The 72,089-nt window shown below is 40.8% G+C and overlaps 4 protein-coding genes across 6 annotated transcripts in view; 2 read left to right on the forward strand and 2 right to left on the reverse strand.

The window, feature by feature from the left end:
* The first annotated feature begins 2,965 nt into the window (after positions 1–2,965).
* dnd1 (DND microRNA-mediated repression inhibitor 1) lies at positions 2,966–21,622 on the forward strand. The gene is made up of 5 exons (XM_049585647.1): positions 2,966–3,891; positions 6,297–6,402; positions 11,148–11,473; positions 12,075–12,207; positions 20,874–21,622. The coding sequence occupies exons 1-5, from the start codon at positions 3,871–3,873 to the stop codon at positions 21,449–21,451; spliced, it is 1,164 nt and encodes a 387-aa protein (XP_049441604.1). The 5' UTR covers positions 2,966–3,870; the 3' UTR covers positions 21,452–21,622.
* A 1,643-nt stretch (positions 21,623–23,265) lies between these two features.
* On the reverse strand, positions 23,266–37,092 carry hars (histidyl-tRNA synthetase). Of its 2 annotated transcripts, XM_049585642.1 has the most exons (14): positions 36,909–37,050; positions 33,203–33,591; positions 32,930–33,019; positions 32,321–32,440; positions 32,118–32,213; positions 30,717–30,842; positions 30,456–30,563; positions 30,266–30,364; positions 29,904–29,997; positions 27,503–27,630; positions 27,065–27,337; positions 26,759–26,875; positions 25,913–26,059; positions 23,266–24,416 (listed from the first exon to the last, which is right to left on the reverse strand). In XM_049585642.1, the coding sequence occupies exons 2-14, from the start codon at positions 33,311–33,313 to the stop codon at positions 24,357–24,359; spliced, it is 1,569 nt and encodes a 522-aa protein (XP_049441599.1). In that variant the 5' UTR covers positions 33,314–33,591; positions 36,909–37,050; the 3' UTR covers positions 23,266–24,356. The 2 variants fall into 2 exon arrangements, with proteins under 2 accessions (XP_049441599.1, XP_049441600.1); XM_049585643.1 differs by lacking the exon at positions 33,203–33,591 and having other exon boundaries at positions 36,909–37,092.
* Positions 37,093–38,474: 1,382 nt separating this feature from the next.
* mlsl (malate synthase-like) lies at positions 38,475–55,591 on the forward strand. Of its 2 annotated transcripts, none has more exons than XM_049585640.1 (15): positions 38,475–38,559; positions 39,046–39,174; positions 39,259–39,477; positions 41,963–42,053; positions 42,329–42,405; positions 43,365–43,475; positions 43,585–43,644; positions 48,492–48,648; positions 48,897–49,095; positions 51,419–51,497; positions 51,598–51,690; positions 52,466–52,538; positions 52,638–52,705; positions 53,710–53,834; positions 54,692–55,591. In XM_049585640.1, exons 1-15 carry the CDS (start codon positions 38,554–38,556, stop codon positions 54,861–54,863), a joined length of 1,659 nt encoding a protein of 552 aa, XP_049441597.1. In that variant the 5' UTR covers positions 38,475–38,553; the 3' UTR covers positions 54,864–55,591. The 2 variants fall into 2 exon arrangements, with proteins under 2 accessions (XP_049441597.1, XP_049441598.1); XM_049585641.1 differs by lacking the exon at positions 38,475–38,559 and adding an exon at positions 38,879–38,885.
* A 15,813-nt stretch (positions 55,592–71,404) lies between these two features.
* Positions 71,405–72,089, reverse strand: part of LOC125895051 (fibroblast growth factor 4-like) — a 10,128-nt gene continuing 9,443 nt past the window's right edge. Inside the window, exon 3 of the mRNA XM_049586820.1 lies at positions 71,405–71,581. Within this exon, the coding sequence (XP_049442777.1) occupies positions 71,405–71,581 (177 nt within the window). The remainder of the gene's footprint in view (positions 71,582–72,089) is intronic.

Here is a 72,089-nt window from a genome sequence, read left to right on the forward strand (position 1 = left end):
TTTGTACATCCCAATCAACGTGGAATTGAGCGCACATGTTGAGTACCCAACCCCTCCCTGTCCACGCCCCTATTCAAATATGCAAATCATATTTAAATGAACCCTGCACCTGAGATTCCCCTCTCTGCACGATCAGAAAATTAAAAAATAATGAATAAGACGGGAAAAAAAGAAAATCTTCACAGAATGCGAATTGGAAACGCTACTCACTTAAGTGGAGGCGTGCAAAGATGTACTTTTTGGCACACTGTCCTCCGGCATCAATACAAAACGCAAGAGGAGTGAGTGGGAGAGTGTGTGAGGCTGTCAATGCAGTGGGGTCAGAAAAGCATACACACGCAGAATTAAAAAAGAAGTGGTCCGACATTAAGGTGGACGTGAAGCGGAGGACGACTGCCCACCGCCAAAGTGTGGCCAAAACAGGCAGGGGGACAGGAGAGGAGGAGCTCACCCCGTTTGAACAGAGAGTCGCCTGGGGTCAATTGAAAGCAGACAAAGAATTATGTGAACTGGATTTACAGTTTCCATTTGTTAATTTTATACACCACTTACAGGGATCACACACTATTGTTGTAAATGAATGCAGAAGTGCGCCGGGGAAAAGGTGAGGCTGATTAAGAAATGTCACACTTTATGCACGGGTTTATTGACATGAGTACTTTACACACAGAGACAGTCAGGGGCTTGTTAGAAAGCTCTGAAGCTGTAGTTTAACCAGCAAAAACCAGCAAATCACTAACTTTAACCACTGACTAGTACTGATGCTGTGAAGGCAGGATAATATTTGGGGGCGCACATGTTCAGTGCGCATCAGGGGGATTAATATTAGGACAACTAAATGAATAAATTATTTACTCACCAAGAAGCCACCCATCACGCACAGCGCCAGTTACTCTGTTCCCAACCATGCTGTTACTCAGAATGTATGAATCGTGCGTTGAACCAGGACACCTCGCCACAATGTTGGTTAATTGCATTTGCGCATCACATATGATCTGTACATTGATCGAAACAAAAACAAATTCATCCTGCGATGGCGCTTTTATAATGTGTAGGAAAACCGGCTCTCGCTGCAAATTGCGCTTTAATGCTGGCCTGTTCAGCTGCATATGGGAATTTGATATACCTGGCTGACATGCGGATAATTCCGTCCCACACAGCTGGCATGACTCGGCTCAGGGTCGACTGGCACAGTCCCGATCGGTCGGCCAGCTCCCTCTGGAATGCCCGTGTTGCTAGGAGTCCCGGTGTGGTCAACACCTGTATGGATACAGGTAGCGCATGGCTCCTCGCCGTGTCGCGCTCCAAGGTCGGCCGCAACTCTGCGCACAGTTCCAGGAGGATTGCCCTCGGGAACCAATGCGGCAAATACTGCTAAAACAGCCGTTGTTGTTAACGGTATTTTTGTCACCACTTTGAGGACTAATTGTTTTCACATTTATTTATGGACCTTTTTCACGGCAGACGTTTTGGCACGTCAGAGTAGGAGCAACACAGGTGTGTTCAATGACACTAATGACAGCTGCGTTCCACTTAGGGGAGACCCTGGTATTGTCCACGTTGGCTAAATGTTACTAGCTTACTGGGACACTGAATGGAACCCAGTCATCCTTAATGTTATCAGTTTCACCTGTGCTTTTTCTACTGACACAAGTCAAGATGTCTGCTGTGAAAAAGGTCCATTATAACAGTTTCCCAGCATCACCTCTAAGTGTCGCCAAAGGATCAACAGCTGTAGAAACGTGCGTACGCCAGCCATGAAGTTGGCGTGAGGCACCGCACATTTCCACGATCATTTCACTCTTGATACATCTGAACTTTACCATGGAAAAGGATGTATGCCACGTTTTTGTGCGTATGCACCCTTTGTACATGAGGCCCCTGGTCTGTTTGTTCTGGAGAAGAAATTACCTCTATAGATAATTTGGCACCTAGTACAAACCTCCCGAACAATGAACACTGAGGGAATTCTAGCTGGGAGAAGTTTCAGCTGTTTGCAATTTGCAGTCCTCACCGCTAGACGCCACTAAAACCCCCTAAAGCGTACACACTGAACCTTCCCAGTTACTATTCAAAATGTTGGTGATGACAAAAAATGTTAAATCCAAATATATTTTTTGGTAAACAAGTTTATATGTAGAGCATGAGTCTTCAACAGGGTGTCCATAACCCCCAGGGGGCCCTCAGAGTTACAGCAGGAGGGGCACCAAATTGTTGTTTGATAATTTTTTGAATTTTAATTTTATATTAAAAAAAAAAAATACACATGAACATTAATCCAACAAAGCAAATATACACTGGCTTATTGGTAAAATAAATAAATAAATAATTTACAGTCACAGTGTTAATAATAGGCAGGGTGTTACCCAGAAATCCATGTCAAATGAATTCATAATTTATAAATTTAGGCTACAAATCTGTTGATAACATTATTTTAATAGCTTAGTACCATATGCACCATATAAAAGTGTCTTTATTCATGGCCCTTCAGGCCGCTCTACACGTTAAAGTAGGCACAGTTTAATATGCCAACATATTCTCTCTCAGACCTCATCACATATTGATGTTTGGTCATGGACTTTCCATGTCCACGAAGTGCAAGGCACCCTGGGTGTGTTGATTGTTGACATTCTGGGACACCGTGTCAAGGTCAACCTGTTACATGCATTGTCTTTATCCAAAATACACTTCTGTTTTCACAGGAAATGTAACATTTACATACAGTCTCTTTCAAAATAAACACATTGTCACTACAATACTGCAAATTGATGTTTTTTTTTCCTTAAACAACAAAAACACATGGTTGGGTATAGGAAAAAAAGAACAGGGTTTAGCTTTAGAATCTCATGGGACGTGAATACTGCTCACTTGGGTGAACGTTGGTGTTTGTTGGACCCATCCACCACCCCTCCCACCAACCCCAGTCAGATTTTGCTGCCTTAACTTTTGTCCTTGTCCTGCCATATTTCCCCGACGCTGCCAGTCGCCATTAAACTATAATGGCAACTGGTCGTGTATGATGCCGACATTAAAGGACACTTTTTTTTCGTTGGTTCATGATGCTGCAAGTCACTGCCCAAGTGCTGGATCAGGGTGAGACTGGGCTCAAAATGGAACACAGCTACCCAGCTGGCACACGACTGACCTTCAGTGTTGAAATGTGGTTGAAATTATGTCAGTTGTTGTTTCAGCATTAAAAACAACATTGAAACAACATTCAATTCTGATGGTTGTAAAAAGTTTAACAAAACTCTCATTAATCAACACTATACTTTTCTGATCTGTTTCAATGTTTAAACAATTGTAAATTCATGTTTAAAGTGCAAGAATGCCTTCTTGTGGCATATATCTGGCAACACAGGTCAGCAAAACCATTGGGCCTTACGTTTTCAGGACCTTTCAGCTTTTTTGCCCATTTTAAAACATTTGTTAGAAAAGTAATCAAATCTAACATCACTGTGACTAAGACAATGAAACAGTTACATTAGGATACACGTTGCATTTTAAATAGGATAATTAGAAATCTGTAACCTATTACATATCAAAAGTAACTTTTCCAGCACTGAAGCCTACATGGAACACAGTGTACTGATTTTTAACTAACCCTCCACACATTCTCCAAGGCCCACTAATGGGTCCCCACAAGGCTGCTTCATTAGGCCTACAGACTCAATCCTTGTGAGTTTATCTTTCCTCGAATTTGACCTGCATTCGCTACAAACCATAATCCCCCAAGTCCCGGCGCTTGACAGTGAAGGCAGCGCCAGCGTGGCGTCGGCTCTAATTTACTGGCCAATAGCGGCCTCCAGGTGCGGCCACGGGCGACAGAGAGGCGACACTGCCCGCGCGAGCACAGCAACGGAGGAGACGATGGAAGACAAGCAGAGCCAGGTAAGTTCCTCACTTTACTTTGTTTGTTTTAAAAATGTGGTTGTTATGAGGTAAACGGACATCAACCATTGAAAAAAACATTAAAACAGGACAAGCAATTTAAACGGCAGCTGCAGTGACAGCGCGAGGCAGCTTTGATCTGACCGGTTGGTTATGTAAGACTTAGGCTAATGGGTGTTGGCTACATTGTTCAAAGTGCTTGCGCGGGCCCCGTGCTGCACAAGGTTACTTTGTTTGTCATGTTTACTTGTTTTAAAGGCGCTGTATGTAAGAATGTGGCCACGCTGGAGACTGATTTGTTTGCCCACGGGCGGCTGCCGTGGCAGGGCCGCGTCGCCGCGTCCTTGATCTTCGGTTTTCCAGCGGCCCGTTCGAGCAAGTCCGGCTTCTCTGCTGCTAACGCTGCTGCCGGGATACAGCTGAGGAGGAGCCGGCTGCTAATGCTGTGTACCGGGACACTGCTAATGCTGCTTGCCGTGCTGCTGTAGCTCAGTCATAACTGTAACTGATGCTGAGACTCTACTGACTGTGTGACCAGTAGACGGCGGTGGGTGGCGCAACAGGCCAAAACACAAATTCAAAACATAAACATGACTTGCGGACTGTAAAAATGTTTTTAAATGCAAATATTCTGGCTGTACTATTGTTGTTGGTGAGATCAGTATGTTATATTAGCATTATTCCTTAGTCTTAGTGACATATTAGGAGGATTTTACGACTATTTGCTTTAGATTTCTTACATATAGCTCCTTTAAAGAATGATTTCCTGTTGTTTTTTCTCCTTTCTTTTTTGGTGCTGTCCAGCCTCTTGGTTGAGCCCCACCTGCCGCTCATTAGGCTGCATGTTTGTTTGGGATTGTTGATGTTTGTCCAGTGTTTTTGGAAACACAAAGGATATGTTTGGATGTTACTCCTGACAATTTTTAAAGTAAATCATAGTGTCTTAGAAATTTACAATATTTTCTAACTTCGAAGAAGCTATGTTTCCCATCCATTCTGGTGCTGTGTGGCTATTTGTTAAAACTTCTTTTTTTCTTTGTCTCTCAGAAAAATGACTTTATCTGTGCTCAATTGCTGAAGAACATTGAAGTCATTTGAGGAGATTTTTTTGTTCTGAGAAATTAATAAATAAATAAATAGACACCACTGGAAATACCATTCACAAACTTGAACACCACAGGCCTGTCCTGCTTTGTAAAAAGGATCAGTACTAGAGTGATTTTGAAAAATTGAATGTGAGAACCTTTGATCATGTAAAAGCTAATATACAACACCAATTTAAAAAAAAAAAAACCAAAAAAAGGAGACGTGTAAAACTTAAAGAATAGCAGAATGCAATGATTTGCAAATCCTTTTTGATCTATATTTAATAAAGGTCAAAGACAAGTTAGCCTATTTAATGTATGAACTAATTAGCTATGTTGTTTTTTGTTGCTTTGTTTTTTGTTTTTTTTTAATATACACTCATTCTGAACTTGATGCCTGCAAAAAAGAAGCAGGCATGTTAACCACTGTGTTACATCACCTTTTATTTCACTCATAACACTCAGTAAGTGTTTGGGAAGTAAGGACACTAATTGTTTAAGTTTTGAAAGTGAAATCACGTTGTTACTTGATATACAACTTCACCTGTATTTTGCGCTTCATAATGTACCACACATTTCCAGTGGGAGTCAGGTCTGGACTGCCGGCAGGTCAGTCTAGTACCTGCACTCTTTTACTTCTGAGGGGTTAGTGGAAAAAGGTTAGACAAGATTCCTGCATCTACTTTTCTGTCACAACAGAAACTATCGTGCCCTAATTTAATGCTGCCATCAGTCTGTGGCTGGCGCCAGTTGGACCTCTGTCAAAAAATACACTTAGCCGGAGTAAAAGACACTTTTCTGGGGTAGACTTTTACAAGAGTGCTCCTTAAATATTCAGGTATTTTGACAGACTTTAGTTTCACTGTGGAGGTCTGTGATTGATGTTATCAACACTGTTACAGTTCAGATAATGAACAGCAACAGTTGGGTCTTGTCCGTATCATTTGTAGTGATGTCTGCCTGCTGTAGTCACCTAATGTTCCCCTGAAAATGATGCAAAACAATAATCTGCACAATATAAAGGGGTTTCTTTGTGGTCACCAGATTTTTAATGGCATCAATTGCTCAGTTCACTCAATGAGAACAGTGTAATGAGTGTGGAAAATGAAATTACTTTGCTGCCCTGAAGACCTCGAAAAGGCCACATTTAAGATCTATTACAATATAATGACCAAAAACTAGTGCAATGCCTAGTTATATATATATATATATATATATATATATATATATTCCTGTACTGATATTATATATGAGCAGACTGTTAGCTATACCTGAAGTATACTTGATTGGTTGATTGGTATACTTTGTTTTCCCCCTTAGGTGCTGAACATTGAGCGGGTGAAGGCTCTGGAAGCCTGGCTGAAAGCGACAAATATAAAGCTGACACAAGTCAATGGCCAGAGGAAGTATGGAGGACCACCTGAGGGTGAGAAAGGCTGCTCAGTTCAAACACACAGCACTTATACAAGACTACAATAAAACTAGCTCCTCGGAGAAACTCAAAGATACATACATGTGGGACTAAGTCAGTCGTGTTATTTTCTATCTAGGATTACTTATTTTATTCAAGCAACAGTACAGACACACCGTGCATTAACACATGAATGTGTGTGTAAACTTATGTGGTCACAGCTATGGAGAATCCATATGTTTTCCCTTTGTTTTTTTAATACTATGTATCACAGTTTATATATAACCTGTACACATGTTGGTGGTGCAGTGGGTATTCGAGTGAAAATCTTGTGTTATGATGACAATAAGGCAAAAAAAAAAAAAGGATGCATAAACACTTACCCAGTCGATAGGACACTGTGCAGTGAGTCATTTGAAGTGATGTACAGTTGTGTTACGACATTGCTTGTGTTTAAGCCATGCAAGACTAAGTAGCCTGCAACCTAAAATAATCCTACTTATAGTTGCTGCAGTTAAAATGTATTGTCAGAAATGCTTACGTCTCCATGATTGGGGCTGTTGCATTCACTTGTTGCCTTCTCCCCCTAAAATTCTGAAATTCTGCCTGGTTCTGTGCACTAGTTCAGTCCGTCTACTTCCTGTCTTGAAGAAGGAATTCGTAGCAGATTGAATATGGCACATGGCCATAGTGAGAACACAAGTTGGAAACCGCAGGATTGCTGGTTGGAATCCTGACTTGGGAAAGCCAGTCTTGTGTTCGACAGAAAATCGTCAGTTTGGCAGCTCGTTTAAGCCCAGTTGGGCTAAAAGAGATCCTAATAAAAACTCATGTCAGAAGAAACCTCAGTGTGGGAAAATTCATGATGGGTGATATTGTATCTTGACAATTGTACTTTAGCATAGCTATACTGGTTTTAAGCAAGCAGCAACATCCAGGGCTGAAAAGTAAGGCCAACACAAAGTGCCCAAGGCTGCAGTTCCTCTAACGGCCACTTGATGCTGGCTCCAAAAGTGAGTCAGTCCCCATCATAGACTGTATAACAATATGGACGTAGTCACCGTGACGTCACCCATTGGTTTCTGAGGAGCCGGTTTGAAGCTTAAAGTAGGCGGCTCTGGCTGTCGCCATCTTGGCAGTGCCTGACTCCGCCAACTCCCGGCCAATCAAAAATGGGCAAGGAGGCGGGCCAAATGAAGCCTGGTTGCTTAAACACGCCCACCTCGCTCGAAGCTGCTAAGTTTGCTAAGGCTAACAAGCTAGGCTACTTTGGCTAGCCCTGTGGTGTTGGCTGCTCCTGCTCGTGCTCCCGCTTGGTGCCAGCTCCCTCACCAAACAAAATATCCAAAAGGCACAAACACGGCTGAGAGGTCAGGTTCAGTGACTTGCAAATTAGCTGAGATGACGCCTAGCAGACAGCCAGCAGCTAGTTAGCCACCCATAATGGCGCGACCTGTTATTCAAAGTGACCACGCCCTTAATTAAGCGTAACTTTATGCCTTAATAAATTTAAACGGATGAGTTATAAAAAAAATTCACCCCCCATACAGTTGTCATGACAGGCTGTAAACATGTTTATTTCTGTTGTAAAATTGAGCAGTTTAACATGTGGGTCTATGGGGATTGACTCGCTTCTGGAGCCTGCCTCAAGTGGCCATTCAACCAACTGCAGTTTTTGGCACTTTGGCATTAGCTTCACTCATCATCACTGGGGGTTGCCCCCATAGACCCCAATGTTAAAATGTCTCACTTTACAACAGAAATGAACATGTTTACAGCCTAGTCCAATAGGGAAAAAAAATAAACGGTTTTGGTCTCTATAGCTAACTCACCAATTTAAATGTTATCAAGGCATTGTCTTAAGGTGGACTGTTAAGGCAGACAAGCTTTTCTCATTGTGGTGACAATCTCAGCCACTCATAAACAGATCATGGAGATATGTCTGACTAGTGAGTCTCTTATTAAGTGTTGACATTTATTGTAGTTGGGTTAGGATTTATTATGATGTGAATTTCTTAATACTGTTTTGTATTTCATATTTCTATATTTAAGTACACTCCCTGCCTTCACAGAACACAAATTTATGCTTTTTTTTTTTTTTTTTTTTTTTTTTAAGTATCATCTTCTCCTGGTTGTTTACAAAGCCCTTAATGGTCTGGCCCCATCCTACATCACAGACCTCCTAACCCCTTGTTCTACTCCCAGGTCCATCAGGTCAGCTGACCAGGGGCTCCTGGCTCAGGGGTTCAAGGGATTCAAGCTCAGGGGTGATCGTGCCATTTGCTATGTCTGCCCCCAAACTGTAGAACAGCATCCCCCTCCCAATCAGCTCCGCCCCCACTCCTCGTTTAAGTCCAGGCTCAAAACCTGCTTTTATTTATCAGTGTTTGAGTCTTTTCCTGACATGTGCCTGTACATGTTATGTCTCTGAATGTTTGAGTTGTGTACCTGACAGTTATGTTGCCTCTCGTTTTTAGTGACTTCCTTTTGTACAGCCCTTTGGTCAGTGTGAGTTTTTTTCAAATCATCTTTATAAATAAATTTGAGTTGAGAATTTTAGCATCAGTGTCAGAAAAAAACCCAAATGATACTCAACTTGTCCTGTAGATCAGTAAAATAATGCAAAAGCATTGGCAGGAATGTGTATCATGTCACCTGTGTGCATATACACTGTGTGTCCTCGAGCCTGAACACGAGACAAACAAAACAGGGATCCACTCCTAAAAAAAAAAAACAACTGCTCTACAGAGGACCCTGCCAGAGATCAAACACTTGACAGGGTACATTTTGGCTTTTCCCTACACTTCTCACAGTGTCCCAGCAGGACAAACCCAGCTGCCTCCAACAGCACTGATGAGGAGCTCTGATTAAGGTGTGGCAGGTAGCGAGGCCTTTTTCTCAGCAGACACGCAGACTTGTCATGGTAGGAAACGCACAGGTGTTACTAATGACATTATCACTGAATCTCTTCCATTCAAGTATCCCAGTAAGCCACCACAGTGTGACACTGAGCCAGCATGAAAAATACCAGCATCCTGAAACTGAAGCGGCTAAATGGAATTCAGCCATCATTCCTTGCCATTATTTACACCTGTGCTTCTCTTACTGTGACACATCACTGATTACTCAATTGAATTATCTGTAGCTAATTAAGTGATTTATCTAATTGACTGCAGCTGTGTGAACAGCAAACTGCAAATCTCTAAAAATGCTGGAGTTGTTTTAAATTAAATTACACTGGCTGTGTTTGTAAACACAGCAAATGGACTCACTAAATTCTTATATGACAAAGTGCTGTCATCAGAATAAAAGCGTCTCATTTTAACACGTGTTAACGTAAGGTTTCATGTCTTGAGAAAAACAAACTAGTTGAAACAGTGAACTGATGGAGCAAAGTCACAGATTTACTATGAACTCAGACTCTAGACTTATTTAAAGCATATTGAAAATATAAAATGGAAGGTTTTTTACTCCATAATTTCAAATCTTTTACTCAATAGTATTTATGTGATCTTGAGGAAATTATCACTGCATACTTGGATGCTTGGAATTGGTTGCTGTTTGATGAAGAACATTTCATCATAAAATGCAACAATGATTTATATTCAGGGATGATCAGACACAATGTTCTGATGCTCTGATAAAAACTTGATATGGGTGTTTTCATTATTTCATCATAAATTTAAAATCAGGAGTTTAATGAGAATTGGGCCAAAGCAGCTTAATCAAACACATTATTTTTACTACTGGAAGGCTGAGGCATGTAGGCCGAAGCTATACCAGGCTGTGGTTGCACAGACTGTACCCGTTAGTAAGATTGGTTAATTGTTTTTTGTCTCTTCGGGGAGATTGTTGACGAGAATAAAAAGACCAGACAACTCAAGCCTTATTCTTTAAAGCTGGGGTTGGCAGCTTTTTTTCCGCATCAGTGGGCAAAACTCCCATAACAGCCTTTGAGCATATTGTCATTCAAGTAATCTGAAAGAAAACTAAACTCCCGCACCTCCTCCTGGTGTTGTTTTTCAGGCTTTGGAAAATCTAGCCTGTGACAGGAGACTTTGGGCAATCACAGTTCATTTCAGAGAAAGGGCATTCCTTTTGGCTCATCCACAAATGCCGATGTGCGTGCACATCCCTTCAGTGAAAGCCTGATTCAATGCAATCCTGCAGAGAAAGATGCTATTCCAGCACTGTCAACGTTGCAAAGCAACCCAAGACAAAGCCGCTGGCCACCAACCTGTAAGCTGCTGTCTGAAGCTCCATCTCCCAAACTGCTGCTTGCTTTTCCCCGATGAAGTAGTCCACAGCAGCAGGAGGCAAGGCGGAGGGACCGCGGAGTGACTGGCTAGCTAGTTATTGTCTCACTTGTGGTCTGATAAACACAGAGAGAGAGAGAGAGAGAGAGAGAGAGAGAGCAGGAAATGGAGGGACTCAGCAAATGAGCCATGTGCAACTTAGAGTGAAATAAATGAAACACTTGTTTACTATATGAAGCACATGCATATATGCCCATGGTCATCCATTGGGAGGGGCATAGGGAGCTGAGATCTGCAGTCGGAGGATATACTTTCAATTTCTGAAGGGGATTTTTTGCCTTTGCAGATTTCTGCCTGCCCCAGCTTTAATGGAGATCTTAGCCGACAGAGTAGCAAGTAATTGTGAATTGGTAGATTTTTCATTTGACCTGATGTGAAGTGATAAATACAGCAAATAATCAGGCAGCATCATCATCTCCCATCTCCTCTCCATTCTGCTGTCAGTGTGGGACGGGCCCACCCCAGGGGCCCGCTGTGAGGTCTTCATCAGCCAGATCCCACGGGACACATACGAGGATCAGTTGATCCCCCTCTTCAGCTCTGTGGGGCCCCTCTGGGAGTTTCGACTGATGATGAACTTCAGCGGCCAGAACCGCGGCTTCGCCTATGGGAAATACGGCTCTCCAGCTGTAGCCACCGAAGCCATCCGTGTGCTGCATGGTCACGTGCTGGAGCCAGGCTTGAGCCTCAGCGTCCGCCGCAGTACAGAGAAGAGACACCTCTGTATCGGAGACCTGCCAGCCTCTACCAGGCAAGAGGATCTACTGCAGGTACAACAGCTCACAGAAACATTATGTATTTATTTATACAATAATTTATTTAAAATTTTATATCACTTAATTATCACAATATTTTCTGCATCTTTCTGCGGTCTTGCGTCCCAGGAAATTGTCTATCTTTGCAGCCACTGTACTGCAAACTTTGAAGGCCTAGTGACAGTCATTACATGATGTGACGTGTTTTGGCTAATAGTTGCTGAACTAAAACAACACTGATATCATTAGAAAGCTAAGAATCTCCTCTTTCTAAAAGTCTCTGATGGAGAGGGATAGCAGGTTAGCAAGGGGTAAGCATTGTGCTCATTTTGCTAACAAAGAGGATGGTGTCCCCGCCCCCCTTCGGATTACTTATTGGGAATCAAACAATTTTGAGGACTATTGCTTATGTTAGCTTACCTCATTGCCATAGAAAGCTGTCCTGACACCACCTCCAGGCTAGCCGTTTTACTAACTCGTAGGTGTGACTGTTGCATTTAACCCACAAGGAACGAAAGCTTATGGGAAGTAATGGAATATTAAACATTTTAGAGTACTGTTACTGCTATGTGAACGAATATTGATTACTGTCTCTGTGACAAATGTTTTCTCCCAGGCTCTGCGAGCGCTGACAGAGGGGGTGGAGAGAGTGTCTCTGAAGGCCGGGCCTGGTATACAGGGGGTGTCTGCCATAATCGCCTTCTCATCCCACTATGCTGCTTCAATGGCAAAGAAGATGCTGGTGGAAGGTAGGTGAGCTCCTGTTGATGGAGATGGACTGATACATGGGATCAGTGTATTGCTGCAACTGTGGTCCCATTTATGTTGTCAGCCTTTCGTATAATGCAGAATTTTTATGCCTCTGAGCCAGCGATAGTCATGGCTGGAGGCAGTATGTTGTCAGGTTGTAAGTCTCATTCTTGTGAAGGCAATATCTCAAGAACACCTTGAGAACATGTCTTCAAATTTGGCACAAATGCACGCAAAGCTCTGCATTTATCTCATGAGCGGAGGCTACAGTCAAATCTAATGTCAGGTCTCAGCTTGTGAGCGCAAGTTTGAATCGGAATGACCTGCAGTGCAGCAGAGTAAATCTGGCTGAGGTGGAGAATTGTCATTAAATGGCACTCAGGACTATTTGAAGCCACATATTGATCACTTAAAATATAATCTTTTATCATAAACCATAGCCTATGAGAAAAGATTATATTTTGCAAAGGCCTATATCATGCGCGCTCTATCACAGCTGGAAGTTGGCTGGCTCCAAACTGACCAAAGGCTGAACACCAGTGTTGTCTGGCTCTAATTATCTGGATTCTATTTTATTTTTTTTACATCCTAGTGGTCTAAGTGATTACATTTTTACTGGTGTCTGTCTTGGACACAGGTGGTGCATCTGTGTTTCCTCTGCCACCTGTTCTCTTGTTTGTAATTAACACATCACCTCCTGGGAGCCTCCCTGCAGGTTTGAGACGCAAACGGTAACTCATGCCAACCTCAGCTCTACTGACATCTGTAAGCTTGATGAACCTCTGGAGTTTTTTGTTTATCGTCACGTCAGTGGGAATTATGTGTTTTCGGCTGTTTGAAAATGTGAGCTGCAGGCAAAGTTGATGTGTAAAGTAATGTCACAGGCATCATTGCCAGATAATTTCCTAAATTAGCTAAACGCTAACACCAGCATGCTAACAAATTGATGTTTAGCAGGTATAGCTAATGTGTATGTGTGCACAAAATTTCATGGCATCCAATCCAAATAGTTTGCGTGATATTTCAGTCTGGATCAAAGTGGTGAAGTGATAGACTGACATCCCTGGAGCCACAACCAAACCATGTTGTACCCATTACAAAGCTCAATGATCATGTGATATGTCATCTTTAATGGTACCCCCATCACAATACTCCATATAGTGTTTGCTAAATTGCACATTAGGCAGCAGATATGTGACCAAAGTCATTCACCCGTAGAGGTATTTTTTACTAGATGACACTACAATGCTTTCTCAGTCGTGTCTGCTAAACATCGTTGTCAGTATTGCATTGTATTGGGATATTGCCTGTGTATTGTCCAGTGTTTGCGTACCATAATATTTTGCTGGAAATATTATGCAATGTTGGTTTCATACTAAAAAAAATCTCACATACTGTTTTAGCATACTAAATGTCAGTATGGAATTTCAGAGGCAGCCAATGATAAAAGACATATGTCAAAAAGTGAATTTGTGACAACCACTACAGCTCCTCCATTCGAATCCACGCTTTCCAGTTTTTCTAAGTTTTTGTGTTACTGTTTTTTTGTGAATAGATCTGTATGGCTCTGGCACAGAAAGAACAAACTGCCTTTTTTAGTCCAGCCCTCAAACGTCTGATTGGTCAGTTGTTTGCAGCCAGGGAAACCTCAATAGGCACTCACACCAGAAGTTTAGAATCAGGCATGTAGGCAGCAATTCAGTGAGACTGGAACCAAGCTGAAGTACTGCAAACTAGCACTGTCACTTTATCAAAAACAAATAAGAACAAACATAATGCATTCAAATGAATTTGAATATCAAACTTAACTTGAGACTTGATGGCAGAAAGAAGATTGTACTGGATGACCCAGAAATATTGAAAACTGAGTAAGAAATGTTATTTCCTGCTGGTTATCAAGAGAAGATCCTTTTTATTTTTGTTAAATATTTCATGTGATCTACCAGCTGACTCCCTTACATCAATCAGCTGATCCATCAGTTGATTGGGCTGCTTGAGATCAGTTGAGGTAGCTGGTATGTGAGCTGAGCTTTACATCGTGTCCTGCCTGAACTAATGCTACGCTCAGTGTCAGTCAATGACTGTTGACTTATATACAAGAGTTAAGCTTGACTTCCAGTAATGCAATTTTTTCTTTCTTAGCAGTAAAGCAGTTACGAGTCAGATCTCTCATGCACTATGCTGTCTAGTTATTGTAGCTTTAGCTCAACTGTTGGTGGTCAGGTCTGATAGGTTTTATGTGTCAAAAATGTAGGCTTACATGAATTTTGAAATATCTTAGTATTTGGTTTGTCCCTCTTTTCCTTTAATGACAGCATACACTTGAGCTGGCACCGACAAGTTTGTGCAAAACTTGATGACCCAGATTATCCCAGCATGATTTGACAATGTTCCATCAAGCTTCTTGTAATGTCACAGAATGTTGGGCTTTCTCGGTCTTCAGTTGCCCACATAAATGTCAATGGGTTTGAAGTCAGGTGACTGTTCTTCATTTTCTTCATGGTAAATGGAATAGATTTCTAGTCTTCAGAACGCTCAAAGTGTTTTAACACTACATACCACATAATCCCATCCACACACATGTGCATACACTGGTGCCCAGTAGGGTTGGGCCAGTGTAAACATTTTTAAACTGGTTTGATATAGGGGTGTAATGATACATTGATCCACATCGATTCATTGATTAACGATGTGATTATATCGATGCAAAATGAAAACATCGATCCATATCGTCATCTTAAAGATACACTTTTATTTTGAAATTCACATAGCATGTCTGTGTCACCATTTCTGGGCAAGCGCGCCTCCTCTCAAACAATAACCAGAGCTCAGAAATAAAATGGTCAAATCATATTCTAGTTGTTTTTGTGAGTTGATGTAAATGATTGTGTTAGATGGTGTTAGATGATATCGCGTCATATCGATCGGAGGCTCCTGAATCGAATTGAATCAAAATCATATCGTGACAGACTTTGTGATATCGGCAAAAATCGTATCGTCATCCAAACAAATCGATATAATATCGTATTGTAATGAAGCTGGTGATTTACACCCCTAGTTTGATATTACTAAAGGTAAACTATATTTTACCAATGTTACAATTGACTCAGCAGCCACTCCTGAGTGGAACATAATGACACTGTTTCCGAACAGAAACGAGTGTCCAACTATAACGTCACATTGTGAAACAACCATTTAAAAACATATGTTAATCACTTCATCATATCGCTTATTACTAATGCAATATAAGTTAGATTTAGCACCGATGATGCCATGGCCACAGGTTGCTGGTGTAAGATATTTTTTAATTTGAAACTTTTGCATATGTCACATAGGGATGTGACAGTAGAACTGAAGAAGCTTCTTAGATGAGAGGCGAAGAAATGCAAGCAAGTCCAGTTTCCTACGATATAGCTCTTAGGATTACCATGACCTGGATGACTGAGAATCTTCACCGACAAGATGTCCGATACCAAAAATTCAGTAGTCGGTGCCAATACCAGTAAAATTACACGATTCCCATGTACTTAAACAAGAAATACTTTATTAAAATATTTGCATATAAAATAACATTTCTATCAACAGATTGATATTACTTAAATAACAGAACACAGTGCAGTCATTGTTTGTTTGGAAGTGCAGGTAATGAATTTGTAAACATCAACATAAGAGACATGAAAACATGGACAGAACTAAAACAGTAGGCCTAAATGCAGTCAGTCATGAAGGAGGCACTGGGAGGTAGTTGCTTTTGAAACATGAACAGATTGTGCAAAGTCTGCAAACAGTGCAGTACAAATGAGGAAAAAGTGGACCATAGAATAACATCTACTAGTGCTACTTTTGCAAATACAAGAGCGCAAATCCGATAGTAGGGTAGCCATTCAGCTTACATGATGCAAATGGCATTGGCAAAATGATACAATTCACAGCGTTTTGCCCAGTTCAAGGTTTTTGTAGAGGAAAACTAACATGTCAACAAGGTCTGTGGCAAGTCTGGCATGTCGTGGACTGACAATGATTCCCGCGGCACTGAAGACTCTTTCAGAAGCACAGCGTGAAGCTGCAATGCAGAGATACTTTCTGGCAAATTCTGCGAGTTTAGGTATTGTGCCTCCATTCATTTTCCACCAGATGAGGGGATCTTCATCTGCACTCAGTTCCGGCATTTTGCTATATACCAGGAACTCATCACGTAACTTCTCTTGTGTGGAGAGCCTTGAGGTGGTGCGCCAGCGCTGCACTTCTTTTCTCCTTGAATGGTTGAAAGCAGATGCTTCAAATCAGCCTTTGGCTTTTTTGATGGCCTGCTTTGGCTTGAGGCCTTTGCTACTTCTTCTGTCGCAATAGGGGTTTCAGATGTGCTAGGCTGAGCATCATCATTTGCATCCCTCACTAGCTCCAGGAGGCTTTCCTTCACATCATTCTCCAGAGCAACAAAACCGTCCTTAAATCTGGGATCTAGGTAGGTGGCAGTGTTTAACAGGAGCTGCAAGTCCTCACTGGTATAGCGTGTGCTAAAGTCCTCTCTTACTGCTCCCTTCATCTCTTTAGCTAGTTCAGAGTCATTCTGCTCATCAGTGAGGCAAGACAGCATCTTCCATGTCAGTGGTAAGATAGAGGAGAGGGTAGTTTCTCACCACTGAGTGCATCTGTAAAAGGACTCAGTAGTTCAAGGACTTCTTTCAGTCTTTCCAAGATTGTGATGTCATTGTCTTTTGGCATCAGGTGCGATTTCTTCCTGTCATCTACCAGGACTGCACAAACAGCTTGCTGCTGCTCCAAGAATCTCTCCACCTTTTCATAGGAAGAATTCCAACGGGTGGCTGCATCATGTATCAAAGAGTTGGTCTGGGATTCCAAGGTCTTTTCGTTTTCTTACTAGTTATCTTGACAATTTTGGTGAAGGCAGATATGGTTTTGCTCAACCTTGACAGAGACTCTACTAATGTCGAGGGCTTTGCCAACAGCAGGTGCAGTTTGTGGCCAAAGCATGGGATCCAACTGTAGTCATCTTTGAAGGCCTTTTGGTTGTTGGATGCGTTGTCAGTTGCGATGCCTGCTAGTTTTGTCATGTCCAATTTCCACTCCTCAGCAATTACTTCGTCAAATGCTTCCCTCAAACTTTTGCAGTGTGGTCTGAGTTCAGGCCACTACAGCCTAAACACCATGAGTGTATCTCCCATGACTTTATGTACTGTATGGTAATGGACATGTATGTGTCTGCAGCTCTGCTTGTCCACCGAACAGTTGTGCTGATACTGTGTGATAGCTGCCCTCGTTTTCAGTGTAGAGTCTTGGTATTTCGTTGTACATCATGTAGTTTCTACTTGGAAGTTGATATCTGGGTTGGGACTGGTGGAGCATTTGCTGAAATCCTGGTTTTTCAACAACGTAGACAGGGACTTGGTCCAGGCATATGAACTCTGCTACAGCCCTATCTAATCTCTTGGCCTTGTTTGAGCTTCTGTCATATTTTCTCTGCTTCTCTAGAGCCCCAGAAATGGTCTACTGTGATGGCTGTGGTTGCAGCACTCTCCTAGACATCATCCTCTGGTTGAAACTAGAAAGTAAAATTGACATTTCAGTTAATATAGTGAAATGATAAGAATACAAGTATAATACACAATCCCTTGCATGTCCTGTACCGTGCACACATTATATACATGCCTGCACACCCACCTACAAACAGGTGCATGCATTCACGTACACACACACACAAACACCCCTAAAACAGTAGGCCTAAATGCAGTTGTTCCAAGTCACAGACATGATGGTGGCAGGTAGTTACTTTTGAAGCATCAACATCAAAACTATTTACAAGCCGACTGTAATGTTACAGGCATGCTAATTGATTACGCGAAGCAGCATTATTATCAGATAAGCTATAGGCTAACGTTACAGAAGCATTAAGCATAGGTTAGCATAAGCATAAGCTACGTACGTAGCATACATAAGCCAGCCTAGATAGTAATTTGCCATCTATGCAGTTTGCATAAGGTACTGCAACAAGGGGTGAAAGTAGTTTTAAATTCTTGCTGGTACTATTACCAAAACCTTCATTGCTTCATATTGTTCACCTCTCCTCGCTGCATGCATGCATTTTTAATAAGCAAAGTCAAAAACCAAACAAACAAATAGAAACATTTCAATATTTTACTGTACCTGTATGGAGTAGAAAGAAATTAGAAACACTTAACAAAGTGTATAGTAAAATATTTGTTTTATTGTTTAGGGTGCTGGCATGTATGAAACCTTAATGAACACCTAAAACCATACATGCCATTTTTTCTCTTTTCCTCTTTATCAATTTGTTGTAAAAGACATTGATCAACATCCGCAATAAACTCAATAAACTATTTAAATATTTACTGTTTACTGCCAGCCACAATAATGTGTGGAATTTCGTTGGTTTCATTTATTGTTTGTCCTGTCCTGGCCGTGGTCCAGTTGTTGAAAAATCAAACGTGCCAGTACAATAAATAAAATGCACCCCAACCGCTGTGTTTCGGAAGTGGACGCGCATGCGCAGTCACGTACTGCTGAGAGTGAAATCCCTGATCGTTAGCTCACATGAAGCTTGTTCAAGCTGTTGTCTGTGTTGTTGAAATTAAACAAAATAACATGGAACATATCTGCTTATTATGCTACTGATTTTAAATGGGATATTTTTGTTGAACTGAATGACATTTAACGGAGTGTTGCACGTCTCGAAGGCTGGGCTCATAGGAGACCACCGGACTCTCTCCTAGGGGAGGGGCTGGGGGAGGGAGGGAGATGTACGGACAAGGCAAGTCAACATACTTGTATATGTATTAATACAAGGGAACATAACTACTTGTAGGTATTTTTATTTCAACATAAACGTCTTTGAAAACATTTACATACCTACACATTAAAACACATAAAACAATTATCTATAACATTATGTTAGAAACGACCGCGGACCTCTCGCTTGCCCCCCTTCTCTGACCCGTGGCCAAACCGCCCGCAGAAGCGCTGCGAATAGCCTCGAAGCGACAGACCGTGACCGGCTCGCGCCCTGCAGCGATTGTTTCGGCATCTGGTCTATTTTCTGCACGAGCCGCGAGGGAATGTGTCAAGCCAGGTGACGGAGACAACAGCTGGGAGCAGAACCGCTTGTAGACCAGCGTGGAGAAATGTGCATCTGATGCCAACGCCCACTCGCAAAGAGGACAGCTGCGGTGGTGTTTCTTTTTTCCTCCACAATCGAATATCAATTTTCACATTCAAAGGTCCATTTTTTTTTAAAATTTAAATTCGAATTTAGAATAGTCATTGACAGCCCCAGCCCGGCCGGTTCAGAAGCAATTCGGAACGAATTAGAAGCAATTAATAAACAGACAAAGTGGTGTTTAAAACTGCATATATTGCTAGCAGATCTATTTTCTGGCCTAAAGTTCAGCCTTGACTGGCTCTGAATGTGGGCCTTAGCAGGCAGCAGGCACTGGAAGTATTTCCTCCCTTGGTCTGAATACCACAATGGCATTGTTTGCATAATGGCTTATGTGGATCAATAACCATGCCATGGTCATCTTCCTCAAATGCAAAGTATTTCCAGACACGACTTTTGGTGCCGTTTTTTCCCGATAAGATGAGCCGGAGCGCTTGCTTCGGCCATCCTTTCGTGTGTAGGTATGCCATGTGTAGTTCTGCTTCACCCCCCCACTTTGAATGTAGGCATGGACTGTAACGCTATATGCTGTATACTGCCCCCATCAGCTCTGTAAGAGTCATAGCACCGATTCTTATGCTGATATCGGTTCTTCCGGTTTTTGAAAAAAAATGAGTGTTGCCGTTTTGTTTTGTTATTTTCATCATGGAATTGAAAGGTATCGCGAGTATCGGTTCTCATGACATCACTAATGTCATAGTGATAAATTCCAGTTCAGCTGGTTTGCATAAAATCACAGCGGACCAGACTAGCAAAACCAGACAATGACCTACCTCTAGTGGTGGCCAGTGGTGGCACTTTGACATGTGGACTGGAGGACTCAGGGATCGTGGACGACCCGCTCTACCTCCTTTGTCAAAGAGTGAAGTAGTTCTTGCAAAGTGTTTAGAAACCTTTAGTCTTGCCATGATTTGATGCTGAGAAGTCCCTCTTTGTTAAGAATAACTACTTAGTGAGCAAGGATTTGCTGGAATCTTGAGGCTCAGCCTTATTTATCACAGGTAAACACTGGCTGCAGGTTGAGTTACTTGAATGAGCCTCAGATGAGTTGATCAAACCCACCTGAGTGTCATCTGAGTGCATGCTTTAATGGAGGAGATACAGCTCATGAAAATCTGACCTTTTGTCTAGAGTTGGTCAGTGCCACACATTTGCTGAAATTAGATTGCTGATCTAAAAATTGTGTAGGATCTGAAATGTTTGCACTTCATATTACATGTCATAACTTATTTTTTTGATCATTTACAGGTTTACATGAAAATATTAGAGATGTTAAATGTGGTCTCAGACTTTTATGCCCACTGTATATCATCTGTCTATTTCTGGGTAATAAGGAAACAACTTTTATTATGTTTAAATGAGAAAATTACTCTGTATTCTTGACATAAAAAGCGATGAGTCATTATCAGCTTCTGTAGTAAACAGCTGAGGTTCTTACATTATTTAACTTCCTCTTTTCTTTGCCTCCAGCATTCAGGAAGCAGTTTGCATTGGACATCTCAATCGAATGGAAGACTACAGTGAAGCCGATCCACGAGGACCCACTGTCTTCAAACAAACCTTTGAAGAGCCCCCTGCCAACACCCCTGCAACCTCCACGAAACACCCTGAACTCTCGACAGCACTCAGCTCTGCCTCCTCGCCAGGCCTGCCCTCCATCTGCCCCCCAGGGTTTCTGCAGAGCAGTGGGAGGGCCCACTACACCCCAGCAGCCCCCCCATTCTACCTCCTCCACCTCCTCGTCTTCCCACCAGGGGCATCTAGCATCTACAGCCTCCTCATTATCCTCCCCTGTGATGCTCCTCCGTAGGCTATGCGAGGCGACTGGTTTTGGCCAGCCACTCTATGAGTTACAGCCCTGCCACGCTGGGCCTGATGGATTCCTCTACTTTACCTATAAGGTGCATATCCCTGGGAGAACCTCGGCCTTCAAAGGGCTGGTTATGATCTTGCCGGGAAACGGTGCTAACAACATTCTGGATGACGCCCAGCGAGCTGCAGCCCAGCAGATTCTGCAGAAGGTGTACAATAACCAGCTCGCCCACTGACAAGCTCATCAGTTAGCAAAACAGTACACAAACATCACAGCACTGTTTGTTTTGTAAATGATGTTATGTCCAAAAAAAGATGTTTGATCTTGTATGTAGTTTTGGTGATTTTGCATGCTTTTATTATAGTAGCAGACTTGTTTGTCGTTTGAACTTCTGTGCTTTGTTTTATGCATGTTTTTTAGTGTGTGTTACTGTTGGATTGGTTCCTCATTTTAATTAAATGAGATTTGAAAAGAAAATGTGATGGTGGTGTTACTTAATAGAAATGTATGGATGAATGGAAACCTGTAAAAATAATTAGTGACAATTTATGCCAGAGATATGCTTGTTTTTAACTTTGCGTTTGTGTGCACATGATGACTGCCTTGCGTATCCTGCCTCCATTTGGAGCATTGGTGGTGCACGTTCTTAGAATTTAATGCTACATGTAAGCAAGATGCAGTAAGCACATGAATGGTAGGGGGATTTAAACATACTCACCACTGTGACAATGTGCTTGATTTAGGGGCCTCATCTCATTTGAGATGGCGCCACTATATCTTTTTCTGCCGTGATCTCAGAATTAACAATACTAGTCCATACCCACTGAGTACCTCATACCATACCATGACTTAGCCATACCAAAAATTAGAAAAAAACCCCCCAAACATTCGGCCACGGGGGGAGCCACAGCGATCGGTCGGTTCACTGAGTTTCATGCAGATCGGTCATACTTCATAGGAAGAGATCGATTTTAAGTTTGTAAGTGTTTTTCAAAAATTTGTGGATGTTGCAGCTCTGCAATATAGCTGAATCAAATTAAATCGTATCCATTTTAATCTCTTCTTGCGATGCACTGAACACTTCCTTTTCTGTTGTACTACGGACAACAATTCGGAGAACAGCAATTCCGGTGTAGGTGGGTGTAAGGCAAAGCTAATCAGCCGTTAGTTGAGGAAGTACAGAAGTACACAGATCTGGATCCAATCACATCACTATGGGAATGTCCACACCAGAGCGATAGATAACCCTCCATAGGTCAAAAAATCATAACAGAAAGAGTCATCATTGATCTTGTCTGCACTTTAAGGTGTCCTGTCAACTTTTTTTACAGACTGCTCTTTTATAATTGGGGTCTATGGGGAAAATGCATTTTAAGCCAGACTTTTTCATTGCTGTACCATGAGTGGCCATTGAGAAAAACTGGATGCGAGGCTGAGAGGCGACACAGTATCTAACATGATCATCCTAATTCATCGATCTACCCACTTAAAAACATAAAGAAAAAAAAAAAACATTTTAAAGGTTGGGCGGCACGGTGGTATGATGGTGTGGTGGTTAGCACTGTCGCCTCACAGCAAGAGGGTTGCTGGTTCGATCCCGGGTGTGGGAGCCCTTCTGTGCGGCATTTGCATGTTCTCCCCGTGTCAGTGTGGGTTCTCTCCAGGCACTCCGGCTTCCTCCCACAGTCCAAAGACATGCAGATTGGGGACTAGGTTAATTGATAACTCTAAATTGTCCATAGGTGTGAATGTGAGCGTGAATGGTTGTTTGTCTCTATGTGTCAGCCCTGCGATAGTCTGGCGACCTGTCCAGGGTGTACCCTGCCTCTCGCCCAATGTCAGCTGGGATAGGCTCCAGCCCCCCCGCGACCCTCAAGAGGATGAAGCGGTTAGAAGATGAATGGATTTTAAAGGTTGCATCTCTGAGGTAAAACCAAACCAATAAATAAACCTACAGTAGTAGCTTCATCTAAGAAACACAGTGTCCTCACACAAAGCTGAGCATGCATACAACTTATCTGACAGTCAAAACAGCAGCACTTTGTTTGTATTGAGCAGAATGATGAATGTGTTTATTTCAGACACTTGACAGTACAGCCATGTTTTGATACAGGTAGAAAGGAGAGAGACTTTCCTGTTATGAGATAAAGTTATAAGTTGAACTGCAGCAAATGGGTTCAGGTAAAAGCATGTCTCTAACAGAGTCTTTAATGTGTGGTCCTGGACTGATATAGCTGTTGCTCTAACAGATTTAGCTTCTTCATCTGAAGGGTAACTTCGGTAAAATTTTTAACGTGGATCCTATTTTCTCATGTTTTTGTGTCAAAGTGAGTAATGGAGACAACAATTAGACCAGAAAAAAAATCACAATCGCCAAAGCCACCAGACTTTGTTTAAATGTTAAAATGACAATTTAAATGGAATCTGGGAGGTTTGACAATAGCAATTTGGGGCTGTTCTTTGTTTAACAAAAATGATCTTACTTTTCAACAAAAGGGTTTATCTCTGTAGGGATCATTTCCATAATGCTGTCAGACACTTGTAATAATCTGAGCCTGTCAGTGGCAAAACCAAGCACTTTTAGTGGACATACAGTAATGCTGTATGCCCCAGAGAGGTTACACTGCAGCCTGTTTTGCCACTGTTGGCTGCAGCACTCTCACTTAATACTAGACCAATCTGGAAAACTGTTGTCTCCATTAGTCACTTTGCCACAAAAACATGGGATTATAGTGTCCATGCTGTAAACTACTGAAGTTACCCTTAAAGGCCGAACTGATTTTCAGCAGCTTTAAGTAAAATAAGAAACCTAAACTTCTTGGACTTAAATAGCTAACATCAATGATGTGTTCCTCAGAGCACAATATTACAGTGTTGACACTGAAAACAAGAACATGGCTGTCAGACATAATCCAAAGCACATTGCATTTCATGTCAACTGAAACATATTTTCTGGATGGTGTTGTCTAATGACAGTGTTCCCTTTCATGTTTAACACACTTCCACTTAGCATTGTTGCTGTTTGGCCATTTGCCCTGTTGCAGCATCCAACAAGAGTACAAGAAGATATTCTGTCCAAGATTCTGTGTTTGATGCATTCAGGTGGTGTGGGTGGAGTTGTAGCTGAGCAGAGAGGATGGCTAAGCCTCAGAGGTCCTCCTCCTGACCTCATCTATAAGATCTGCTCTGGAAATATCAACCTGTGGACACAAAACAAGACAGTAAGGTTAAACTTGTAAACTCTTGTAAACACTGACTTTTTTTATTAGGGCCGTACCCGACTAAGAATGAAGTCAATAGAATCGGAACTGACTGTTCAATACGAATATTTGACTGTTAGTTCTTTTTTTCCAGATAGAGTTTGAGAGTCTGAACAGGGTTTAGCAGGATGTTCAGGGTAACAGCAGTGTTCATGTCATTTAGCAAACAAACAAAGTTAGCCCTTTGAGCTTACACAGGCTATCTTCACTAACAACGGATGACCACTAGATACCAAACAAGAGCCGGCGACTGCATCATATATAGCTGCTGTGCTCTTCTAATCAAAAGGCAGATGATAACATTATCTCAGAGCCTGAGCAGGCAAACCCTCTCCTCCTCTGGGCAGCTACCTCTGTGTCATTCAGACTCATCCTGGGTCTGGGTCGGCAGCTGCCTGTACTGGAGAGCAACACGAAAGCTAGGAGTGCTCACACCTAAGCTACATCTGCAGACCGAAGTTTCCCTAGATGTAAACGGCACACTGACTGACAAAAAAAGACTGCTCGACTTGCACAATCCCAGTCAACTGAAGGGTCTCCGACTGGTGATTCAAATCTTTCACTTTCAGGGGGCAGGCCTAATTTACAGACACAAAATATTCTACTGCTTGCTGTTGCATCCACCCCAGTCTTCAAACTCTTGGCATGTTTGTTTGTGTGCAACAGAGCCAACCATTAAATAAAAACCCTTAGTTAGAGGCATATTTTGAACGTGCTGTATACACGTCCAAAGAATGCTCCTAAAACCTGAACAATACAGACATATCCCTCATGTCTTAAATGTAAAATTTCTACACTCAGACAAAGGCCTAATTCAGAATATCTAAATGAAATATGCTGTTTATATGACCTGTATCATATTTGGAATTATGGTGGAACGTAAGTGTGTGTGTAAACATAGTCGGCCTCACACTGGTTCATTTATTGTGTAGCACGTATCTGACATCATTCACACCTGTCTTTGGAGATTCATATCAAGGCTGACTCGGTTGGTTATATTGATGAAATCCTGTATCATACTGTATTTGTTAATTTTATTTGGTTTATTCTATGTTGTGATACGGATATGTCATAACAGCATATTTTCTTAACTATCAATTTAGGAGATAGCTAATGTTCCACAGGGTAACATTTAGCCTATGTTAATATAAAAAGTCGATTTTACTCTTCTTACCTTTATGTTCATGATCATTTTCTTTAATTACCTTAATTTCTTTTATCACTGCATTTTACCCATTATTGTAATGTTTTGTTATTTTATATTTCTTTTTATGATGCAGACTCAAAACTACTACAGTTCCACTATGTTCTTTCCGGGGGTAATTAAAATCAATAAACAATAAAAAGAAACTTCAGTTCAGATGGTCTTTAATCAACATTGTTTTGTATCTGTCTGACAGTGTGACGGCTACAGTGTGTGTATTCTGTGTTCGTACCTCCTCTCTGGTGGCCACGACGCGGAGTTTGACCACTCCATCTTTCAGCTCCTGTTCACCCAGTATGGCCACCAGGGGGATCCCTGACTCCTCGCAGTGCTGCAGCTGACTCAGCAGCTTGGGGTTTTTCTTGTACATCACCTCTGCCTGATACACACACACAAATACACTGCACTCAGTTGGTGGTACTTTCAGAATTTCACTGTCATTCTTAATAATTCAAATAATGAATAGTCTTTCCTAAGTGGCAACACTGTATCTTTGAGCAGAGTGGGGTCTAGGAAGTCAAACTTAAGGAAGTTCCCTCAAGGTGTTCTTGAGATATGGCGCTTATGAGAATGGGATGGACAACCAAAAAACACGCCTTCGGCCTTGGCTATTAACAGCGCTGAGACATAAAAATAAGAGAATTTGTAATTGTGTAACAGGCTAATTATTCCAAATTATATTATCGATAAAATATTAAACTATATGGTGAAAAGTTGTATTTGAATTGATATTTATGGATCAGACTGCAGACGAACACAACAAAAATCAGTAGGTCCAGTGATCGTTTGTGGCAACTGTAATGATAATAAGAAGTTATGAACAATACAACAACACCAGAGCGAAAATCATTTTTAGTCTGATGTCTGTGATGGATGTGGCGTTGTCAGGTCACATGACCTCCTAATAAAACGGCCCTTGTTCCTAGAGAAATGTAATGTAGGCTGTTTGAGCTGATCAGGACTGAGATCTCTGACTTGAGTTTAACATTTCTGGTAACAGTGACCCCAGGTAAAAGACAAAAACAGGAAACCAAACAAAGTCAATACAAACACACAAAACAAACACACACACACATACCTTAATGCCAGCATTCCAGAGCTCAGTGACCAGTTTGAGTCGCTCCTCCAGCAGGTTCTTCTGAGCAGATGCCACCATGACCTGAACCTCTGTGGTCCGAATCTTCTCTGCTGAGGTCTGAACAACACAACATAGTTACAGTCTGGATATCTACACACACTTATTATCAATACACTAATACAAAACCTCAACTTTAGGAACAAACCTAAAACAGGTCACATTAAAAAACAAAAGAAGAGGAATTGGTAGAAAAGTGAAAATGCCATTTACTCATTGTTATTTTAAAGATAACAGCCGCCACATTACCTCAGCCTTCTGCTCCATGATGGAGAAGATCCTCTCGATGCCGATGCTAACGCCCACACAAGGCACTTTTCTGCCCTTGGGGTCAAACATGCCCACTAGGCCGTCATATCGACCGCCGCCAGCCACGCTGCCCACGCTTACACTCTCCTCTGCAGGTGCCCCATTTTGGGCTTCAGTGGACACCGGGGCCACGCCTGCCTGAGTCAGTATCGCCTCATAAATGATTCCTGTGTAATAGTCCAGACCCCGCGCCAGACTGAGGTCAAACACCACCTGGAGATGATGGAGTAAAGATAGAAAACAGAGACAGTTATCAGCACATGGTAGAGAGAAAATAAAGTACAAGGTATGATGAAACAGAGAGAGAACAAAAGTGCATACAAATACTATCATTATTGTAAAAGTAATATGGGATGTGTAAATAACAGCATGTCTCACCTTGTCTGTGACCTGGAAGAGCTGCAGGTAGCTGAAGAGCAGCTTTATGTCAGACAGACCAGCACAGGCCTGCTTACTCTGAGACATTTTCTGGTCTTCAAGGAGACGCTCTGCCAAGGCCATTCCACCTGCAACACAAACAGTTAGCTGTTCACACATCCAGCAGACACAGGAATCTACATTAGCATTCAGTTGGAGTCATGTTTGTGTCCACCTGATGAACCAAAGTCCACTATTCACTGTCTTATAGCTGTTTTTGATCTCCACCAACTCCTGAGACAAATATTCGACTCCTCATCTGCTCAGTGCTCTACTGTGTTCACCAGCTAGTCCCTAACCGAGTCTGTCTGCTGCTTGGAACAGCTAATGCTGCTGCTGCTGCTGCTGTTAACCAGGGTGACAAATGGAAGTTTTGAGCTATACAACCAAAATAATGAGCAAAAAAGGCTACAAAGCTTCATAGAGCACCAGAGTCTTTGATTCTCTGTGTGTTCATCACTGTGAGTGACTCCTAATGTGCTATTTTCTCCATTAATTGATTTATTGTTTAAAATTTTAAATATCAGAAAATAGTCAACAATGGCATTCACAATTTTGGAAAGCCAAAACTGACTTTTTGAAACTGCTTGTTTTGCCCAATCAACAGCCCAAAATGAAAAGGTATCTAATTTAATGCCACCAATTGCACATCTGAGAAGCTTGAACCAGCTGCTGCTGTCAGGACAGCCTGACCTCAAGACACGTCAAACTTTATTATTCCACTAGGATAAATTTGGTTGCAGCCAGGTGTACAAACACATTTGTCATTAACAAGCAGTGACAGTGACGAGCAGTAAATATGTGAGATCACTTCAAATTAAGACAAGTGCAAGAAACAGCTAAATGCCGGCTACATGCAGTGCTTAGGTTCCCAGATCACCTGCACATTCAGGCGACGAACTGCTGTGTAAACAAAAGACACTTTGTATCCGTTTGCCCTCTGAGCAGGAACTCTATATGTACAGCCTGAGGGATGAAGCGCAAACTTCCTGTGCAGTGGGTGATCAGGACAGTCTAATAATTCAGTGTCACCGCATCTTTACCGCAAATCTGACTAACTTAAATGGGTATAATCTTATTTCATTGTAGAGCTGCATGCAGTGTACTGATTTGCTCCGCCCCTTTTTCTCTCCCTCTGTTTGTCATGAGAGTACTGGTGCACGACCAGCTGTTAATGACCCCCCACCCTCCCACCATTACAAACAAATTCTAACACTGTGGGAGACACTGAATGCACACAATGATGTGCTCCGAATCCGAGACAGCATCACAACTATTTTTTGCAATTTTCACTTGCCCTCGCAATTTCATTGCAAAAAAAGAACAAAAAACACCTCTAAACTTTGCAACATGCATTGCAATTTTTTTTTTTTTTTTTTAGAAACGCTGTCAAAAATCAGACATTTCAGTCTGCAACAAGTCGAAATCAACCTGTGAAATCCTGAAGGGACTGAATTAAGTTCCATGGGCATTCTTTAACCCCCCAAGTGCAGGAACTTTTAGGGTAGGGTTTGCAGGGATGACCCACACTGATAAAGAAACACACAGCACTGCAGCTGCTTCCACTTGTGTACTGCTTTAAACTTAAAACAAGAAGTACTCTAGAACTGATTCAGGATGATTTTAGGATGAGGGAAGAACATTAATCTTTGTTTAATAAAATTACAAGTAAATTTAGGCTTTGCTGTCAGCCTACAGATACTTTGTAGAAAAGCAATAGAGATCGCAGCAGCATGGCACAGGTGAGCAAACTGTGTGAGACAGAGACAGTGTCACAGTTCTGTGAAACAGACGGTGAGTCATAGAAATAAAAACGTATTTTCTGATTCACAGCAGTTACATTCTAAAGTACAAATAAATAACACTCAACAGATGATTTCCTCTGGAGATAGATGATATTAGTTTCAGGTTCCTCCTCTGTATTTTATTCATTGCATCCAACTGACAGGCAGCAGCACTATGCAGCAGTAGCCTAAATGTCATCACAGTGAGGCAAAACCTGAGATGTATTTCAACTTGCTTTTTAGGTGAAACTGGCAGGTACACTGAACTGTATGCTGCCGAGTTGTTCGACCCTGTGACCTTCAGCAGCCCTTGTCCTGTCATGTTGCTTTTTCATACATCAGTGGACAAATTTGCCTGATCTTTACGAGTCTTAAGACAATGGTGGAAATGCAGATATCAGTGGGCTGAAGGAACCTTTTAGCTACTTAAAGTTTGTCCCAGCTTCTGACAAGTTTGTCAAGCTTGCTCTCATTGGCCAGATTCAGGTTCCCACAATATAGTTGGAAAGAACAAACTCAATAAAATTCCTCTAAGGACTGACACGGTGATAACATAGGATATACGTAGGAAGTCTCACCCTGCATACTGACGTACTCCCCAATCTGGTCGGCAGCCTCCTCTGACAAGCCCTTCTCATTCACCATCTCCTTCTTCACTTCCTCCCAGGGCATCTGGGTGTGGACAACAGGAAATGGGTCAAAACCAGAAAAATATGAAAGATAGAAAGACGTTAAAATAACGGATGAGTGTGGAATAGGGTTTACATCAGACTGACCACCAACTATGAAGATTTAGTCTTAAAGTGTGGCCTTCAGAACAACAGTTGACTCTGTAGAGCATCATCTCCACATCCATTTAAACCTTCTGTAAGGGAGTATCTATGTTTGCAGAATTCAGTGTGACAAGGTGAGTGTATGTGCACAGCAGTAACCTCAATACCTTGTCCAGTTTATCCACTGTTGAGCAGATGGTGCGGAACTTTTCATCTGGAACGCCACACACAGCAAACATCCCATCAAGGATGCGTCTGTCGTTGACCTGGACACGATGGACATGGTTACAGAGGTGACACCTACTGATCAAAGCCTGCAAGATTCAGTCTAGAAATGTCACTGAATATGTGACAAACCTTGATACGGAAATCTCCCAGGTCCAGTTCACTGAGGATTTCATGGACAATCTTCAGACACTCAGCATCTGGAATCATGCCGTCATACTGCCCTGCTATGTCAAAATCCTGAAACACACACACACACACATTCATTCATTCAACTAGCGCAGACACAACTTCAAGTGAAATAAATCAGGCCGGTTTCCAAGAGATCTAACAAATCAGCCAGTAATTGGATCTCCCTGCAGGAGTGGGCGCATGTATTTGAGCATGACTCACGCATTGGTAAAACTCTCTGTAGCGTCCGCGGGTCATGGCTGGGTTATCACGGCGGTAGACCTTAGCGATGTGGTACCGCTTGATGTTGGTTATCTTGTTCATGGCCAGGTAGCGGGCGAAGGGCACCTGAAAGAGGGTAAGTCAAGGACAACACACTGCTCTCTGGGGGCTAAAATTTAATGAAAATGCCAGTAACCTTTAGTAACATATAATGAAAAGAACTATGACGAAATGTTTGTCCATTTTCATCAATGAATAAAAACTAATTGAAAACCTGAAGAAGGACAAATGGACAAACTAATAATTACTGTTTTCATGTAAAGTCTTATTCAATGCATGACTTGCATCTGTGGAATGCATTTGTAGTTCCACATTAGTAAAACACTTTCCTCCACCACTCAAATGTATCTGTTGTTCATAAGCTGATGTTGCTACTTGAGTTGTTAACCTGCTGTCTCCAGAAACATTCTGTCTCTGTCAGTAACTTCATGTAATGTTAGTTTCTTACCAAAATAAAATGAAAAAAAAAAAACCCACAGGTTTGTGGACTAAATTCATCTACAGTCCACTGAGAGTCGGACAAGAAGCAGCAACAAAACAGCGGAGACAAACCTGGACATCATGGAGGCAGTACACTGACATCTATAAAAAGGTAAGCTGATGTAACATTATCAAGTGCTGTGGATGTGGATAGACAGTTGACACCCAATAGCAACTTCCATGTTGCTTTGGAAAGAGTGAGTAATCAACAGGATGAAATGTGAGTGATCAGCAAACTAGATGTTCGCTTAAGAGGTATCACTATGTTATCCAATGTTTTAGCTTCTCCTCTAAAGCTAAACCCAGACTGTGAGCAGTGTTTTAAGGAGTACCTGAGTGGTCAGCTGCTCTGCAGTGGAGAGCACAGGTAGCTAATGCTAATGCTAATGCTAAATGAACAGGAATGACAGAAAGCAGTTTCAGAGGTTATAACGTCAGCTTGATTTACGGAAGAGAATCAATCTGTTGTATCACTGACGATGTCGTGTGTGTGTGTGTGTGTGTGTGTGTGTGTGTGTGCCAGTAATTAATACCTTTTCCACTAACCTCACGGTAGACACTTGAAATCATAGTAACTGTACACAAGATGGTGACAGCTATAGGCCTCAAAATGTTTAGAGGACATGAAAATGCATGCCAAAAATACAACTATATTATAATTGAATATTATCGTAGAATATTTCAGTGACAAAAACTAGGCTAAAATATGTCAAACACAGAGTAATGTAGTATGAAAAATAGTCGTTTGAGCTCTCCAGGATCCAGTTAGCACCTTGTTAAGATTGAAAAGGAGCGAACAGTGTGTCTACTTGTTCATGTTCAGCCAGCTGATGCCCACTGTGGTTTGCATTTGAAGGATACCGTGAGGTCATATCTGAGGGACAGCAGCTCTCCTCCTTGGTCTTTGAGGTCATAGATGAGCTTGGAATCTTCTCCATACTTCCCTGTCAACGTTTCCTACACACCACAGGGAGACCACAAGATGTTTTAAAAGGACCTTTCCCTTAGCACATGCACACATGCACTGAGTGGCAAACACGTTAAACTGTGTTGTGAAAATCTACCTTTAGTTCAAAAACAGGTGTGTCGATGGTTTCTGCTCCGTGACGTTTGAAGCAGCCGATGATGGTGTTGAAGACTTTCTCTCTGATGGCCATCTGCTTTGGGTTGTAGTCCCTCGTTCCCTGATGGAGAAAGACATTTGCTGTCAAGACTTTAGAAATGTTTTATGTTAGACCTCTTCGCCATGGGCCTATCTGGGGGTAGTGACAATGGGTTACAATCATTCATTTTAGTGAACAATTAAATATCATACAAATAATTGCAATTAAAGGTTTAATTGTCCATTTCATCTATTCACACCGAGATGCTGCTGTGTTTGGCTTTGAAACTAGACCTAAATCCATGTTAATTTTGAAGGCTGCTCATCGAAATGATGCAGAGTGTCAATTCATCTTCAAATAACTGTGCACTTTAGATTGCAGGTTAGATTGCAACACTGGCAGGTGCATTTATACCTGCGCTGTCATGTGTTCGCTGTCGTATTTTAACATCAGGTGGTAATTTGGTCTGAGTAACACGCAATCCTTTTCATTTTCTGCTGCAACACTACAACACTCTGTATGTACAGATCAGCATATGTGTGTCTGTATACAGCAGCGCTGTGGTCTTACCTTTGCAGTCTTGAGAACAAACTGATGTTTGCCATCATCTCCTCCTATCTGAGCCTTCAGCTCCAACAGTTTGGCTACCTCCTCATCAATCTGCAACACACAAACACACACACAAACTGGAAGATAAGACCTTTGTGAACACTTACTGTATCAGTTTTCTACACAAGTTTGATACTGAATAGGTCAATATCAGTGAGAAACTTAAATGACTACAGATAACATTTTACTACAATTTTACTAAATACACACATGCACACAGCACCAGAGGCCTACCTGAGCCACAGTGATCCCAGGGTAAGAATGCAGAGATCGGAAACGTGTTGCAGTCCGAAAGCCCACCACACCAGAGCAGGCACGAACAAAAAACATGCCCAGCATGTTCATCAGAGAATGCACAAAAAAAGTCCAGAAATTGGACAGGCAAAAGAAGTTCAGGAGTGCATTATGGGTACAGCAATGTCCAGTAGTATTGCACAGGGCCAGCCACAGCAGCCAATCACAGTGGTCAGTAGAAGTTGAACCAGGAGGTGAGTTGAGCAACGAGGTCCACGATGGTTGGATTCACCAGAGAAAGTGAGGTAGATGATGGTGATGATGAAGGGGAGGCATCAAGGGACCGTCAGGCAGGAAGAACAGGAGAAAAGTGGTAAGCAACCCTAGCACTAGGGGAGGGCAGGGCATGACGCATCATCATCATCATCATCATCACAGCGTGGAGGATAGAACATGAGATCACATGAAACCAAGTCAATCAAAGAAGCCAGACCAATGCAGCCCACAAACACACTCACACACACACACAGGGACAGACAGCGCACTGCTCTGACAACAAAATCAAATCTTCATGTCTGGTGCATTTAAGCTCTGTCTGCACTGGATGTCAAACACAACTTCAACAGGCATTGTTGGATTTTTTCAGGTATTACTCTAAGTGTAACTAGACTGTAAGATGACATAGTGCAACATTAAATGAGCTGCTTCACATTAAGGGTCCTGGGGTGTCATTCATAAAACAGTGGGTAGGATCCATATCAAAAGTGTACATGCAGAGAAAAGCGGAAAATGGTGTGTGCTAAAAAAATATTTTGATTTATAAAACCGTGCGTACGCCTGCTAGTGCGCAATTTCCTTTTGTGAATCTTAAATCAACTTGGAATTGTCTCCTCATGGATCAGCCTCATATCCCGCCCTCTACATGCCCGCATTCAACCTTAAGCGGTCAATACAAATGAATGTTGATGAGCTTCTGGATATTTAAGGTGAATCATGGCATCAGCTGAGTGTCACTACTGTATTTATATGTTTACAGCAATCAGACTGGCTGCTTCACACCTTGCCAAAAATAATCGCAACAGCTGCCCACCTTTGGATATCATTTGAAAATGGAAGTTTGATAGATGAAGACAATTTATTTCTGTAAATTTGTTTTGGCCTGCATTCTGATTAGGACTCACGATGAGGATCCGGAGTTTAATAACTGTGTGAGAGCTGTCACTGGTTTTGTTTTCAGACTCTGCTAATTTACTTTATTTTATTTTATTTTCACTGCAGAGAGTTTGCAAAACAAAACAAAACAAAATATGATATTATTGAAAACTACTAATGCTGTGTTCTGCAATTATTTAATGTGATTTAATGTGTGCATTTCAACAGCTGCCTGTGCTCCACAGCTGAGCACTGAGTGTCAGCAGCCTACAGTCTGACCCTCTTATCTGTGCTATGGGATTGGGGATGTGATGGTGAGACAGCACTGATGAAATATTGACCAGAAGTTGATTTGAGATATGAGTTGGCTTGTAATTTTTCAACTGAAAGGTGCTCATGGAAAAGTTATGGCTTGCCATGTCTAGCTCTGCATCTAATTTTTTTTCTCTGTATATCTTCTGATTTGTATGGCTGATTATGTGCTGCTCTCCTGTCTTTTGCTATTATGTACTTCCGCATGACTCTTCTGTATTGTTGCGCCTGCTGCTATCTGTGCTACTATGCTTCTGTTACTATGTTGTTCGTGATATGAACTGTCTGTACCGCTATGCTTCTGCACCTTATTTGTCATTGTGTTGTGTGTCCAATATGGCTGTAGTGCATTGATGGGCTGGATTCTGTTTTGTGTTATGTCATTGTTATTTTATACTATGATGCTGTCTACTTTTAATATATTTATCTTTCAGGTTTGTGGTTCTCTATAACATCTTGCCAAAGGACTGCAGTTGCGAATTAGTCGGCTGGCTAAAACTGGCACATTTAGAGTAAAACTGTTGATTAATGTGTACTGTCCTTTTGTAAATAAAATAAACTGAAACTGAAACTAGCACAAACACAAATAAAATGGCTGGACTGAATGTTTCTGATAAAGTGGATCTATAAGTAACGTGGTATGAGATTAAATGTATAATGAGTCCTCTCACATTTAATTTTTACTATCTGACTTTCTCATACACAAAGGTCAGAGTCGCAAAATGTTCGTGCACATGGGGCAGAGTTTCCCTACAGGTGTGCACATTGTTCCATCAAGTTAGCATCTATAGATCACAACTTTTGCATGAAAAGTATCATGCATATGCAACGGTTATAAATGTGACCCCTGGTCTTGTGCCTGCGGGCTCACTGTCACACTGTCATGGCTTACTGGGACACAGTAACATTACAATGCCTTCTTTAAGTCATTAGTAACACATTTGCTTTACCTACTATGACAAGTCTAAATGTCTGCAATGAAAAAAGACCTCATTTGAAAGACTTCAAATGATCACTGCTTGTTTTACCTAATTATGTCCCCTGGTTAGATCATGTGTGTGCATAATTACACAGCCACTGGTGATGTCCCCAGGGACTGAAGACAGGTTTAAATGACACCCATAGAATAAAGAACACAGAAAAAGCTTACAGAGAATAAAACAGAAAAGAGTCTAATTGAGCCTGTTATCTGTGGACTACTCAGCTAAGACACGTTCAGTGAAGAGCAGGTGGCATTATGGTTTCAAACTTTTGAACCCAAAATGTAGGTATAGGTGTGGCATTCTGATCAGACCACAGGAAACACTGTGCACTGGCGGAACGGCATCTGAAGACACCTGATCAACCACTTACTCTATAATATCAATAAGCTCCTCTAGATTCCCAATGGCATCTGTCTGTGTTAATAAGGCAAGTTATTGCATCAGCTAACCTCCTTACACTTGTCTGATACACACGTTTAATACTGAAACGCATCATTACCGAGACGTCGAATAACTTCAATTTACAAATACAATTTAATAACGCCATATCTGTTTTTCAGTCTGTTGGCCACTTTTCTGTCATTACCATACTGCCGTGTTAGCATTAGCAAGCTAAGTCGAGAGAACGGCTAGCGGACGGGGCTGGTTAGCTGTTAAGGTAAAGCTAGCAGTTAGCCGGCTCGGCTAAAATGAAAATACTGGAGGGAAGTCACAAGCGGTCATTCTTACTGCTATGTGCATTTTAAAGCATCTAGTTTGACTGTAGGCTAGATAGTAGCCCCAGTGCGGAAAGCTAGCTAGCTGTTGTGACGTTCTTACACTGAACATCGCTCGAGTTTTGAGCAGTTTAATGTTGACTCACTTATTATTCATCACATGTAAACTGTACAATACTACGAGTGACGTGTCCTAAATCATTGGTGCCTTCTAGTTAATTCGGCATATATATGGCAGAGGAAGACGGTCATATAGTTTACATAATATGTGCCGAATAAAGCAGTGACTTATAGTAACGTCAAGCAGCCAGCAGTGAGTCATGATGTACTAAGGCCGTAATAATATGACAGACACACAAACGGCGTTTGGTCTGAGGATTTACATTTAACAACGCAGTATAAAGGAATATCCTTTAACATTACGTGTGAAGTTGTCGGGGCTGCCTCAGTTAGCAACCCTGTCCAAATGGACATGCTGTTCACCACATGTCAAGAACCTGCCTTAACATCCCCATCACATCACCGCTAACTGTGAGTACTGACCTGCTCTTTGCTCGCCTTCTCTGACTTCAACTTCCGAACCACTTCACCTTGGATTTTAATCGCTTCTTGTATCTGTGCCTTGTCTGCCATGGCTTTTCATTAATGTATTGCACCGCTACTTTCACCTCCGGCAGCCCTGTAGCCGTCAAAGTGAAGCGTGAAGCGGATACGGAAATACGCAACACATCCGGTTAAAATTTGCGAAGTAAAATCAAAGAGCATGGGTACCATAGACATATATATGTCTATGATGGATACCACCAAGAGGCGAAGCTCAACAGAACGCCCCATAGCAACAGACTCGCCCATGGTTTCGTCCTACCGCCGCCATTTTGGACCGTCAGAGACTGCAGCAGACCCACTTGCATACAAGAACACAGAGAAAAACTGAAGTATATCGCTATTAATTATGCTTACAATGCTAGTCACCTCGTGATAGCTTGGTCACAGCTGCTTTTTCACGTTTTTGTAAAGCAAAATATAGACTTAAAAAAAACAAAACGAAGAAAAACGGCCGAGATGGCATCTCTACATATTACATCCACTTATGAGAAGATTAACTTCATTATTCCTTCAAAATCACCCCGTAAGCCAATCTACCAAAAAAAAATAAATTAAAAAAATCAATATTTTAACTAGAAACACATTAATGGCGACGTCACATAGTCAGGAATAAAGATTTATTTACAGTTTCTACAGTAAGGGGACAGTAATAATAATAATAATATATAAGCTATTTTAATATGATATATTTTAATGCTAAAGCAGTAATCAGTTCTGATATAAATGGTCCAAGAGGCCATATATAGGCCTATATATACATATATCTTCCCACGAAAACTGGCATGTTAAATTGATATTAAAACACTTTAAAACGTACACCTCTCACCTTCGGGAAACGGTGGAAGGCCAGGTGCGGCGTGTTCCACTGATAGTTGTTGCAGTTAATTGCACTACACTGTTTTCTTTTACTTTTTTTTCTCCTCTCTCGCTTTGACATCTTGCATGTTGTCTGGGCGCAACAGTCCAAGCTCAACAGTCCAAAATGGCGTTAGCGCCCCTAGTGGCTGTTGGCAGAACTTCAACGGAGCTTCGCCTCTTGGTATCCATGCTCTTGGTAAAATACTCCCTGAAGGTTTGTTATAACATTTTCAGTCAAGATAAAGTGAAAGCGCTTTCAATATTTTGGACTGCAAGGTTGAAGTCTGTTTGAAGTCAAGTTTCATATGCCAATAGTTGTACATGAGCACATACACAGTAAGATAAGATACACTTTATCTGCAGAGAAAGATGCAATTTTAGTAAGAGTGCTAATAGAAAGAGTGAATCCTAACTAAACATTTATTGGCACTGTCATAAAACAAACTGATAAAAATACTATTAGAGACAATTAGATGATGAACAACTCAAATCAGGATGTGAGAAATTGCCCAGCTACGTCAGATTGATGTTACAGATTTAGATTAATGTGCTAGGGCAAACAGTGTTTTAAAAACTCAAATCACAATGTAAAGAATACATACATAACTACAGGACTTTAAACTCTACATACAAAAAAAAAAACATCTTCCTGTTTGAACAGTGACCAAAGTAGGTCCATAACCAAAGTCCACTTCTACTGAGTGAACAGAGACCTGTCACCAGCATGTCTGTGAGTATCATCATATTATTGCAACTAGATATAAATTATAGACAGTAAAGAATGCTGATTTTGGGTGATGGAAATGACACAACAAGAGGGGGCATTAACAGTTTGTTTGATTTGACAAACGTAAGGAATCTCCTGTAGATTAAAGTTGTCAAAATCAAAGGCTGATCAACATTTGAATCAAAGTCTTGCTTGTGCTGTAACCAGTGCGCTACCAGGACACTAATGAGACATATTCCTGAAGGATTATTCTAATTCTATACTATATTTTCTTATCTATATTGTACCACTGATTTTTTTGAGTGTTGGTATCCACCACCAGCATGTCTGTTAAACTTTTATTCACAATGCGTCTGTATGTATGTGGTAGTGATAAACTTTTTGGAACTTTTATGGGTCCTGTCTTTTTCTTAGCCCATTTCTGTGAATATGGAGATTGATAAACCCATGTCATACAGACTCTGATATGGTGACTCTTTTCATCTGCAGGTTCCAGTCAGCATGGAGCTGTCTCCCCCTCCCTCAGGTCTAGAAGCAGAATATGAGACACTTTTCACCACAGACTGCCTTCTCTTCCTCCATGAGCTGATCTCCACATTTAATGAGGAGGTGGATCAGGTAAGACAGCTGGGAAAAAGGCTTTTTTTTATTTAATGCATGGAGGACTTGTTTAAGATGAGGCGTCTACTGTTTTCTATTCAGGTACTGCAGTTACGAGTGACTAGAAAAGTAAATTTGGACCTTTCGGGCGACCTGCCAAACTTTCTGGAAAGCACCACACATATCAGGAGAGACCCAGCCTGGAGGGTGCTCCCCGTACCCCCGAGGCTCCAAAGAAGACATGTGGATATTGGGGATCTGGCTCCTTGTGATACCCAGTGCTTCATTAAAGCTCTCCAGTCACCCGCGCAAGGCATACAGGTACCACCTCTGTCATTTATCTATATTACCACATGAGACCAACACAATAACTGTATATTGTATGCCAACACTGTCACTCCAAAATCGTCAAATTTGGCAGCTTGGTCAGTGGCCCTACACTTTAAACTATGACACTCTTCGTACCCCTCTAGCATCAGTTTGAGATGCGTCGGTTTCTGCTCATTACATGCAAACAGAGTCTTTTCAAAATAATCTTCTGGTTATGCTTGGGCATCAAAACATCTTGGCAAGGTCTGGCAAAAGATCGTGGTTTGGTAGAATAAGTATATTTGTTATGTAAGTTAAGTATGTTACATAAATCAGCTTACATATGCAAGTTAAATGAAGTTGACTTTTGGTTTCATGGGACATGAACAGCAGTCTCCTGGGTGAAAGTACTGTTTGTTTGACCCATCCATCCACTATGACCTCCTCCCTTAGTTGCTCTTTATACCGTGTCACCTGACTTCCTCCTTTGCTCAGGTCATATTTCCCACAGACACGTTGTGTCATAGTTTGAAAGGGCCACTGACCAAGCTGCTGTATTTGACAAGTTGTGAGGGAGAACACCCTGTGGATAATGCTGTACTGTTTGGTCATGAAAAGCTTTATTATAAATTCCAAATATGAAAATGATTTTATTGGGAGTACGCTGACATGTAGCGAGTAACTTCAGTCGAAGTCATATTAAACTTAACACTTAATATGAATCATCAATATCCTTTGATTCCAGTAAGGCATGTGGCTATGTGAGAATTACAGCATGATTATCTTATTCAGTATTTTTGTTTTTTTTTTAATTTATTTTGACTCCCTCCCACATACAACACATACACCTGCAGCCACAAATACTCACTGGAGCACCAAATGAGGATTAATCCACTGCAGAAAAGAGTCGGCTATTTTCTGCAAGTGTTAAACATTAAATCTTGGACAAATTTGGCCAGCTGTTGTAGGAAATTACTGTGCCTTTTAAAAAAATCCCGGTTTAAGGAGCCAAACAGCAAAATGAAGAGACAGAAAAAAACATACAACACTACAGACATACAATGTCATCATGTAAGATAGGGACGGAAAGTTAAAAACTCTTAAGGGATGGACTTACACATTGGTTTTGACATTTTTGTGGGAGTTCTAGACAATGAAAAAAATAACACCAGCCTCGTCTTTAAATACCAAAATCTTCCTTTGTAGAATAGTTCTGTCCAAGTTTCCATACATACAGTAGGTCTACCAGTGATATATCAGGTGTGTCACTGTTAGCATTGATGCTAATGCCTTTGCGAAGTAGAAAATTGTGTCCCATGTGATCACAACTGCGCTCTCATAGTGGCACTATGAGAGCGCAGTGACCTCTACCACAGCCAGTAGTCCAGTCTTGTATGATATGTAAATCTGCATGTAACCACTATATCTGGATATATCCCTAAAACTATTAGAATCATGTTAAAAGAGCGCTCCAAAAGGACTACTTCTGTATGAAGTTTGAGTACACGTGTAGGCTCCCCTCACATTTACACCATATTTCACCAGGATTTGGGAAGTGAGATTTTTCATGCTCTTCAGTGTGCAAATAATAGTCTGTTGTCATTTTGTAGACCATGGAATCACATCCAAATTTCTCAGTAGAAAGCTAATATTGCAAATCCTGGTGAAATAATGTGTAACTGTCCAATCAATGTCTTCAAACAGTTGGTGAAAGAACTTTTGAACTGACTTTTGAACCAATTCTGAACGTCTTTTTACATCATCATTTTTAAATGTTAAACCTCAAAATGCTCTCTGTAGGACTTTATTGTAAAAGTGGTTCTGGCTGTAGGATGACAACAACAGCCCACCACAATCATTGAAGATACATATTTAGTTATACTAACACATTTACAGCCACCACTTAAAAAATAAAGACCATGTAACACATATTACAATGAGTTTGTATTTATTAAGCAACAATTTAAATAAGCCATGAAAAATGCTCTTTAAATACAATTACAGTGAAATAGAAAAATACATAATTAATGCAAGGTCCCCATGGTTTGTCCCTCTGGTAGGAGGAAGAAGTTTGACATGGTGGAAACCTGTAATAAAATAAGTATTTAAAAGAACTGTAATTTCACTATCCGCCCGGTGGATTGGAGCTGCTCCAAAATTTAATGAGTTCATACTTGGCCCATGCTTAACCCCCCCATCACGTTTCATGAAAAAAGGTAGAGTAGAGGTCAGTAGATTTTCTAATCCTGCTGTATTAGCTTTTATTATTCTGGGTTTTTGTTTGTCTTTGCCACTTGGATGCAAAAGAACAAGCTGAAATCACACCCTTGACACCTTCTAAACAAAATGTTAAAGTAGCTTAGCTTAGCATTCAGCTCAAATCACTATCATCTATAAGCACAGCCTCACAGAGTCACTATGGCTGCAGACTCCTCGTACAGCTTTTGTGCTGTGTCACTGAAGAAAGACTCACCTGAAATTCTTTCTTTGGTTTCAGGTGGACTTTGATGATGGGAACTGCCCGACATATTACAACCAGATCAAAGGCATTCATAATGTTTATAAGGCAGTTCACAACCACCTCCCCAGTAAGTGGTTTACTTAATTCTGATGCTGATGTTGGCACTGATTCATTACTGTACATGGATAGGGGTATCTGTGTGCTCTCAGTCCAAGTATAGATAGTTTATAGTGTCCGGGCATGTGAGTGGAGGTTGCTTAAACATCGTGGCAGGCACAAGTAAGAGCGCATATCTCACAAGATGGCACCTCCCACCCAAAAAAACTCAACTTCACATTCTTTAGTCCAGGTGTGACAGTCCACATCCTCTCATGTACCACACCGTCTTTCATGTGTTTACAGATGTTCCACACATATCTCAGGCTCCAGTGCTGATGCTCCGTCCTCGCGCCTGGAACATGGTGGAGCACAACATGATGGTAGTATAACATCTGTACTTCACTTCACTCACTTTATTTGCGCAGTGCAGAGCTGGATCCACATCTGAAGTGGTCAAATGGAAATAAACCTACACTTTGGGGATTTAAACTCCCAATGTGTGGAGTTTGGAAATTTGACTTTGGCGACGCCTGGTGGTAGGCTAGTATGAAAAAAGAGTGTTAGTGTTAGAAACCTGCAATTTTTCTACATCCTAAACTTCTGGTGTCAGAATAATTTGAAAGATGCTATCATCGTATTATAGCTGATTGTTTTCATAGAAATATGTCAAGATTTTACAACTTTTAAGCCAGTAAAATAACCATATAAGGCCTCAGCAAGTCTCTGTATTTTTTTTTCCATTGGAGGAGACTTTAAAAAAGCATTCTAACTTTTAGGTAAGGTTAATTTTACAGCAAATTTCACGTAATGATTACCCCAACAAGTAGATTGACTTTTTAAAATAAATTAATAAATAATAATGATAATTTAAGAAATAAAATAATTCCCTTATTTGGTTCCTGTTGGAAATGTTCTAAGGTTGGGGCAACTCTTCATCTCAGTATTTCTTAAGCCTTGGCTACATCCCTGGCTATTGGTTGATATTCAACAGCATATTAACAGTTGTTCACTGGTCCAGGACATAACTGTTTGATTTGCAGGAACTGACATGTTTACTTATGTTGAAACTTTTTTTTTCTTTTTTTCACATTTACTGGTTCTAACTGCTCAGTGAGGATTTATTGCCTCACAGTAGGTTTCATACATTACATTTACATTTATATTAATTTAAACTGAATATTAACAGACAAAATCAGCAGTTTTTTCAAAATAAATTTGGTGCTGTGATAACACATGATGGGCATTTATCTTTATTTTTGACATGCTATAGGCTAAATTAGTATATGAATAAGCATAGGAAAATAATACATACATAAAGAGGATGTTATGTGTGTTTCAGGTGGAGGGGAGGGAGGCTCCTGGTCCTCTCTTTGACTTTGGACTCCTCATGTTTCACTGTGGAAGGACACTTTTTGAAAACAAGAGTGGACCCTTTTTCTACCTCTCAAAAGTAACACACACACACACACACACACACACACACACACACACACACACACACACATAGATAATTTGTGTAATATGAACATAAAGCTTTAATGTTCCTCCTTGTTCTGCAGATGGAAAGCTTCATGGAGGCCAGACTGTGGAACAAGATTTTTCTCTGGACACAACACAAGGTCTGCACGTGTGTCAGCGTTTATGCACATATCAACCATCTATTTTCCTGATCTCTTTCATGTTGTATCAGTTTTCAACAAAAATACCCAGGTTTGGTTTGAGAGGAGCAGATGAAGATGATTTTGTCATCAGGAAGTGGAGGGGATAGTGTATGAAACTTGGAAGGGCTCCAAACATGTATTTTGATGCTCGTAACTTAAATATAACATCTTAACGTGCCAAATACACATCTGACTTCTTCAGATGTTTAGAATATTAAAGATTCCATTCCTTTGGCTGGCCACCCCTTTTCAACGTAGCAACTGCGTTGGCCAATGTGGGCTTCTGTGAGTAAGTACGTTTTGGCTACGTACCTATCACCTTTCGTTGAGTCAAGTACTTTATTCAGTCCGTCACAGGAAATTACTGTGTTACAGCCGCCATATTTGAACACACATACATACATATATAAATAAAGATAAAAAACAGAAAACGCACACTGTCACGTATGTGTCATAAGTGCTCATTAAAAAGTTTCATTGCAGCAGGAAGAAAAGACCTCCTGCTGCGCTCTGACTTTCACCTAGGAATAATCAGTCTGTCTCTGAAGGTGCTCCCTTTGATCACCCCCAGTGCATGAAGTGGATGGGAGGGATTTTTCAAGATTGCCCTCATCTTGGACAGCATCCTGTCTTCCGCCACCTGCTGGACTTATACCGCAATTGGTGTTCAGTACTGTCTAAAACAGATTTCTAAATGGAAGTTTGTCACTGGCATCAATTTTTACACTGCCAGTCACATGAATATGGTGTATGTAAGTGTTGAGTTAGAATTTGTTTAGTTCCTACGTTCCCTGAAGGCACTGTCACACAAGATTCCACACTCCTCTCAGTTGATGCCACGCCCCCCACGCCACATCAGGGTCAAAAGTCTGAAACTCAAAAAACAGATTTGAAACTGAAAAAAAAAGATCTGAAAGTGAAAAAAAGATTTGAAAGTGAAAAAATAAGATCTGAAACTGTAAAAAAATAAGATCTGAATCTGAAAAGATAAAACATGCAACTGAAAAAAATAAAACCTCAAATGTTAAAATATATATGGAAGTGAAAAGTGAAAATAAATTATTCATTCAAAAGAATTACCAAAGTGAATCAAAATTATATTTAACCTGAAAAAACGTTTCATATACTTATTTTTATTTTGAATACATTGTTGTATTTTTCAAAATTCAAAATCAACACATCAGTTTTATTTTTTCAAGTACAAAACATTTGACCCTTATGTAGCTCCATAGAAAACAATTTACATATTTCTGTACAAATTTTTAGCTCCATGTAAGGTGAAAAAGCGTGATGTTTCTCAGCTAATACTCTGGAGTTCTACCAAGTGAAACATGGTGCTGAATTCAGCAGCAGACCACAGTAATATCAGTAATATAAAGTAGTAGTTAAACAAATAACCTCAGACATTCATTATATGATTTGAAAGAATTAACGCAAATCAGTAAACACTCAGAATAGATGACTGAACACTATGCCCTATGTACTCTAATTTAATTCTGCCATCTAGTGGACACTAACAATGTAGACCGAATACTATTTAAATGTATTATTTTATCAGTTTTCCCTCCAAAACTGGTGAAATGGTTGCACCCAATATTAAACCTCTTTAGAGTTCAGAGATGTACTTGTTAACAGAGCATTTTCTGTTCTTAATGTGCATTTGAGAAACGAGACAAACAAGGGATTGTGCCTTCAAAACCAGGTAGTTTAAGCCTTGTAGTAAGCAAGAAGTTTAAGCATGAACTTTTCCTAACCATAACCAAGTGTTTTTTGTGCCTAAACCTAATTACGTGTTAACCACAGCATTGTTGAAACATATCCGCAACATAATAACATGCAAATGTAATGTGTCCATGGTTCAACGTACAATAGCGACATTTTTCATATGTTAGATTATTTTTTTGCCAGCGTTGGGTCAAAGGAGCATTAGGGCCGCTGAGTTTTAAGAATCAAAATAATCAAGTTATACTATTATGAGAAAAATACAAGTGGAAATGTAAACAGGTGAGAGCAGTCTGTCAGTGGAATGCGCTGTAGTTATTTTTTTACCAGTAAGCACCTTATTATTAGAGAATTCTGAATAGAAAGCAATTACCTGAAATATGAGTCACTTAATCAGACTTGCTGTGAGACAGTCACTTCCTCCAAACCAAGATCAAAACACAACTTCATGGCATGAGTAAATGACTAAAGCCTGGTCGACTTTACCACTCTCAGGAAATGACATGAAAGGTAGCCAGAGTTAACTATTGTAGTAGCTGTGCACTGAGTGAATGTCTAACCCCGTCGCCAAAATAAATGTTTGGATTGTGAGCTTCTGCAAACCACAGATCTGTTACATTTGTACGTTTCATATGTAGGCGATATGTTAAAACTTTTCTTTGATTTCAATTTATGTCGTGATAATGTTGTGGATACCATTTGGTTAGGTTTAGGCACAAAAAACACATCATGTCTTAGCTTTAAATACCTGGTTTGGTTGCCACAAATGCAGCTTGACATGCTCCAGCCTGTTGTTAAAAATGCCTGCTTTTGTAGGTCTCCAACAGCAGTCCGCTACTTGACAGCAACCCGCCATCCCCTGCTCCTTCTGATGACAAAGTCAGCTCATATATATGTAATCTGAACTATGTCACACATATGAAAAATACAAATGTAACATATCCATGGTTTGCAGAAACTTACAATACCAACAATTTACCCTGGTGACTGGGCTGGAATAGGTTGCTGGAAAGTAGTTACAGGCAACATTTTGTTCTTGAAGAGACCTTTTTATCCTAATCATGTATTTTGTCAAAATATTACCACTTTATTCTTGTGAAATTACAGCTGTAGCCTCAAAACGTTCTGACTTTTTTTGTCTTACTTTATTCTCAAAATCCCAGGTCACCTGTCTGTGTTCCTGATATTTGAACTCAGTCATAGAGTGCATGCAGAGCCCTCCGGTGTTCACAAGGTGCACTTGCACCACAAATTTAAAAAACAAAACAAAAAGTTTTAAGTTAAAGATCTAAGGTTTTTTTTATGCACTCAATAGATATACTTCTCTTAAATGATGATGACAAGAAATATAACTGTTGAGTGTATGCAACATAAACCTGTGAAAAATGGGAGCAAAAACAAAAGTGCTGCATTTCAATTTTTGTCACATCCAACAACCTTAAGGGGGAAATACAGCCATTTTCAAAATTCATACATGTTTTTCCAAAAATATAAGATAGCAGGACTAACTCTCCTTAAAACAAAAACTATAGTGTGCTAAAATTAAAACTTGTGATGACATAGGGAAGTCTGCAGCTGCCATAGACAATTACTGGTGAAAGATGTTGTGGATCAGTAGTTCCCAACTGGTCCAGCCACGGACACCAGATTTCTCCTTAGTCATTAGTTCAAAGTCCACGCAGTTTAATATATTCAGTGTCCTACTTGTGTTTGGCCATGTCATCCAGTTAGTTTGCTGTCTCTGTCAAGTAGCTGTCCGTTAGTCACTCACTCTACAGCAGGAAACGGCACTTCAAAATAAAAGCTCTACACCGTTCTTAAAAATCAAGTGTTTTTTTTACAAACTTGACACGTTCGCAAGTTATTTGTAGTACATTCAGAATGGACCCACCACGACCCACAAGTTGGGAACCACCGTTCTAGATGACACTGAGAGCAGCCAGGGGAATGTTCTCAGTATATGGGTACATTTCCTGTTTCATGACTGAGAACTTGATAATATCATAAAGCTCATTTGGGTATTAAAAAGGAAACAAACACACAGACTCCAGTTCAGTGTCTATGAAGCAGCTCCAGATTTTATACTTGGCTTTAAACTTGTGATGTATACTTTATACATCACAAGTTTGAGACTTACTTCTCTGGTTCCTGGCTTTGATAGAGAGAAGCTCATGTGCACAGATATCATTTTTACTTAAGATGAAAACATAACATAACTTAACATAAAAATAACATATTGGAATTCTTAATTTAGGTGGTGTTCCCCTTTAAGGCTACACCTTCTTATTTACATACATTTAGAGAAGCTGAACTGTAAATGGAAGAGTGTTTTTAATTGAAGTTTCACTTTTGCATCTCTGCTTGGGCTTTTTTATTGCAGGTTTATCACATGAATTTTACTTTCCATTTTCAAATGTCGGTTTCATGAAATCAATCAGTCAATTGTAATCCCCTTTTTTAAAATCTATTTAGCCCCTTTTCCACTGCACAAAAAAATTTAACTAATTAATTAACTACACACTAACATCTGGCTTTTTAATGTAATGGGAAAGGTAGCAGTCAGCATTGACTGTAATTGACAGCATGACAGTAGTCAATAGTTTTTATTGGCTCCAGTTCCAATCAGCAGTGATGGAAACACAACATACTTGTGAACCCACTAATTTTAGCCCTTTAACTAGCAACATGCAAATACGCGCCACCACAAAATACTGTCCTTCTCTGCCCAAGCAGCACTCAAACACTGATCCAAATAAGTCTGCACCGAGTTTGAAAGAGAGACTGAACATGTAAGAGATATTAAATATATTTATATAAGAGAAGTTTTCACAGGCCTCCATACTGCTATCTACTCTTTACTAACCTCTTTTCTGGCCTGTCTGGGATGTCAAACATGGCACACCAAAACCCCAGGTTTTCCTGTGTTTAAAAAAAACCTGTGCACACGCGCTAAATTTGGTGGAAAAGGGTATTTTTAACTTGGCATTTTATGCCAGTAGTAGTATCAAAATAATATGTGAAATGGTACGTCATAGTTGTACCTAAATGAATTTGTGTGTGTACATGTGTGTCACTGTGTTTAGTTGGGCCTTCCACTGGGCAGCATCAAGGCAACGGTGCTAATTGAAAATGTACTGGCATCATTTGAGATGGAGGAGATTCTCTATGAGCTGCGGGATCATTCAGCAGGACTCAACTGTGGCATCTGGGATTATTCAGCCTCCTTTGTCAATAAGTTTGGTGAGCCAAAGCTTCTGGGTTGTATCTGCTTCTGACATCTCTGTGAACCCTGTGTTTTACACTCTAAACCCAATCATTGCCCCAGGAAAGGTCTAGTGCCAAATGACAATTAGGGTTCATAGACTAGGTATGATGGTGTGTATTTATTATGAATAACTTTTTACAATAAAAAATGTGTACATAAAAGCTATGGGGAAAAAGGTTACCCCTGTCTCACTGAAGTCAAGAGGTCATGTTTTTTTCACTAGGTCACCGCCAAGCCTTCCTGCTGCCTGACCGCAGTAAATATGTCAACATGGAGAAGCGTTTTCTGCGCACCTACATGGACCTGCTGGTTCAGACGTGTCATCGGAGGGGAGCGCTGGCCACAGGAGGCATGGCTGCCCTGCTGTTGCCTCAGGACTCACTCAGTGACTCCTACAAGAGAGTGTTGGCTACTGTCACCAGGTCGGAACATCACTGTTCATCACATACATGTCCATGAGAGTAAATGAGAAAAGCATTGCATTGCAGAAAATGTAAACTCACTGATGAATTTACTGAGGTTGCGCTTTCTGTCACAGAGCTATTATCCTTGTCACTGAAAATCAACATAGTCTCACAAATTAAACTGCCTCTCTGGTTATCCAGGCATGTGGCAAAGACATTCATGGGAACAACATGACTAAAAGCCACATGATTAGTCATTAGTCAAAGCGGAATACAAAATTACTGGAGGGAATGATATACATATTAATCAGTATGTAGGAAGGCTAGTAATCAGCGCTTTAACCTACGTCATGTTTTGATAACAGCTGAATGGAGTTTCAAAGAAGGCAGATGGACCTGCCCTTTAACAATCTAATAGTGTAACACAGTATGAAAAATATACAACAATCAGCCAAAACATTAAAACCACTGGCAGATGAAGTGGATAACACTCATTATCTCATTACAATGCAATGTTCTGCTGAGAAACCTTGGGTCCTGGCATCGCACCACCCACCCAAACACTGTTATAATCCAAGTACACCCTCTCATGGCAACGGCCCTTCCCAGTGGCCGTGACCCCCCCAGCAGGACTATAGGCCCGTTTCCACTGAAGAAGTTCCTGGTACTATTTGGGGGGCAGGAACTACTACAGGAGCACCAACCGCCGTGTTTCCACTGAGAGAGCGGAGTAGGAGGAAGGTTCCTGTAAAGTTATGGGCTCTGGATGTGACGTAATCGTTGCGTGACCATTTTGGCTGGGGCACGTAGGGACGCCGTTAGCCGATAGCGGTGTCTGTAATAACTCACTAAATGGCCCGTGAAGAAAATATTTTTTCCAGCGGATGTCTTAGTTACAACATGATTGAGCTAACTGGAGTAGTTTCATGTCGTATCCGACAACGGGAGGCTTTTAACAGATGACGTCCTGATGTTAGCTTTGATGCTGCTGTTAGCTGATGCTTTCTAGACATCGTGATTTTCCATAACTGAATAAATACCACACATATCAACACAAAACTGCTTTGCTAGCTCAATCATGTTGTAACTAAGATATCCGCTGGAAAAAATATTTTTTTCACTGGCCATTTAGTGAGTTTTTTTTTTACATGGCGGCGGAAGCTATATGAACAAGCTAACCCTCGTCTGCTGAGTTTTAAAAATGCTGGCTATTTTGTCACTTTCTGTTGTCGTCACATCCCTCCTTGAGTATATCCAATCAGCACCAAGTAAACCCCAAGCCCCAGCCAGGAGTCTTTCTGGGCCATTCTGAGTACCTACCCCGAGGCAGGGACTTGATTAGCCCCTGTAAAAGTTCCGGAACTCTGTCCTTCGGGGGTGGTTCCTGCGGTGGAAACGGGCCTTATGTGCCATGCAACATCACAATAACTGCTCAGGAATGGCCAAAGGAACATAGCAAAAAGCTCAAGGCGTCGATTTGACCTCCAAATTCCCCAGATCCCAATCTGATCAAGCATCTGTTGGATGTGCCGATACACAACCTCACAACCCACAGAACTCAAAGGTCGACAGATCAGAGCCAAGTCCGAGCCCAAGAGGTCCAACCATGGATTGGGGATACCTCTGTGGTACCACCACGTCCCACGAATGCTCGCTCAGGTTGGGATCTGGGGAAATTGGAAGCCAGGTTGATGCCTCGAGGTTTTTGTCACATTCCTCAGGCCATTCCTGAGCTGTTTTTGGGGTGTGGCAGGGCGCAGGGTGCACTCCCTGATGGCCACTCCCATCAGGAAGTGCTGTTGTTATGAGATGTACTTGGTCTGCAACAGTGTTTTGGTGGGTGAAGCATGTGAGGTGGCATCCAAATGAATGGTCCCAAGGTTTCCCTGCAGAACATTAACGGTTTTAATGTTTGGGCTGATTGGTTTTATTACAGTTCCAGGGTATATATGACTGCAAATTGAGTTCTTTTACTTTTGATACTTTAGAGTTTATTTTTATCTGATAATGCTTCTTAACTTTTAATTAAGTAGGGTGCAGGACTTCTATTTGTAATGGATTACCATTGCACTTAGTACTCAGTATGACCTGTTTAGGTCAAACTGAGGCTCATTTTCAATGAACATTCTCAAGTATTTCATTTGTCCCAAGACATCTGATTACGTTATTGCTGCGTTGTAACGTAATTAATGAACCACAGAGTATACAGTATCATCAACGTACATGTACACTGGTGAAGTCTGTATTCGATGCTGAGTTGTCAGATGTCATTGTCACAGTGCCCGCATTTTTAAACTGAAATATGACAACGGCTCTGACACTGTTTTCTCCCACCTGTCAGACTGAAGTTGATGGAGATCAATGCAGGTGTGGACGGTTTCATGGTTTATGATCTGAGCTTGATTGAGCCCATGCAGAAAGTAAGCACTGGACTATGAGCCATAAAAAGGGTTCTATACATACAGAGTGGCTAATAATGACTTACGTTTTCTGTTTATGGTAATTCCTCACCTCTTCCAGCTCTTCAAGCTCCACACTGAAGGGGATAACCAGCTTCACCAGCTTCGAAATGACATCACTGTAACTCCTGACGACCTGCTGTCCATGCCTTCGGTCAGATGCTCAGTTGTCTCAGAAATTAACCGCATAATTAACCACATATTGTTTGCTCATGAGCCTTTGAGTTTTGGGCTGCTACATTAATTGTCTCTCGCAAAGAATGACTCCATGCCTTACTGTGAACGATTCAAGTATGTTGCTGCAATTTATTCATAGTTTGAAACTAAACAAAATCATTTCAAACTTGTCCATGTTTGCAAGCAGCTAAAGGCTCAGACCTACCCCCCACATTGAACAGACACAGACACAGTTCTAAGTATAGTACAAATGACAGTCAACTTCAGCCCCCGGCAGTAAATGGGAGGGCTGAGAGTTGAGCTTACCATCCGCCTACCGCCTATATTGGGTGAAAGTGAAACTAAATGATGCTGTTGGGTCTAGAGTGATTGTCTGTCAAATATCCAACTTAAAACTAACTTCAGTACAGTGTGGCTGGCTTGAAAGCAATGTTTTGGACTGGACTGTTGTGCAGGAGCAAGAGACTGGAGCATATGCAGTTCGCATGCTTGCTATGTCCAAAGTCCCACATGCCTCCAGATCAGCTTCATTGCACCTTGTTATAGAATCTCCAACCCTGTTGAAGTCTACTACAGGGATGAACACCATTATTCCAAAACATGTTCCCTCATTTAGCGTTGTGATTGCTTTTGTTGATAAAAGAACTCAACATTTTCATACATGTGATACAGTCTGATAGGATGACGATATTATTCTGACCTTAATAGCCTTATGTTAAAGAACAGGATGGGTGTTTTTTGTTTTTCCCCAGGGAGGAGTCACACTTTATGGTTTAAAACACAACATTTCAGTTGGTGTCCTCTTCATTAATGCTTGGCTATCAGGTGTGTACACTCACATGTTATTATTCTCTTCATCTTTGAGAGGAGAAGTGAGGATGAAGTCATATTGCACAGACCATCAAAACATGTTCTGTTCCCCAGGTGTAGGCCACTTTTTCTACAGAGGCCAGGTCGAAGATTCAGCCACAGCAGAGATTTCCAGATCACAGGTGGGTTTAGGATCTCATGATCCAACTTAAGCAGCCATCCCTGTGGGGCATCACTTACTGCAAACTGGAAAGTACAGAGTGTGTGCCTCCTAAGTCCTATAATATATATTTTTAATATTAGGAAATGTTTAAATTGTTTCAGTCTGAGTCAGAATCCTGACCACTGAGATACAGAAATATGCAGAACTTTAAGCCTTAATAAAATGTAAACAGGTGAGTTATATAAAAATTCACACACACACACACACACACACACACACACACACACACACACACACCACCACCACCACCACCACCACTACTACCTGTACAGTTGTCCTGAATATTGAAATTAGCTCCAGAGACCAAAACAAGGATTTATACCAGGCTGTAAACATGTTTATTTCTGCTGTAAAGTTAGGCATTTTAACATGGGGCTCTATGGGGACTGACTTGCTCTTGGAGGCAGCCTCACGTGGCCAATTAAGGAACTGCATTTTTTTTGGCACTAATGCATTGGCCTCAATTTTCATTTCCAGATTTTGTGGCTTGTTTGAAGCATAATGTCTGCCTGCTGGTGGCACTAGATTAAAAGTCAGAGGATCACCAGTCATTACAAATCATCTTCTGGGGACCATGAATGTCTGTACAAAATGTAAAATAAATCTATCCAACAGTTGTGTCTATATTTTAGTCTGAAAGTGCTGGGCTGACTGACTGACCAACCAACCGTACCAACACTGCAGTCCATGGGGTGATCTGATTTGACTGACAGTGGCCTACAGCACACAAGCTTTACTTGAGAAGAGATTTGGAATTATCAAAAGTGTTCTAACCTTTTTTCAATTGAAATATGAAACCCTTTTTATTAAATGTAAAGATTAAGAGAAAACATTCACTCATAGTTTCTTGTTAACCAGCATTTGACCCTTAAGTATGAATAACCTGGCATTATACTCTGTGTGTGTGTGTGTGTGTGTGTGTGTGTGTGTGTGTGTGTGTGTGTGTGTGTGAGTGTCTGTCAGGTGTGGCAGTGGATCCGTCATCAGACTCAGCTGGAGGATGACAGCAGGGTGGTGAGCAAGCAGCTGGTGACTGACCTCACCAAGGAGGTCATGATGGAGCTCAGGGCTTCCTGTCACATTGTTGGGTAGGCAGACACTCCTTCAGAACACCTTAAAGCTATTGTTGGCAACTTTTATGGCAAAAACCTTTGCCATCCATCCATCCATTCATCCATTGTCTACCGCTTGTCCGAAGCTGGGTTGTAGAGGCAGCAGGCTGAGTTAAGTATTCCAGACGTCACTCTCCCCAGCAACGCTTTCCATCTCCTCCTGGGGCATCCTGAGGCATTCCCAGGCCAGACAAAATATGTAATCCCTCCAGCGTGTTTGGGCTCTGCCCCGGGGCCCCAGAAGGCATCCTGATCAGACGCCCGAACCACCTCAACTGACCCTTTTTGGCACAAAGGAGCAGCAGCTCTCTCCGGATGTCCGAGCTTCTCACCCAATCTCTAAGGCTAAGCCCAGCCACCCTTCGGAGGAAACTCATTCTGGTCTTTTTGTCATATTTTCTGAAACTGTCACTGCCTCCACGGTGTATTTCATGTACCTTTGCCTCTTCATATTGCTTATAATGGCATTTGCATTCGCACGTGAACAACCAATCAGAGCTGAGGAGTCTCTAACACAGCTGACAATCATGTCAGTTACTGCTCCTGAACTGCGGTCAATGTGTCAAACTAGGCAGCACTGACCAAATATGAATCAGGATTCTGTTACTGCATTGCCTATTTCTGCATAGCTTCTTGTAAGCTAAAGAAAGTACATTGTGTCTCTGCTGCCCTGCTGGCGAGAAAAAGGAAAAGAAAAAAAAAGAAGTAAAGAGCAGCTGAAATGTTAATGGTTTACAAAAAAAGATTAACCTAGTTATCACTGGATGTATCTGTATCAATAGTCTGTGGTATCTGCACTGTGGCTCAGGTGTTTCTCTCTCTGTCTTCTTCAGGGCTAAACAGAGGTTACATACAGCAGCTGACATCTTCCTGGAGGTGGTCCTAAAGAGAGATTTCCCAGAGTTCATCACCACCTACTTGAATCAGGAGCACACCTTTCTCAGCTCCCAGAGGGCTGGACAGGTGGAGGCTCTTGACGAAGACACACCCCAGTCCAAAATGTGAGGGTTCAGCTGGGAGACTTCCTGTTCTTACCGCATCAATCTCTGCACATACAGTATCACACTTTGAGGACTTCACTTGGAAATTACAAAGGACATTATTTTTGGCTATAAAGCCTTAATCAGTCAGTTAAAGAAAATAAGATGAGTCGATAATAAATAAAAGTTGTGGCCATCTGAGGTGGAAAAAGTACTGAAAAATTCTACTCAAGTAAAAGTACCTTTACTTTGATGAAATTCTACTTAAGTACAAGTAAAGCTACCCATCTAAAAATCTGCTGAAATCAAAGTAAAAAGTAGTTGGTTTAAAATGTACTTAAAGTAGAAGTTACTTAATTACTTCCAACAACTTGATGGGGTCACTCCTATGCAGTGCAAAAATGGGTCATACTGTAAATCCAATCCAAAAACTGGTTATTTTTCTATGATGAACCATAGAATTCAATTACATTTAGGGCTGCACAGTATCATTAGAGCATCACCATTGCAATGCGTTCTTGTGCAACAGTCACATTGTGAGTTCATCATATCAATATAATATTAGTCAAAGGCAATATGCCATACGTATTTTGCTGGTTAATACTTTAGGTTGTGAAGTTCTTAATTTCCATGACAGCCTGATTGTAAAATGTATATTTCATGCAAATACAGCCTTTCCAAATCCCAAATGATGACTTCTTTCCAAATAAAGCTATTCAAGTTATTGCAATACACTGTATATTGCAATACATATCGCAGTATACAAAATTGTCCATTGTCAGTTTTGTCCAATATTGCACAACCCTCATTCATTTTGACTCACCAACACAACTGTTAGACTGATGATACACAGAGCAACTTTTTGAGCAATGTTGTTGGGCATTATTCTCAGGGATGCAGACAGGTGTATGGTCAAAAAAGAGAGAGCTTGTCGAAGCAAAGTTCTCAATATTAAAATACACCAACACTAATTTGGAAGAAGAGTGTGTATTCCAAAACAGAACAAATCCATTGAGCAACAGTGTTTCCCCTATATGCAACTAGCAGCGATGGTGCTTTTTTGCTCTTTAGAAACCACCGTTATATTAGTTGGTGCTACGGACGCTTCATATCCAGGTCAATTCACACACTTGTGAGTAAAGCATATAAGAGGAGAGGAGAGGGCTCCATCTGATCTCTTCATAAACTTAAGTTATATTATTTTGAGCAACAGACCATGGGTGCATATCTGATGACAAGTTTGGGGGGACACACAATCAGTTGTGATTTTTTTTTTTTTTAATTGCAGGTGTGCAAATCATGCCCACAGAGCGCTTGAGATTGCCAGCATATTTCATGATTTCATAGAGGCTCATCACCAGAGTTGGGTATAACCAAAGTGGTTACTTTTTGCAGTAACGAGTAACCTAACGCATTAGTTTGCTGTTTGAGTAATCAAATACTTAAATACATTTTCAAACAAGACATCAGTTACTTCTGTTACTTTTAGAACGCTGGTCCTTCAGCTCCGAAACAGCAACAGCTGTCGTTTGGTTCTAATAACGGAGATAACGTTAAACCTATCAGTCTGAAAGAAGCCACGGAGCTTGTGGCTCGCTACGTGGTCGGAGAAATGCTGCCGTTGTCTACGGTGGAGTCTGAATAGGTGGAGGAGGACTCGCTGACAGACATATTTCAGACTCAGCACTTGCATTATGCCTGGTACACGCTACACGACTTTTCTGCCCGTTCTGAAAGTCACTATGTCACATTACACGATTGTGGAGTCATAAAATCGTGCCGTCACTTGGCCGACAGACATGACACACTACACGATGGTACTCACCAATTATCCCTGGTCGTCTTTCACGACGTGTGTGATGTCATCAGGTTATTCTTGTCCTATTTTTATTACTTTTATTTCTTCTATTACTTTCTGAGTCTCTGTGTCTGTTCATGTGCCAGCCGACATGTTGTTGTATTCACCTAAAAGCGTCAGCAGATGGCAGGAGCTACATTTGAAGTACCGTAGGCAAACATTCAAGCTACTGTATCCTCCACAACCAAAGTTCTTACAAATATTTCACAATAAAAGCCTATTTAGAAAATGGAGGGATTCTCTCAGCTGAGGTTATAAGGGGCTTTTAATTTGAAACAAGTGTTGAGTTTGAAATGACAGTGCAATATGTTAAATTTACAAAGACAGCGGAGCGGATAAAAAGTAAATATATAAACACACAGAGGGATTAATAAATAACGGACGGTCTATAATGTAGTTTGTTTCAAATGAAGCTGGGAGCCTCTGCAGTTGTGGTGAGTAAAAGCCCCGCCGCTATTTGTTAATGTTATTACTTTATGTCCGACCGTGAGGATGTACCATTGTTTGCTAGCTTGATGCTAATGACAGTAACGTTAACTCAGCGGGTTGACAAAGTGCCTCTGCTGTTTCACACCATCATTTCCCCCTTTTACTCTGTGTGGTAACATCCCTAGAGGAAACATTAAAAACGCTGGGGTGTTGTTGTCATAGAGTTGTCTAGGCAACAGATCGTTCTGTGTTTCTACTGGTCAAAGTGACGGCTGTGATGGGAGAATTGGATCTCAGTGAAGGGCAAGTGGTCCATAACTTTAATTTTGGAGACAAAAAAATGTAGGCTTAGCGCCCTGTGGTCCATTGCCCAATAGGAAATGTTGAATACTCAAAAGTACTTTAAAAGTGCTTGAGTTACTTTTCTCAGGGAGTAACTTTGGAAGTACTTTAAAAGTAATTGAGTTACTTTACTCAGGGAGTAATGCTGTAAAGTAACTGGTTACTTTTTTAAAACGTAACACAGTAAAGTACTTTGATTACTTTTAAAGTAACCCTTACTCAACACTGCTCATCACCATCACCTTTACTGTTTATTTCTCTTAAACAACCAATAGTACATGGAGCCAGCCATCACCCTCCTTTTCACTGCTTCACTGTTAGTTAATGCTACTTCTTGTTTCAGGGTCTCAGGCATGTTATGTTCACTCACGTTTTCATCTCTCACCTCTCACAGATTCCCAATTCTCCTCATCATCTTCCCTTTCTCCCAGTATATGGGACTACTGTATACATCAGTGGATATGGATGATTGTCAGAATATGAGCCCCTAACTGAGCTTGGTTAAACTAACTGATCATGTTGGAAAATATATTTATAAAAATATTTGTTCCACAATTTTCATTTATTTTAGATTTGGGAATGTGGAGTCGGAAATTACATTTGTTCATTTGTCTACATCCATGCAGACAAATCAACAATATACTTTATCGTGTTATACGGTGAAATGTTTCACTTTATAACCTGATGACTTATATTGTTTACAGTACGGCATGTCATTTCTGTCTCTACATGGTCGCACCTTTACAATCCTCTTCTTTTCTCTGTATCGCACACGGTGGAGCACACACACACACACACACACATACACACACACACAGGTGAGCACACAAGAGCGTGGTTTGGGCCGCATTTTTCTGACCAACAATTACAAACGGCACTGTGCACACAGGGTTTTCTTTCGTTTCGTTAGTTTCTTCGTTCATTTCAACTGCTGCAAGTGTCTGCTTGTGCTTCTGCTGAAGCACTCCCACCCTCCTCCATCCCTCTATCCAGTGACTCGGCGGCACCGGCCACTTGTTCTGGGTCAATTCCACGCGAGATTTCTGAGATTCACCCTTTTGGTTTCCATTCATTCCATTCACATGTGACCTAGCACCTCAGAGCTCATGTGGCCTAAACAACTATTTAAGTGTTCACACCCACACAGTGTAGAATGCCTGTGACTCCCCACCAATCAGTGAGAACGGATGAGAGGTGAAACGTCTTCAAGAAACTCAAGCAAGTCCAGCTGCCTATGATATAGGCCTAGTACTCAGAAGCACTTTTAATGGACAGAAATTGATGGTGCATAATGGCATGATGTGCATATATAATTATAACAACAAGCCAATGATCACAACTGTGCTCCAACAACTCAGTTAACAGAAGAAGGACAAAGCCCTTTTTAACCAGGTACACAACACACCGACAAAGGAGATCAGAATAGCAGAGAGAAGCTTCACTGAAATGTTGAAAAACAGGCTAAAAATGCTGTGGCAGTGAAGTAGTGCCTTCAGGGCATCACTTGCTACAGTGGATCCCTCCCCCCATACTGTGGTGAAGCAACAACTGGCTTGTCACCTGACTGTAGGTTTAACAAAACTCCACCCTATACCTGACTCAACACAGACAGATCAGGAAAGGCTGCCTGTCCTTTCACCTGAGCACACACACTCACACTAACAGACAAATAACATAAAATTCACTGAGACAAAAACAACAACAGGAGAATTCTGGGATACTGCATCCTTAGCCAATTAGTGACTGCAGACACTGCTTGGAGTTTTACAGAATAAGGTAACCACATGACTCGAGTTATTTAAGGGAAACATTCCAGAGGAGGGAGTATTGCCTGTGTTGTGTTTTTGCTTCACTCCCAGAGGAAAATGGCTTCTTGTTCAGTGAAGGATCTCTGCTGCCCTGTGTGCCTTCAGATCTTTAAGTGTCCTGTCATCCTGTCATGTGGCCATAGCTTCTGTAAAGCCTGTCTGCATTGCTGGTGGAAAGAGAACAAAACCTGTGGATGTCCAGTCTGTAAGCAAAGATCTTCAAACACTGAGCCAACATGGAATTTGACATTGAACAAATTGTGTGAGGCCTTCTTACTGGCGAGAGATGTGAGCGCTTCATCAGGCTTTGAGGCTCTCTGCAGTTTGCACTCGGAGAAACTCAAACTTTTCTGTCTGGACGACCAGCAGCCCGTGTGTCTCGTTTGCAGGGATTCAGAAAAACATGCCAGTCACAAATTCAGACCTACTGATGAAGCTGCACAGGACCTCATGGAGGAACTCCAGAAATCGCTGAGGCCATTCGAAAAGAAGCTGTCTCTTTTTATTAAAGTCAAACAACACTGGGATCAAACAGCACAACACATTAAGGTCCAGACACAAAACACAGAGAGGCAAATTAGGGAGCAGTTTAAAAGGCTTCACCAGTTCCTAAAAGAGGAAGAGGAGGTCAGGATAGCTGCTCTGAGGGAGGAAGAGGAGCAGAAGAGCCAGGTGGTGAAGGAGAAGATGGAGGCTGTGAGCAGAGAGATAGAAAACCTTTCAGACACAGTCAGAGGTGCAGAGGAGGAGCTGAGAGCTTCAGACATCTCATTCCTGCACAACTACAAGGCCGCAGTGGAAAGTGTCCAGCGGCGCCACCTACTGGATGATCTACAGCTGCCCTCAGGTGCTCTGATAGATGAGGCCAAACACCTGGGCAACCTGACCTTCAACATCTGGATGAAGATGAAGGACATGGTCTCCTACACTCCTTTTATTCTGGACCCAAACACTGCTGGTTCATACCTCGTCCTGTCTGAAGATCTGACCAGTGTGAGAGCTGGGGATGGACAGCAGCTTCCTGACAATCCAGAGAGGATTAAAGATTCGTGCTCGGTCCTGAGCTGCGAGGGATACAACTCAGGAACTCACATCTGGGACATAGAGGTCGGGCAGAACACAACCTGGGAAGTGGCTGTGTTTGAAGCATCTGCCAACAGAAAGGAAAGCATTAACTCTGGATTATGGAGAATAGAGCTTTTTAATGATAAATACAGTGCATACTCCCCATCAGCTAAAGATCCTGTTACTGATATCCAACTGAGCAAAAAACTTGAACGAATCAGAGTGTATCTGGACTGGGACAGAGGAGAGGTGACATTCACAGATCCAGACACTGACACACACATGCACACGTTTACACACACTTTCACTGACAAGCTGTTTTTATACATTTGGACTGACGATACACTCCCTCTGAAGGTTTTACCAGTGAAGGTTTCTGTGACAGTGGAACAGTAAAGGTAGACATGATGATGATGCTGATGATGATGAAGTTGATTATGTGCTTCTTAAAGAGAACCTATTGTGCTAATTTTCAGGTTTACATTTTAATTTTGGTTTTCTACTAGAATATGTTTACATGCTTTAACGGTAAAAAAAACAAACACGTTTTCCCTCATACTGTGTGTGCTGGATAGACATGGTCCAGCAGGAATATGATCCAAAATCAGGAAAATCAAATTTACAACACTGGCAATAACGTTTACATGTTTCCCTGACGTTAGCATGTAGCTACATAGAGTGCCGAAATCACGCCCCTTCCAGTAGAACTCATGGGACCTTAGATCGGAAAAAATATGAATGGCAGTGAATGGGGAGAGCAATATTATCTTTTGTTCCCGTTTGAGTTGCGACATGAAATCTAAATATGTTGTTAATGAATTTAAAACATAAATTTTAAGGTCAAGAAAGTCATACTGTGTGGTAAAACTGTTGAGATATAAGCTTTTGAAAAGCTTCACCAGAAGGAGCGTGACTTCGGCACTCTCTGCAGTGTACTTGCAGCCAGGAAGTGACTGTAACAGAGAATAGCGGCACTTTCTTCCCCTTAAAAAAAGTTCCCAAATAAGACTTCTAAAAACACCAGACATGTTCCAGCAGGAATTATAGCCGAAATCGAGAAGAAATTTACAAGATCGTCAACTGAGTTTAGGTTTCCCTGATGTTAGCATGTAGTTATGTTAGCGTTGCAGGGCTCGACAGTGCGAGCGTTTCAATCGCATTTGCGACTAAAAATAGGTGTGTGCAAACTGTAAAAAATATTTAGGGGCACGTGTGTGCATAAAAAAATCAGTCGAAGCAGCCTATATTTTTGTCAATAAAAAAATATGATAAGCTAACCGCAAATGTTGGATGAACTCCAGCCGCCTTCCCTCTTCCCTGTGTGACATGGTTAAGAACCACACCGCCCGCGGAAGCGCCGCAAATAGCCTTGAAGCACCGAGAAGTGAAGCCAGTTTCCTTTCGGCGCCCATGTTAACCAATTGTGTCATCCACACCGGCCGCACCGTGCAGCTCCGCCGCCGGCCCTGCAGCGATCATTTCGGCGTCTGGTCTATTTTCTGCGCGAGCCGCGAGCTAATGTGTCAAGCTGGGTAGTTACCCATGATGGAAAAACAGCCCCAAATGTGACGGAGACAACAGCTGGGAGCAGAACCGCTTGTTGACCAGCGTGGAGAAATGATGTGAACGGTTCTGGCTCGCGGGAGAATTTCGCTGCGCTGCGCTTCGCAGGCAGGGTAGGCCCTGGCGTTATGGCCGGTTTTCCAAGCCACTGTCGGCACAGTGAATAGGCCTATAGTCCCACTGTCGGCAGCGTGGAAATAAGTCAAAGTGTGGAGGAGACGAGGGACTGGGAAAAGTGGCGAACCTCCGGGGAGGCCTGCTCCGTTCTCCCCGCAGTTAGGGACCGTTCACCACGGTACCGCTGCTGGGCAGGGTGGAAATAAGTCCTGCAGAGTTTCAGAGGACCTGGAGAATGTTTTAGGATAGTAATAACATCAGTGTTTCCGCTACATTCATTTAGCAGCGGCGTGTCATTATCTTTTTATAAATGACAAAAGGCACATCTGCCTCAGAACCATACTTTCACTGGTATTGTACCATGGGTCCCAATTGAGGGATGAGGAAACACTGAACATTATAGGCTATAAGATAATCATATTGCAAAGATAATATATAAAGATAATATGTATAAGATCACATTAAAGACAAAATTAAATTGCAATACTTTTTTAAAACTTGAAGATTTTATCTTTCTGTACATTTTGTATACAAATTCATGAAATAATTTTGCTTGTAAATGTCTATTTGCATCTCATTTATTACGGAAAACAGATTATTTGATCAATTTACATTGTGCCCCTGAAGTTCTTTGTGCGCGCCTTACTTTTTCAACTTAGGAGCACATGTGCTCTTTGGGAAAAAAGTTAGCGTCAAGCCCTGCGTTGTACTTGCAGCCAAGGAATGACAGTAATAGAGAACAGTGGCACTGTCTACTGTGAAAAATCACCAATAAAAGTTTCTAAAAACAACTGGACATGTTCCGGCAGAATATGATCCAAAATCAGGGAGACATTTACAACAATGGCAACCAAGTTTGTACATGTTTCCCTGACGCTAGCATGTACCTACACTTACGTTAGCAGTGTACTTGCAGCACAGGAATTACAGTAACAGTGAATAGCAGCACTTTCTTCCCTGAAAAATCACTATTTAAAGTTTCTAAAAACACCAGACGTTTTCCAGCAAGAATTTGATGTAATATCAGGAAGAAATTCACAACATTGGCAGTTTAGGTCTTCTTGACGTTAGCATGTAGCCACATGTATGTTAGCAGTGTGAGCTGGGGAATGACTAAAAAAGAGAAAAACAGCTCATTCTACTGTGAAAGTCATTGACAAAAACTTCTAAAATGACCAGATATGTTCCAGGAATGATCCGAAATCAGGAATAAATTTATATTGCACCTCAGTTGAGGTTTCCGTGACGTTTGCATGTAGCTACATGTACGTTAGCAGTGCACTTGCAGCCAGGAAATGATTGTAACAGAGAATAGCAGCACTTTCTACTGTGAAAAATCGCTGAAAAAAAAGCTTCTAAACACAACTGGACATGTTCCAGCAGGAATATGATCATAATTCAGGGAGAAATTTACAACACTGGCAACTGAGTTTACCGAGGCTTCCTTGATGTTAGCATGTAGCGTCATGTAGCAGTGCAGGCTACGTAATGTGACACTTGCAGTAGTGTGCCTAGAGCAGATGACCATATAAAGAAATCTGACACACTATGACAACTTTAGCAGGTGGAAAAGTAGGAAAACTTTTGGGAGAGAGTGTTCAGAACAGCAGGAAACCTGAGGCTTCCTCACAGGGATTATCTCTATGTACGTTTACCTCATCATTTGAAAATTTTTGCAACATTTAATATGAAAATTCCTTTTTTGTAACAATATCACAGAAAATATGGAAAGCATAATGGGTCCCTTCCAACTTCTGTGTTATTATCGCTTCATAAACATACATTTTTATAACCAAGGCAACATGATAAAAAAGATATTTTCCATTAGTTCAAGTGACAAAAGCACGTTTGCTTTTGTATTAAGGTTTACAGATATTTGGTTTTTGTGTATTCAACTCAAAATAATGCAGGTGAACTGGGTTTCATTTGTGCTGCTCAAACTGCGAAACGTTTCAGTGAAAACATTATTGGAAACAATTTTCTTTCTTTCTATATTTTCCTTTCTGTTTTCCCAGAAAATGGTTGAAAGCATCAGTGTGGTGACTTAGTGGCACATCCAGATACTTTTCATAGGGTTGGTCACATAGGGCCATTGAAAATCTTGGGGCGGTGCAATTTGCAGGGGGATAGGGGATCTCTGTGAGGAGCTAGCAGGTCAACAGTGGCATACGTCATTGAACCTAAAGATTAACTGAGATGCAGCTCAGGCAAGTTTTACTTAATCATACATCTGTAATGTACATTGTGTTTTGGTTAGGCGCTTATTTAAAAATGCAAAGTTTCGTGTGTGTAAAGGCTTAGAACATTATGATGGGTAACATTTTTGGGTTGACAGCATTTGTTACACAGATTTGAGGCAACATTTAACCACTCTAGAATTGATTTAAATGGTCAAAAATTCCTTCAAAATACCACATTAAGACACCAAGACCTTGAGGAACACCATTGAAAAATCCATGTTGTGATTTGGTTTAAATAACACTTTTGACCTTTAGCAGATTGCTCTAAGAATTGCATGTTTTGGCAGTTGGATGGTGAGCACTTCTGTTGTGGAAGGTGCTTAGAAACCCCCATATTGTCAATATACCTATGAAAGCTGTACGTTTTCTGAGTGCCGAAGGTCTCTAGTTTGTGGCTGTAAAGTCTCATGAGGCTGAGGTCACAATAAGTCATTTTATACAGTGAGGTCAAATTTCAAAAACTGTCTTTTTTTTATTATAATGAAATTGCTACTTTGGGGACTTACATAATCAGACTTAAAAACAATTGGGCTTGTTGAATCCACAAGAGTCTCAGCTTTCCAGTCATATCTTAGTTATGTGATTTCAAGACTGATTAGGGACCCCAGTATGCAGAAATATTCAAATACAGCATCCTTAAAACAGGCAAAAATACCACATTTATACTGCATGAAACAAACTGAATGCTTTTAGCCAAAATTGCATGGGATTAGCATGAAGTGGTGACTGTAAAACCTGAATTGTGAGTACCCAAAGAACCAATTTCCATTCAGTTATTTTGAAGTGAGAGTTCAAGGGGCCCCTTTGATAATTGTCATGCCAGTTTTCCCCTCTCCAAAATTAAACCTGACTTTAGAGGGTTGCTTAGCCCCTTTTGCAACAAGTTAGCATGAAATGGTTGGTGAAAATGACAGTGGCACAGCCTCTTAAAGACAGTAATGTCAGCCTCCAAATATTTCATGGGGCAGGGGGCAGCAGCAGTTGTACCAGGGTGACTAAGGCCTCTCTGGTGTGCTGTTCCTCTGCTGTGTCACATGTAATGAAAGGCTTTCTGTGTTGTTATTTACACAGGCCATGGTTATTTCATGTGAACACAAGGATGTTTCAGCCAGCAGGATTAATAAGGTCAATAAATGTGGCAATCATCTATATCCACAGCTAATTTCAAAGCAAATGTATCCAGTAGTTTTTCAGATATCTTGAAATTGAACAAATTGTTTGTGAAGTGGAAATAATGGTGTTAGAGGAAAGATGAGGGGTAACTCAAATTATTACGATTCATAGTTGGGATATTCATGCATATCTCATGGCAGTCTGAACAACAGTTGTTGTTGTTGGACTTACCAACAACTTAGTCTTAACTTGCATTAAATCGCTCAGCATAGCATATAATGTCCTACTGACTGTTAGCATTGGAGGATTCTCTGTAATGTTTTTCAACCATGATATGACACAACCAGATCCTCCTGAAGGTGCTTTGGTTTATTCATATTGTACATTTGTACTGTCAGTTGGGAAAATGTTCATGTCAGATTCCCTGTAGGCTGCAAAATATCCTACCTCACCACATGAATAGTGGAGGTTTAGTCATGGTCAAGTCATGAGAAATGTGAAAACAAAATGCAAAATATCCATATTGCCAACTGTGATAGAAATGTAGGCCTATTAGACATAAAGGAATGTATGATTTTTTTGCATTGTCAAAGTTTCCTCATGAGAGGATGCTCTGGGTGTCTCCAGGTTAAGATAAGATGAAGACTCTGATGATGCTTCTGAAAAAGAAACGAGAAATAGTCTTGACTAAGGGTTACTCAACACCGTTTTGCCTCCTGTCTGGTGGTGTGATTGTATGTGATTCAGTGTGGCGTGGGACTTATTGTGTAAAGCTGACTGAATGTAATGTAATTTTAAGCTTTTGGTATGACTGTGTCATGTCTACATGCTGTACCAAATCTCCTTTGTCTGATTTGTGTTGTAATAAACCTATATTTAGGTAAGGACACCTGCCTGAGGCTTGTTTGTTCTATTATTCCTCAAAACAAAGACTGACCAGAAGAACAAGTTTTCAAAATCGAATTGCATTGTCATCCGAAACAGCATGAACATGGGTATGCAGCCTACAAAAAAGGATTTCCATGTCTTCATTTTTGTCCTACCTTGTGTAATGCTGAATATGATTTTTGAATGACAAAACTGTACTAAACTGATTTAAGTAAATGTATCAACTAATTGTCTGTAATTTATTTGAGCTCCATAGATAGTCTTACTTGTTACTTCTGATACATTACTGCAGCCCAGTCACCAGAATGTAATGTTGGCATGGTATGTTTATGCAAATTATAGATAATGTTACATGTGTACATTTTCATACCTATACCCTCGTTCAGATTATATGTGTAGGAGCTGAGTTTCTCATTAAAAGAAGGTATAGCTTTGCAAGCCACCAATTACTTTTCTGACCAAGCTGTGCAAAAGGGGCTCATGACCTGCTGATAAAATTAACTGATTTTTTGACTGTTTGATATCAACAATAACAATAATGAAAAACTTAAATAATTATATACTAGTCCATACCCATTGGTAGCTTTGTGACCTTCTACCTATGCCAATCCTCAATGCCTATGTGCAGTTTCACATGGATTGACCACATCAGTGAGTAGAACAGACAGAATGACTGACTGACAGAATGACACACTGACAGTTTCCGTGATTATGTACAGCATACCATACCATGACTTAGTCATACCAAAAATTTGAAAGAAAAAAAACAACATTCGGCGGGAGCCACAGCGATTGGTCGCATTTTAGCCATTTTGAAGCATTTTTCTGTTGTTATAGCGCCACCCAGTTGCCAATTAGAGTTAAATTTCTCCAGTCACCTTGAGGCGTCATGTTCTACATATCTACCAAGTTTAGTAAAAATCGATATGGCAGTTAGGCCTAGATAAGAAATTAGCTCTCTAGCGCCCCCATTTTGTTTGATGGGGTCAATAATGGAGGGGTCCCCTCAGATTATGTGTGGTTATATGCCTACAAAGTTGCGTGGTGACCGGTGAAACCCTTGAGATGTTATACACCTTTATGTGATGAGCCACGCCCTCCGCAATATTCATTGCCTTATAGAAGCTCAGTTTTAGTAAGTTTTCCAACTTTTGCCAAGAGGGAACTTTAGATATTGGTCCCTAGATTATGTTCACCGAGTTTCATGCAGATCGGTCAAACTTCCTAGGAAGAGATCGATTTGAAGTGTTTTTCAAAAAATTCAAAATGGCGGAAAATCTGTATAACTGGAAGTTATGGGTTCTTGAGGCAAATTTGTTCCTCATGAGGAGAGGCATCTCTGTGCAAAGTTTCATGTCTCTACGACCTACGGGGCATGAGATATGCCTATTCAAAGTTTGCAATTTCAGTCGGTTGCTAAAGCGCCCCCCTTTGGCCAATTGATGTAATATTGCTTCATTCGCATCCTCCATGACCCTCTACCACTGTGCCAAATTTCACATGGATTGACCAAGTCAGTGAGGAGAAAAACATGGAACAGACACACAGACAGAGTTTTTGTCATTATAATAAGAAGATAATGAATTTGACGATTTTAAGCAAAGTATTTATAAATTCTAAACCTCCTTTTTAATAGTATTTAAAAACTAAACAGTGCATTAAGACCATTTTAACTTTAAAAAAAGAAAGCTGCAAAAAAATATATTTCTATTGTCAATGAAGATTTAATTAAGAAAAAAAAATGAAATGAAAATAAAGCTCATGATACAAGACCAGAGCCTGCAGATGGTCTCATTGGTGGTGAGAGTGGGGAAGCTATTAGGAATGAATTGTGTTTTCATTTTTCAGCTCTACAGGTATGGTAACTCTGGAGGTGAGGGCAAGTACGTATTTCAGGCTGATCCAGTGAAACAAACAGACATGCAGGCCAAGACTTCCTCTGCTGTGTGCTGGTAATTTTGGCTAACCTGTATGAACAGATATCTGTGTATAAATGCTGATAAATTAAAGAGATAAAAAGTCAATATAAACCTAAATCATCGTCAGATAGCTGATGGGTTCCCTGATTGCAGATTAGACAATGCATGCCATCCACAGACTGTGTAATAAAGATGGAGGTCATGACAGCTCCCTGAAGTGAAACCAAAGCACCTCAATCGCCCCCTGGTGGCTGGCTGCAGTATAGGTCATAAATCCTGCACCCTCAATCTTAGTGGATGTCACATGAGCCAAACTAAAAACTCAAAGTACATGTCAGATACATTTTTCCTAAACATGGTTTCTGTTATTTTAGGTATTTCTTATCAGACTGATATATGTTCATGTGTTCATTTTTCTCTGGTTTGTTTTTAATAAGTTATTTGATGCTATGAAAAGGGGTTCTGAATCATGATTGACAGCTTTGTGTGCCAGTCAGTGTGCTTTGGATCAGTAATCTCTCTTTCAGTCAGTTGGACAGGTGCGTGTTCGGGAGCTTGATACTGTGGAAATCTCTACTGCACAGACTCTGGCCCCTGGACAAGGAGTGAGGTTTTAAATGTAAACGTATTGAGAACCTAGAGATTCTACATTTCATTGTAATGGTTTCTTTGTCAGGTCAGTGGTTCTCAACATTTTAGGGCCAGCAGCCCTATACATTAACCTGGTCACTTACTTACTTAGGCAAATGATCTTCCCTGAAAATTAGTGTTGGTTATTATTTTGTGTTATATTGTTTTAAAAAAACATGTAATTGAATGCCAAATCACAGATTTAAGCAATAAAGGGGCTGCAAAAAAGCCATGTGAATAGATATTCTATTAGAAATGTGATGTTCAAACTTTAACTAAGCATGGTTATCAATCACAATCAGCAGCTAATCAGAAAGTGATAACCTGGCACTGGTGCCAAACAAGAAGAATTTTATAGGAAATTCTGAGAATCATACACTTCATTCTGGTGATTTTTTATGCACCAATTTATACTGGAAATGTCTTCTAATTAATGATTAATGACACTTTAATTCATTTGATTTAAAAACCTTGACTTTAACAGCTCATGTTTTTCCAGCAAGATTTCTGCTCACGTTCAAAACTTGAAAACTTGAAATATCAGAAATATTGAATGACAACATTCCCAGTGGCAAGAAAAACTACACACTTCACAAAATTCAGCCAAAACATTTTAAAGAATTTATTTTTTGGTCTCAAATAGTATACATAGAATTTGAACAAAATCCAAAATATAAACAAAAACAGAGTTGACACAGAAAGACAGTATGAAAATATAAATGCCAAAATGTTTATTAATATTTTTATATTATATTTATTTTTGGACTTTCCTATCTTCTCAGTGGTTCATCCTTTAATAAAATGAAAAATTCATTATAAAATGCCCTTTCATTACTGTAAAAAAGAAAATTCTACCAACTTTTAATTACCAACATTATAAAGGGACAGCCAACATCACAGCACAGTCCCGCTTGATGGAAGAAGCCTAACTAGAGTAACGCTTTGTCTAGGCAGCACAGCAGCTTTAAGGCCTGCTCACACCAGCGTTTGAAATGGCAAAAACAATGGATTTCAATGGAGTGAATGTGATCAGTGGAGTTGAGTGGAGGAGACTATCATAGCTGATTAGCTGTGTTGCACCATCCTGTATGACCGCTCCACTGCAGGTTTGACAGAAGGCAATGCTAAAAATATATATCTTATATGAACACCTGAATAAACACTGTGAACTTTTTGGGCCTCATGCAGCAACATTCTCTTATATTTCTCCAATATTTTCTCTCAATCTTTTGTTAAAATAAAAAATAAGAAATGTTAACTAGAGGTGCACCAAATGTTCTCAGCCATCCAAATCTACTCTTACCTAGCTGTGTGGAATGAAGAATCTGAAGTGATCATAAGTCATCTTTTAGATGAGTAGCACCCTCTAAACACTATATAAGGGCATGTGGAGAGGTGCCACAAAGTAGGCTATAAGAAGAAAAAGAACCTTTGCAGTAGTGAAATCAACGTATTGTTAAATACATTTGAACAAAGTTAATGTGATTTTCCAATTATTGAAGCAATTATGAAAATATTTGCCCATTAATTTTATAGTCAGCTGACTAATAGCTACACTTGTATATTTTCATACCATTTGTGCGCAAAATTTTGATTTATAAAATAACTAGTAACTAAAAGTGATCGAATATTTGAAGTGGAGTAAAAACTACAATATTTCTTACTGAAGTTTAGTGGAGTAAAACTAGAAAGTGGCATGAAATTTAAACAGTAAAAGTACCTCAAATTTGTACTTCAGTACAGTACTTGAGTAAATGTATTTAGTTACATTCCATCACTGGCCAGCAGAGGGATGCTCAGGAACTGAAATGATAGTAGTATGTCTTTACTCCAATCATTATAATTACTCTAAAACATAATCTAGGTTTGATTATATGAAATTCGTGCGTTTTTTAAAATGTTACTCAAATTTAAAAATGTTTCCTCATGTCGGGCAACAATTTGTGGATTGTAAAAATGCAATGTTTTTTTTCTTATCTTGGTAAGAATGCTCTCGACCTCTTGTGAAATTTTCTCTTACCTAAAAGAAGAGCAAATATAAGAAAACAGTAAACCCCACAACAGGCTGCTGCTTGGGCAACTTTAGCACATACTTGTGCACATCCCTGCCTGTGAGTCTCCAACTAGCCCTGTGAGTAGTTACAACGACTTCTTATCCCAACTATTTTGTTAACATGTACTGACGAACACAGTATAGCTACCTGCGACAGGTAATGGATCCTTCACATGGGGCTTGAAATGGGCTATCCAACCATGTACAGATGAAAAAAAAATCACATATCGCTATATGTGTGACACATGCTGACACAATAATAACAATGCTCTGTATTTTACACATTTGTCCATCGGAGTCTTCATCCACAGCCATGTTGATGCCACATTGCACACAGTTGTTTGGGTGGTGGATAATAACAGTTTATGCAAACATTGCCTAAAATGCTTGTTAGCTTGTAACTGGGCAAAAACATTTCAAATTCTAACAGGTTCCCACCAGTTGAGTTAGTGATGGAAGGAGAACAGTAGCCCAGCAGTAAAATCAGACCAAACTGTGGCCTTGATTTTGTTCTTCACTGCCAAGAGTTTGAGTTTAAAATTCATATCCTGGGAAGGAAGTGTGTCATGGTCATAGTGGGTGTGACCCGGTTGCCTCTCTTGGTTTTGCCCGTCTTGCTGAGGCCAATGTACATGCCAGGGTAGGCAGCTGACTCATAGGCATTATAGTTGTTGGCCAGGAGATTCTCCTTGAACTTGCATTCATCCTGGTAGTGGCCCTGAGGAGAGGAAGAGGAGGATAACGTGAGTTGGACCATAGAAAACAGCCAGTTATCATGTCACTAATAATCAATGTTTTAAGGTCTGGAATGTGTGAATTCTCTGTTTTTCTCTTTTTGGGGATTGGGTAGTGTTGGTAAGACAACATGTTATGCTGTCTTGTGATAGGCTGCTCGGTGGACCATCAACCATTTTTTAATTGACAATGACAAGAAACTGATATGTGTATTTAGGGATGTACAGTGGTTAAAGGGGGTTCCTGATTCGAACCTTAGGAGGAGGCTTGAACCCCCGGTGGGGGGGCCCTTCCCTGAGGAGTTTGCATGTCCTCCCAGTGTCAGGTACTCAGACTTTCTCCCACAGTCCAAAGACATGCAGGTTAGGTCAACTGGTGACTCTGAATTGGCCGTAGGTATGAACGTAAATGGTTGATTTAATTTACTCTGTATCCATTAATTTCAGATTATTTGATCCAGAACAAGTTGAGAGAGACTAGATTGTGAGGGA

The sequence above is a fragment of the Epinephelus fuscoguttatus genome, linkage group LG9 (genome assembly GCF_011397635.1).
Source record: "Epinephelus fuscoguttatus linkage group LG9, E.fuscoguttatus.final_Chr_v1".
Taxonomy (NCBI): Eukaryota; Metazoa; Chordata; class Actinopteri; order Perciformes; family Serranidae; genus Epinephelus; species Epinephelus fuscoguttatus.

Excerpts from the sequence above, each read along its gene's own strand:
- dnd1 (XM_049585647.1), top strand. The coding sequence starts at position 3,871 with ATGGAAGACAAGCAGAGCCAG. Across the intron at positions 6,403-11,147 it reads GTATGGAGGACCACCTGAGG|TGTGGGACGGGCCCACCCCA; the intron begins GTGAGAAAGGCT and ends TTCTGCTGTCAG. Across the intron at positions 11,474-12,074 it reads GGCAAGAGGATCTACTGCAG|GCTCTGCGAGCGCTGACAGA; the intron begins GTACAACAGCTC and ends GTTTTCTCCCAG.
- mlsl (XM_049585640.1), top strand. Across the intron at positions 42,054-42,328 it reads AGTTCACAACCACCTCCCCA|ATGTTCCACACATATCTCAG; the intron begins GTAAGTGGTTTA and ends ATGTGTTTACAG. Across the intron at positions 51,691-52,465 it reads ACCTGCTGTCCATGCCTTCG|GGAGGAGTCACACTTTATGG; the intron begins GTCAGATGCTCA and ends GTTTTTCCCCAG.
- hars (XM_049585642.1), bottom strand. The coding sequence starts at position 33,313 with ATGAACATGCTGGGCATGTTTTTTGTTCGTGCCTGCTCTGGTGTGGTG. Across the intron at positions 30,843-32,117 it reads CCCTCAGATATGACCTCACG|GTGCCCTTCGCCCGCTACCT; the intron begins GTATCCTTCAAA and ends ACCCTCTTTCAG. Across the intron at positions 27,338-27,502 it reads TCTTCCAGGTCACAGACAAG|GTGGTGTTTGACCTCAGTCT; the intron begins GTGAGACATGCT and ends CATCATCTCCAG.